Source organism: Xenopus laevis, chromosome 5S (assembly GCF_017654675.1).
Source record: "Xenopus laevis strain J_2021 chromosome 5S, Xenopus_laevis_v10.1, whole genome shotgun sequence".
In the NCBI taxonomy this organism is placed as follows: domain Eukaryota; kingdom Metazoa; phylum Chordata; class Amphibia; order Anura; family Pipidae; genus Xenopus; species Xenopus laevis.
In genome coordinates, this window is record NC_054380.1 from 18,875,967 (window position 1) to 18,948,055 (window position 72,089).

A 72,089-nucleotide genomic window follows, 5' to 3' on the forward strand; every position below is an offset into this window, starting at 1 on the left:
CCAGGATCTCACGCATTCTGGGAAATAGACCAAGTGCCTGTACTACTTTGGGTGAGACAAAATTAAATCACTGAAATGTTTGTTTTTTTAATTTGATTTTTTAAACTAGCTTTTGACTACCTTTACCACCAAACCAAACTTGAGATGGCTAAGATGGCTAAGGTAGCCAAACAAGGGTAAAACAAGCCACTGACTGGGCCTCTCTAGACTGAGCCAGAAGTGCCTTGATTCAGTCATCTTCCAACAGTTCTTCCTTGGATCCCAAGTCAATGACCAGGTCATTCTAATATGGCCCACTGCCTTAAAAGAGAACTAAAGCCTAACTAAAGAAGTAGATAGAAATGCTGTACATTATGTTTTGGGCTTCTGTACCACCCCATGGAAACCACAGCTCTTTAGTAGTAAAGATGTGTCACCAAAGATGCCCCAGTAGCTCCCAATCTTCTTTTCTGCTGATTCACTGCACATGCTCTGTGCTGCTGTCACTTACTGAGCTTAGGGACCCACTCACAATATACAGTACACATAGAATAGAAATGTCACAGTATAAGGCTGATTAGTAATTAATACAGATAAATACTACATGGCAGCACTGAAACCAGTGCAATTAGCATCAGAATTGAATAATCACCCCTGTAGCATCAGCTTATATTACAGACAAACCTCATTTTCTGCTGGATAATTAGTGACGAGCCCTAAGCTTAGCTTCTCAACAGCTGCTCAGAGCCCACTGAGCATGTGAGTGTCACAGACACTTTCCAAGATGGTGACCCCCTGTGACAAGTCTGAAGTCCTGGATCATTGCTGCTATTGACAAGCTGAAACTTTAGGCTGGTGCAATAAGTTCAGTATATAAAATATGGCATTTTTACCCAGATGTTTAGGGTTTAGTTCTCATTTAAGGTGGCCATACATGCAGAAATTCACTTGTTTGGTGAAGTATATGCCTACCTTGAGGTGGGAGATAGGCTGATCCAATCCACATCTGGATGATCAGGGAAGCCTGTTGGATGGCACCATACACTTGCCAATAGTAAACGTAAAAGGGCCAACATAAACTCACAAAAATTTGTACTTCGACTCATACGACTTTAGCAATTTTAGAGTTGAGTGTTTGGCCAGCTGAACATTCTACATATACAGTGAAAGAGATACTGGACAGGCCACAATGTTTTGCTGCATTTGCAGCTTTAAGGTCCACAGTTTGCTCCTCAGCAGGGCACAGTCTGGAAGGAGAATATATATGTCTAGTTTAGATGAACTAGCAGTTGGGTCCATTGTTTGGGTCTAGTGATGGGCGAATAATTTCACCAGGCGCGAATTGGCGGGAAATTTCCATGTTTTGCCGCCGGCGAATAAATTTGCGAAACTGCATTTGCAGTATATTTTTGTAAATATTTTTGTACCTTGGTCGGAAAAGTCGATCACGTTAAAACCTTCACACGTCAACATTACATGGACGCCTATTGACTTTAACGCCATCGTCAAAATGTACACGAGCGTCAGAACTGACGCGGGTGTCAAAATGTGTGTTTCGCGATTTTTTTTCGCCGTGTCGTGAAATTTGCGGGCAATTTGAGAATTTTTCAGCAAAATTGGACAAATTCGTCCATCACTAGTTGGGTCTTCTCCGTGCAATTGAGAAACGCAGTTGAGCACTTAATGCAGCCCCTGCCTACTGCCGTTTGTCAGGATTCCCACACTTTTAACCAAAAACTTGTATACCAAGCTCATAACACATTGCAAAGAAACCAGTTCTTTGTGCCGACTATTGTGGGGTCTGTTATTTATCAAGGGGGTTTCTGGATGCAGATATTACTGAACAAACTAACGTCCAATTTTGCAAAGGATGGAACTTATTTGCCTTGAATTAGATTTAATTTCGCCACTAAATTGGATACTATTTTGGGAAAAGGTTTTGGAGCCAAGGGGCTTTGATAAAAGGAGAACCCTCGAGCCTCATTTTGTATTGTACAAATTTACCGTTAGAAATATGTACACACGCACGGTAGAACATAATACGCCTGAGGTTTCGGAGACTGTGCTGAGCCCGTTGGTACAAAACAGCAGCTACTTGTTTTTTTTTTTTCATTTTATTTGCTGTTGGATCCAGTATAAACTGCTTATTACGCCACTGGAAAGTGAGATTATATATTAAATATAGTTTTTTTGTCTGTGAAAACAAAATCTTAGCTTACCCTTTAATTATTCTTGGCAAGATATATAATGCCAGGGAACCCCCCAGTCATGTGTTGTATCCTCAGGCCCCTGCTTTACACACTGGGAGAGTTCAGGAGTCAAAAGTACAAACTGCCCCTGGTCAGGCACTGATCTTTACAACTGGAGAGTAAATAACAGCTACTCATTAAGCCTCCCCTGTCATAAAATGTAATTAATAATGGGCCATGAATAGGCCGTAAATAAGCGCTTATCTGTTCTGTGCAATTGTGAAAGACCTGTTGTGTATCTGGTGGAATTTTTTGTAGGAGGGGGGGCAGGGGACCAACTACTAAATCAGCTCTGAAACCCTAGAAAAGTGCAAATTTTAAGTAAGGGCCATGGCCAACAGGGAGATTTGTCGCCTGTAATAAAAAACACACACATGACTACAAATCTCTCAAAAATACTTCTTTACTGGCAATAACTAAAGTCATTTTCAAAACCTCCTATGCACTGTTTTGTTCTTTCAGAGCAGCTGCCAGAAGTTGCCTCGCGAGGAGACTTCGGGCGACTTTGTGATGCGTAGCTTTTACCCCCAGGTATTTCTGGTGGAGAACCATTTTTGAGAGATTTGTCGCCCATAATAAAAATGCACAACTGCTTCCGACAAATCTCCCAAAAATGGTTCTCCATTGGCATTGCCTAAAATCACAGGTGGTAAAACCTAAGCATCACAAAGTCGCCCGAAGTTTCCTTGTCGACCATCACCCTAAATCAACATGTTTTTTTCTCTTTTATCCACAATACAGAAATGACCCCATTCAAGATTATTTATCTCTGTTTTAAGGATTTGCACCCCTGGCAGTTGCGCCCATTAGGGCATAAGTAGCGTAACTGCACTTGCAAATTGGATGACAGTTGGTTGGACTAGATGAACCAACTGGGTCCAGGTTGCCATTGAATTGTATTTTTCCATGTTTATGAATCTGAGGGGCACTACCCAGGTGGCTGGGGTGGGGGGCCCATGGGTGTGTGTGTGGGGGGGGCTTTTGAGGTGGGGCCCAGACCTCCCAGTCCAATGCTGGCCAAGTAGGGTGGACAGCCCCACTGTATGGAACTTCTGCTGGCTCCTCCTCCATTTCTGAGTGCCAGCTTTCCTACAAAACCAGAGGCACCGTGGGTGGACAAAGAGGGCAAATGATCCAGGGCCCCCATAGCTATTCTGCTTTCCCTTAAAGGAATTGTTCAGTGTAAAAATAAAAACTGGGTAAATAGATATGCTGCGCAAAATAAAAAATATTTCTAATATAGTTAGTTATCCAAAAATGTAATGTATAAAGGCTGGAGTGACTGGATATCTAACATAATAGCTGGAACACTACTTCCTGCTTTTCAGCTCTCTTGGTTTACACTGACTGGTTACCAGGCAGTAACCAATCAGTGACTTGAAGGGGACCACTTGGTTCTGTTGCTTTTGAATCTGAGCTGAATGCTGAGGATCAATTGCTAACTCACTGAACAGTTATGTCCCATGTGGCCCCCCTTCAAGTCGCTGACTAACTCAGTTAGAGAGCTGAAAAGCAGGAAGTAGTGTTCTGTTCTGTTCTGTTAGACATCCAGTCACTCCAGCCTGTACAGATTACATTTTTGGCTAACTAACTATATTTGCACAGCCTATCTATTTACCCAGTTTTTATTTTCACAACAAACTGTTCCTTTAAGGAACTGGCGAATAAATTCGCCCATCACTACCCAACACCACTGGCTTCTCTTCCCCCAGTTTGCAGCACAATGTCTATTCTATAAAGAATATTCCTACTTTGTGTATTGCCATTTTCTAATGGATCCCATTTGCACAAACCAAATATTGACTTCTCCAAATATACGTGAAAACTGCCGCCCAAGGTGCCCATTGTCTGCCGTGTTGACATTTGGCCGTTGCATGGCTGGGTCCCCAGTGGTCTTTCCATAGAGCCCAATGCAATGTGTATTCGCTCAATGACTTGTAGTGTAAACGCTGGCCAGTGGATTCGGCCACCTTCCATTCACCCAGATGAACTTTAGCTGGGAATTCTTCTCCTAGGGACTTTTATTGGTCTCTCTGCTCCATGCTCTTTCTTTGTCAAGTCCTCGGGGCTGATTGTATTTGTTAATTAGTTGCTAACAGCATCATAATGTGCTCTTCGTGGATAAGCATGTCATTAGCACTCTCCCCAGCAATTCACATCTCCAGCGGGGTCAGGGGGGGGGTCCTCCCTATGTTGACTCCATGATTTGTGGATTTAGCCTATAGAGAGCAGATGTACTCCCACAAGAGACAGCCTGAGCCCCCTAGACTCCTCTCTTTCCCCATTCAAGTACATTATTGTCACTTTAGCCGTGGCCAATAAATTTGCGTTGATGACCTTCCCATAATTCGGAACTTACTGTATAATGGGTTTCCGTATCTCATATCTGTATATTGTTTGTTCTAAGCAACTTTTCAATTGGCCTATTATTATTTATTTATTTTTATAGTTTTTTAATTTCTGACTCTTTCCAGCCTCCACATGGTGGGGGAGGGGGGTCACTCATCTAAAAAACAAATGCTCTGTAATACTAGACATATATTGTTATTACTCATCTTTCTGTTCAGGCCTCTCCTATTCATATCAAATCAATGCATGGTTGCTAGGATAATTTGGACCCTAGCAACCAGACTACTGAAATTGCAAACTGGAGAGCTGCTGAAAAAAAGCTAAATAATAAAAAAAAGAAAAGCAATAGCAAATTGTCTCAGAATATCATCATACTAAAAGTTCATTTAAAGGTGAACCGCCCCTTTTTGCCTGTCATCCTATAAATTGGATTGGTGCAATTTGAGCCGTATTATTGCACCAGTATCTGGTTGGTCGGTGTATGTCGCAATTAGCAAGATATCAGCCAATGCACAGCTCTAATGAAACTGAAACTGCAGGGAAACATTGCAACTCTTAGACTTAATGCAATCTTCTTCTAACAGGGACTTTATTGCCCTTTTCCTAGGGGCTTAAATAAATCAGCCACTTAATGACATCAGATAATCATCACACCTAAGGATGAAGTCGTGTAAACAAACCTCACTGCCCCTTCTGTTTACACAACAATTAGGCATATAAAAATAACACCCTCTGTAATTACCTAGATCATTGGTGTAACATTTACAACTCCCCCCACCCTTCCCCCTCGCTACTCTCACAGTCAGACGTTGAGGATAGTGGGAGTTGTAGTTCTGCAACTTTGCAAATCTTTGTCTGAGGTCATCATCCACCCAACACCCCAAACTCATCTACATGTAATAAAAATAGATAATAAAGAAAGGCAGATAAAATGCCCAGAATTCATGTTCTCCATTGGGTGCACTCTCAGGCTCTCCATTGGCTTTGTGCGGGTGCCCTCAGCTTGGGTGCCTACGATATGAGTGCCAGCTCTTGTGAACAGTTAAATTCCCACCTTTATTTTACCTTTTTCCTAATGAGTGCCAGCTCTTGTGATCAGAGTCCCTCTTCCATCTTTATTTTTCCTAATGAGTGTCAGCTCTCATTGAACAGTCAAAATTCCACCTTTATTTGTCTTAATGAGTGCCAGCTCTTGTGAACAGGGTCCTTTTTCCATCTTTTTTTCTCCTTTTCCTAATGAGTGCCAGCTCTTGTAAACAGTCACATTTCCACCTTTATTTTTCTTTTTTCCTGAGTGCCAGCTCTTGTGAAGAGTTCAGTTTCCTAATGAGTGTCAGCTCTTGAGAACAATTCCTTTTTTCCATTTTCCTAATGAATGCCAGCTCTTGTGAACAGAGTCCCTTTTCCATCTTTACTCTTCCATTTTCCTAATGAGTGCCAGCTCTTGAGAACAGTCCCTTTTTTCCAATTTCCTAATGAATGCCAACTCTTGTGAACAAAGTCCCTTTCCATCTTTACTTTTCCATTTTCCTGATGAGTGCCAGCTCTTGTGAACAGAGTCCCTTTCCCTATAAAGCACCTGTTACTTGATTGCCAGTCAGTGTGCAGCAGCAGAATCTTTAGGATTTTATGATGACTATTTTCATTGGTGGATCCCTGTAACAAGCCGGATAAAGGAGACATTGTAGCCAGTGCAGCTGCATGTTATGATAATGAGGCTCCTCCTTTTTGTATTTCCTATAGAGAACCCCTGCACTGTGGCTTGTGACTCACGAATGAGCTGAGAAGCAGCAGGCAGCAAGTGCACCCTCCCTCCCTTATTATTATTATTATTCATCCCAAGCTGCTGCGGCTGCTGGAACGATCAGCCGTGGCCATTGCAGAGCTAAGTGCAGGAGATCGCTGCCCATGGGCTATAGAATTACACACAGGAACTACAACTCCCACACGCCTTTGCTGCAGACTCGGAGTGAGTGGGGGGTGGAGCTGTCCATGGAGTGACGGGAGGGGGTTTTGTAGGCAGAGCGGGGGGGCTTATGTGAGCAGCAGGGTGGGTTGTGCTTGAGGCTAATAATAAGGCTTGTGTCACACGCACTTGGATGAATTATATGGCTGAGGCGCAGCAGTGCGAGGAGCTGTGGGAGATACAATGTGAGCTCAGAGCGCAGCCCCAATCATCCCCGTGCCATCTGGACGCAAGGAGTAGCTGCAGCAGAGCCGGGGTCGGGCTCATCATCATGAGACGCAGGAAGATCGCAGTGGCTGCTGCTTTCTGTCTCTCCTTCTTTATTGGCACTTTGCTCAACTTGCTCTGCGCCCCCGTCGGGTTTCATCACCATCAGGAGCAGCGGCGACTCCAGGATGAAACTGACGCCGCGTCTTTGCGCCCATTGCTGCAGCAGCTGCGGGAGCGCTACGAGGAGGTGCTGCGCTACAGAGACCACCGGGCGACCCCTCCTCCGACCTCGGCGAGACTTCTACGACCCCTGGAGAGACGTCTTATGGACCTGGCGCAGCCTCAGCCCAAATGGGAATCCAACAAGGTGAAGAGGGGCAGCGTATCCCCAGCGCTGGGCAACAACAAAATAGATGTGTCACTGCGCTCTCCCCGGCTGGGCTGTCAGGACATCAGAAACGGCAGCGACGTGCGCTACTTGGGCTCCGGTTACACCAAAGCCGTCTATAAATCGCTCCTCAATGGCAGCGTGTCGGTGGCGCTCAAATCGGTCGATTTCGGGGGACACGACATCCAGAATTGTGTCAGGCACTATGGGACCCTAGAGGACTGCTACAGGCTGGCTTCCTTCAAGATCCTCAAAGAAATGATCCTACTGCAAAGGCTTCAGCACCCAAATATATTACAGGTAACCCTAGGGCGCAAGGCGGTGAGCGCATATCACCCTTCTTAGGGCACAGAGATTTATTTGCGACAAATCGCCTCTTCTTCGGGCGACTAATCTCCCCGATCTGCCTTCCCGCCGGCTGGAATCTAAATCGGCAGTAGGGTGGCACTCGGAGCGATTCGTTTTCCAGAGTCGCCTCACAAGGAAACTTGGGACGACTTCGTAAAACGAATCGCTCCGACTGCCATCCCCCGATTTAGATTGTAGCTGGCGGGAAGGGAGATTAGTCACCCGAAGAAGAGGCAATTTCGACTAAATCTTCCCGTGTGTCTCTGCCCTTATAGTGCAAAATTTTGCTGCTTTTATACATTTTATATCAATTCCCAGGTTTTGCTTATGTTGTAGTCTCACTCATCTGGGGGGGATAATATATAGTGAATAAAGTACCCCTCTTGTAAAATATAAGGATATTATAAGTTACCAAGGAGTTTCATGACCATATAAAAACACGAGGCCGAAGGCCGAGTGTTTTTATACAGGTCATGGAACTCCGAGGTAACTTCTAATATCCTCATATTTTGCAACTGGGGGTACTTTATTTATTATAATACACAAATTTCAGTGAGTCATGTGACAGAAATGACATCAGAACTCACCGTTTATAACTGATGACATCAGAACTCACCGTTTATAAGGATATAATTTACAGGATATTCATGTCTTTTGTGTATTATACCCTTGTAATACACAAAAGCCATAACTATCTTATGGCTGTATATCCTTATAAACGGTGAGTAGTGATGTCATCAGTTATAAACGGTGAGTTCTGATGTAATTTCTGTCACATGACTCACTGAAACGTATGTATTATAATAAATAAAGTACCCCCATTTGTAAAATATGAGGATATTAGAAGTTACCTCGAAGTTCCATGACCTGTATAAATATATTAAAATATTTTCTATATTTTTTATGGTCATGTAACTTATAATATCCTTATAAATTACAAGAGGGGGTACTTTATTCACTATATAAAATCAGACCCTCCTGCGGCCCTCTAGCACCAGCGGAACCCTATGTGGGCACAATATTATTATAATACACAAAAGCCATGAATATCTTGTAAATTATATCCTTATAAACGGTGACTAGTGAGGTCATCAGTTATAAACGGTGAGTAGTGAATGTCATTTCTGTCACATGACTCACTGAAACTTGTGTATTATAATAAATAAAGTACCCCTAGTTGTAAAATATGAGGATATTAGAAGTTACCTCGGAGTTCCATGACCTGTATAAAAACACTCGGCCTTCGGCCTCGTGTTTTTATATGGTCATGAAACTCCTCGGTAACTTTTAATATCCTTATATTTTACAAGAGGGGGTACTTTATTCACTATATTATTAACATGTATTTATATAGCGCCGATATATTTCTCAGCGCTGTACATATGCCGGCTGCTGTCATTTTAAACGAATGACAAAAAAATTGTACACTCCAAAAATAAAAATAAAAAACCTTTATGAAATAATCACATTATAAAAAAGCCCAACGCGTTTCAACCACAAAGAGTCGTCTTCATCAGGGGGGAAAATCTAGAAAACGTGGCAGTACATTTTCCCTCTGATGAAGACCACTTTTTGTGGTTGAAACGCGTGGGCTTTTTTTGTAATGATTATTTAATAAAGATTTTTTATTTTTTAAGTGTACAATCCCTTGTTTTTTTTTTTTTGTTTAATGGATTTGGGGTAGTTTCTGGGCTGATTCCAGTGGCTTGGAACCTCACTTATTTTCTTAGGATGAGACGCCATTAAGTAAACTTTTAGTACGTTATGGAATTATTAATTAGAGAATTTTCAAGTGGTCTTCATAATTTATTAATTTTTTAAAATAATTTTTAATTATTTACCTTCTACCTCTGACTCTTTCCAGCTTTCAACGGGGGGGGGGGGATTCACTGACCTAAAAAAAAAAAAAGCTACATAAGGCTACAAATATTATTGTTTTTTTACTACTCGTCTTTATTACTCATCTTCCTATTCAGGCCCTCTCCTACTCATATTCCCAGTCTCTTATATAAATCGATGCACGGTTGCTAGGGTAATTTGGACCCCAGCAACCAGATGGCTGACTTTGCAAACTGGAGAGCCGCGGAATTAAAAGCTAAATAACTCAGAAACCACACGTAATAAAAAATGAAGACCAATTGCAAACTGTCTCAGAATATCACTCTCTACATCGTTTCTTAAAGGTGACCAAACCCGTTTGATACCATTTTAGGGAAAGAGTGGTTGGCATAACTTGCCCTTACCTTTCCTGAATGTAGGAGAGACATAGAATAACACAAGCTGGAGGGCAGCACATTGCTCCTTAATTGTTCCTAGCATATGTTAATATTCAGGCAGCCTGACACTTCATATTCTTTTATAAACAGGGTCCAGGGTGCTGTGTCCAGCCGTGATACAGAACAGTCATAGTGCTACAGCGAATATCATTTAATTGCACATGCCTTGTGTGTGCTTTACATATGAGACACATTGGGAGTCTGTTGGTGCCCATGGATTGTACATTAATGATACTTATTGCTGGGGGTTCGCCTATTACAGAATAAGGGGGTAACATTTCCTTAATAAACAAACACACAAAGTAATGCTACTCAATCCTCATTGCTTTTTGTAGCGTCGGGGGCCGACTGTGACTCAGGTCCGATCCATACTCCCAAACATATTTCAGCAACACTCCGATATAGTGATCATTTCATTTATTTGTACAACAAGTGAAGCAACGTTTCGGGCTTAACCAGATTTTTAGCAGGGTCGTGCACACTCGCTGGCCTGGTACAATTTACTATAGACAAATGTAACACAACCGGATACTTAAATAATCAGCCCTGAGTGAGTTGGTGCCAAAGCCCAAAGGGATTCCGTCTTGGCCGAGGTGCGATGCCATTGCCTCTGCTCCTCCTGTGAATTATGATTTCTATACACTCCCTGCAGGCTTTATTTGAGGGTGACTAATGGTGATAAAATGAGGGGGAATGTGTTTACCTGTAAATGGAGCTGGAGCTCAGTGTGTCTTCTTGACAGCACAAATAGTGTGTATCGTCAGAACGAATAACAATTCTATAAATATTGTCTACCGTAATTACCTTTTCCCTGGGAAGAAACAAGCATGTTATTGTTAAGACTTGCCAGGCCAATCTGACCTCCTATCCCAATCAATTAATATTACGTGTGACGCATTTCAGCGCATAATTTGTTTCCGAAAATGAGCCTATGATTAAGTGCACCCTTTTGGCACAAAACGCATAAGGCTGCTTTTTGTGAGTTGCTTTCTCTTTAAATAAACCTTTTATTTTTGATGGTCCGGTTTGTATCAGCCTGTGCAACAATAGGAAGAGTAGACTTTCCTCCCAATCTGACCTCCTATCGCAATCAATTAATTCACGTATGACGCATTTCAGACCCTAACTTGCCTCCAAAAACAACTTCTCACCTTTGACTATTGCTCTTTCAATATAATACAAATATTCAAGTAGATACTCCATCAAGGATAATGCAATACAGATATGGGATCCGTTATCTGGAAACCCATTACCCAGAAATCGCTAAATTACAGTAAAGCAGTCTCCCATAGACTCCATTATAATAAAATAATACAGATTTTTTAAAAATTTCTCTGTAATAATAAAACAATACCTTGTACTTGTTCCAAACTAAGATATAATTAATCCTTATTGGAAGCAAATTCAGATTATTGAGTTTTATTGAGGGAGTTATTTATTAAAGTCCGAATGCCAAAAAAATTCTAGTTTTTTTACTATAAGATCCAAATTTTTAGTGGAAAAAAAACTTGAATTTTTCGAGATTTATTAAACCCAGAGGATGGAAAAAGTCAGAATCTGAAAATCAGGCATCTCTGACCTGCCGAGGTTGTATGTAGGTCAGTGGGAGAGGCCCCTATTCTATTTGGAAGTTTATGTGGTCTGAGCTGGAATTAGCCCGACTATTTCTGACTTTTTGGGCAGAAATCCGAAAGATTCTGGCTTTTCGGGAAAAAACTCAATCCGGTTTTCGCTCGATTTCATCACGTTTGTCCCCAATCCGATTAAATGTAGCTTTTTAAATAATAAATAAGGTCAAATCATGGATTCTAGTTAAGTTGGACTGTTTTTTATTTAAAAAATGAGAAAAATCCTGATTTTGATAAAAATCCCCCTTAATGAATTTTTTAGTAGACTTAACGCATGATGATCCAAATTACATAGATAGATAACAGGTTTCATAACTGTAGTGAGAAACCACAAATTTACCATGTAAATCATTCTAGAAAGACTTTTATGAAATATTTAAAACATTGTTTAGCTAAAATCTGGATGATTGTTTCCTATAAACTTTCAGCGCCTGCCTATCATTCCTCCTAATCGGAGAATATTAATACTAAACTCATGTTTGGAATTAGGAGTCTGGGTCAGGCCCAGTGGCACAGCCACAGAACGTGGATTTTTGGTTAATGACATAAAATAATTTCCATTCATTCTGGCGAAGCAGAAACCCACGCCGGGGGAATATGTTAGTTCCATCGTCAGACGAGCTTGTTAATATGTCATTGCTGTAAGGCAACAATGGCTCCTAACAGAAAACAGACAGATAAACACAATTTTATGATAGGCATCTACAACCAGCATTGAAAAACATCCCTGTGCTGCGGGCTCACGTCGCTCCCCTCTATTTGCTTCTGCATTTTCTGCTGCAGCCAATGATAGGGGGAGACGTTCATTAGAAACAGATTACTGTTCATGAACTCAGTGCTGAGCAATTATGTCATAAATTAGCAGCAACTTGTCTCCATGTATAGAACCCGGTGGCCCTTCTGCAGCCTCCGGAATTCCAGGAGACGTTAGGTTTTTTTGGGATAAAAGGCGGTGTTTTGCCATATTTTTTTTCTTAATTGTTTTTACAAATCAGAATTTTTCCTTTTGATAATTTAAACAGTTTTAGCTAAGCAAATATATACAAGTATGGGACCTGTTATCCAGAATGCTGGGGTTTTACCAGATAAGGGTTCTTTTTCCATAATTTGGATTCCTTAAGTCTGCTACATAATAATAATGTAATTAATTAAACCAAACGGGATTGATTTGCTTCCAATGAGGATTAATTGTATCTAAGAAAAGGAAATCATTTTTAAAAATGGGAATTATTTGATTAAAATTGAGTCTATGGGAGATGGGCTTCCTGTCATTCGGAGCTTTCTGGGTAATGGGTTTCTGGATAATGGATCTTATTATACCTGTACAGGATAATCCCTTAGGATAATAATAGTAAAGATTTTATCCTATGATATAGAACAGATAGAACAGCTGCTTTTGCACCATGGACAACTGATTTAATATGGTTTATGCACAGTAAGTAGCTATTTAATAACCCCCAGCCAGAATCCATGTATTATATATATATATATATATATATATATATATATATATATATATATATATACACACAAATACAAGAGGTCCTCTGCACTCAACCCATTATCAATATATTTAAGACAGCGACATTTTGTGCATACTGCTACTGAAAATGCCTTACCCTTTAAACAAAACAGGGATTGTTTGTCCATATATTGCAATATATTTAAGCTGGCCAACTACGTCAAAGTCATCCCATATCTGGCCAGTCCTATGCTCAATTTTCATCTGATTCATTAAGAATTCTATGGTTTAATTATACATTTTATAAAAGGGACGAATACGTTTTACCTGCAACTTACTAGCTGCTTTCAAAGTAAAACTCCCAAACTTGGCTGCCCTTTTATTAGACACCAGTGGGATCACCTGACTATAGTTGGAGGGGGTGGGAGCTACAACATAGAGCTGGTCACTGCTCTTGTAGAACTATAACAAACAAGGGAAAGTTGTGCTCACCACTAGTTTTTAAAAACATTAGGCGGGGGTGCAATGAGGGTGTGACCACAAAATACATATAGACAAATACAAGATTCCTCTGCACTCAACCCATTATCAATATATTTAAGACAGAGACATTTTGTGCATACTGCTACTGAAAAATGCCTTACCCTTTAAACAAAACAGGGATTGTTTGTCCATATATTGCAATATATTTAAGATGGCCAACTACGTCAAAGTCATCCCATATCTGGACAGTCCTACGCTTAATTTTCATCTGATTAATTAAGAATTCATTTTGCTTCATTATACATTTTACAAAGAGAGAGAGAGAGAGATAAATGTTATAACTATCTTTATACAGCACTGACCTATTCTGCAGAGCTTTTATTATAGAGCTAAATTGCAGAGAGGACAATTGATAATGTCTGTTCTATCACTTCTCAAGTCTCTTTTCTTCTTCACAAACCTAAAATATTATGCACATTTGTGCGAATAACACTATGTATAATAATAGCCCTAAAGGCAATACTGGTATGGGATCTGTTAACCGTAAACCCGTTATCCAGAAAGCTCCGAATTACAGAAAGACCGGCTCCATTTCAACCAATTTATCCAATTTTTTTAAAATGATATCCTTGTTCTCTGTAATAATAAAACAGTTGCTTGTACTTGATCCCAACTAAGATATAATTAATCCGTATGAATACTCACTGTACTGACAGGTACGGGATCCGTTATCCAGAAACCCATTATACAAAAAGCTCCAAATTATAGGAAGGCCGTCTCCCGTAGACTCCATTTTAATCAAATCATTCAGATTTTCAAAAATGATTTCTTTTTTTCTCTGTAATAATAAAACCGTAGCTTGTACTTGATCCCAACTAAGATATAATTAATCCTTATTGGAAGCAAAACCAGATTATTTCATGTTTAAATATATATATATTTTTTTGTAGTATGGAGATCCATATAATGGAAAGACTCCTGATCCGGAAAACCAGGTCCCAAGGATTCTGGATATATACATTTAGTCCTACGAGTGGATACAAAAAGTGTCTTTATGTAGCACAGAACTGACAGTTAGAAAGAGAGAGAGCAACACCTTGGGGGTTAGAAGCACACCCTGTCTTTTTTTTTCTTTCTGGTTTTTGCCAGAAGCTGTTGGCTCTTTTACAGTATAAATTATGCAAGATCTGTTTGTATGTAAATCCCCAGTAAATGAGCTGACATGCAGAGGGTGAAATGAATTACAGACATACTTACGCCTATAGGCCCTACGGCCTTAACCAGATCAGGAATCAGGGTATAGAATGTATTTGTCTTGTAGTTAAACATTCTGCCATTCTACATTAAACCTGTAAAGCTCTTTATATGTGATTTTATAGAGTCTGCTGCAGCCTTAGCTTATTCATAGCCACTCTGTAGTCTCATTATTTCTGTTCTTCCTTCTTTGCATTAGTTAGAGAAATAGCGCGGCACAGACAGGGTTAAGCAGCTGCCCCTGTACCTTTTTTATTTTGAAGAATCCCCTCTTTGCTTCCCAGCTTGTCGACATTGCTCCGGTTTCCCGGTTTCCTACATTCCTTTCCAGAGGGGGTATTGTGATAGGCAGGTGTGCCTCCATTAAAATGGAAATGTATTTACTCGGGAGGCTGGTTCATTAAAGCAGATTAAATAATGAGGGGCATTTGAGAAGAGGGGGGGATTTGGGTCAGTGATTTATTGTTACACGAGGTTTAGCCGGGGCCGCTAATTGCCTTCCACTTGTTCTGTATCAAATAGTCAGGGATGGGCTGTTGTGTCAAGCTGCTCTCTGCTTTCTTACGTTGGAAGGGGGTCCTTCACTTTTACTCCTGCGTTTCACAGGGAATATTAAAGAGAAAGAAGCGTATGCCTTTCCTTCCATTCTGGACCCTTACTCAATCACTAGATCGGCTGCAGCCCATAGCCATAGGGAAAGGGGGCAGAATTCAAATAAATATATATACATATACTGTATATGCTTCCATTTGTCCACATTCTAAAGCGATTCAACAGAATTCTTAATGAAATCTCTAACTTCCATACTCACAGCTGAGTCATTTTTTGATGAGCAAAACTTGCCTGGAACCGAAACATCGATTAACCCCAATAAATAACTTCACTTATTTACAAGTCCCGCCAGTGCTCCAGGGATTTGGCTGGTTTATCATTCAGTTATTTTCAACGGTAGTTACCACATTTTGATTTCACAATACCTGTACAGGTATGGGATTCATTATCCAGAAAGCTCCGAATTACAGGAAGGCTGTCTCCCATAGACTCTATTTTAATCAAATGATTTTCAAAACTCATGATTTCTCTGTAGCAAAGAAACAGTCCCTTGTATTTGTTTCAAGGGATATAATTAATCCTTATTAGAGGCAAAACAATCTTATTGGATTTATTTGTAAGTAGACTTAACGTATGGAGATCCATATTATGGAAAGATCCCTTATCTCGAAAACCCCAGGTCCCAAGAATTCCGGTTAGTAGGTCCCGTACCTGTACTTTTTGTACGATTAGGATTTGCATGAGTCCAAAGTATTGAGCCAAACTTACAGGGGGTTATTTATGAAAGTCCGAATGCAAATAAGGCAAAAGTATAAAGATTTTTTTACTATAAACACTGAATTTTAAGTGGAAAAAAACTAGAATTTTTCGAGATTTATTAAACCCAGAGGATGGAAAAAGTCTGAATCCGAAAATCCTCCATCTCAGATCTGCCGAGGTTATATATTAGTCAATGGGAGAGGTCCCTGTCCTATTTGGAAATTTTTGTGGTCTTCACTGGAAATACCGAGAAAATCCGACTTTTTCTGAGTTTTCGGGCAAAAATCCGAAAAAAACAGAAAATCTTTTCCCTGAAAAGTCAGAAAAAATCAGGCAATTCAATAAAAAACTCAGAAAAAAATTGTACGGTTCGGATTATGACAAAATTTTATTGAGTTTGTCGCCGTTAGTATCGCACTGAACCAATTAGCCAAGAAATATCTCCAAACACTTATAATTCTATTGGGCAAAATGTTGGTGTAATGAAGTTTTAACTAAAGACAAATTTGTTCTGTTTATGGTGGGAATATATACGGTACAGTATAAAATTCTCCCACTTTATTCTTTACGGTTAAGAAATACCTTCCCACCTAAGTTTCTATGTGGGCAGCCCTGGGAAAGCCGTGAGCAGTTGCAGGATTGGGAGCAGGGTCGGACTGGGGGGCCCAGGGCCCACCGGGACTGCTGGTCCAGGGCCCCCCGCCCCCCTACTGCGCCGCTCGAACGCCGCCATGCGCGAGCAGCGCTTCTCGTTGAGCAAGCGGCGACGCGATGCGCATCACCGGAAACTTTTTCAAAGTTTTTATACTATTAGAGGTGGTCTGGCCCGGCGGGGGCCCACGAGGGTCGGGGCCCACCGGGTTTTTTCCCGGTGTCCCGCCGGGCCAGTCCGACACTAATTGGGAGCAGTGATTTTACAGGTATGGGATCCCTTATCCTGAAACCCGTTATACAGAAAGTTCCAAATTACGGAAAGGCTGTCTACCATAGACTCAATTTTATCCAAATAATCCAAATTTCTAAAAATAATTTCATTTTCTCTGTAATAATAAAAAAGTAGATTGTACTTGACCATGATATAATTAATCCTTATTGGAAGCAACACCAGCCTATTGGGTTTATTTAATGTTTACATGATTTTCTAGTACACTTAAGGTATAAAGATCCAAATTACGGAAAGATCCATTAACTAGAAAACCCCAGGTCCCCAGCATTCTGGATAACAGGTCCCATACCTGTACAAGGCTGTTGTGTGAGTAGCAGAGGATAGAAGGGTACCGGTCTATATTCTCTCCCCAGCTCATGATGAAGAACATTCACCTTAGATTTTTGGCACTTTAATTACAGTGTTTGTGTAAACTGGGTGTGATCTGCGCTGATAATCTGCTCTCCCCGAGTGGGTGCTGAGAATCCTCTTCAAATAAATTAGAAACAATTGGGAATTAGCAGCGTTTTGAATTGAAAATGACAATACAACCAGAGCAATTGTCCCTTGCATTCCCCTATGGTAACGGGCTAACGTGTTTGCACTGGATCCCAATTAGGGTTGCCACCTGTCCGATTTTGACCTGGACAGACCAGTAATTTTAAGGGCTGCCCCGTCAAAACAATTCCCCGATTGCCGCATCATAGACCCACCCCTAAACATCACCACCCCGCCCCTCTACATCATGGTACCACCCCTCAGTGTCACACCCCGCCCCCTGCCCTGGTCACCACTGGGAGAAAAGGTGACAACCCTAATCCCAGCAATGCACCAAGCACTGAATACATTCTGTTTTTTATTTATTAAATTTATATATATATATATATTGAATAAAGTACCCCCTCTTGTAAAATATAAGGATATTATAAGTTACCAAGGAGTTTCATGACCATATAAAAACACGAGGCCCAAGGCCGAGTTTTATTATACAGGTCATGGAACTCCGAGTTAACTTCTAATATCCTCATATTTTACAACTGGGGGTACTTTATTTATTATAATACACAAGTTTCAATGAGTCATGTGACAGAAATGACATCAGAACTCACCGTTTCTAAGGATATCATGTACAAGATATTCATGGCTTTTGTGTTATATACAGTATATATATATATATTAACCACATATTTATTTTTTTACCATATATGGTTCTTGCTGATTGTCCGATCCAAGTGGAAAGTGAAAGAAGTTAAAAATAACTAAATATCTCTGACAGATGTAAGAATTCAGCGGTGTCATCCTGTCTGGGTCTGGAGCACACGGGACTAGCAGGATACCAAGGGTTTTGCTGGGGGGCCGTGAGCTATAATGGCACTTAAAGGGACACTATACCCCAGAACAATGTGGGTCTCTATAAAAAGATATTGCATAAAACAGCTCATATGTAAAACCCTGCTTCATGTAAATAAACCATTTTTATAATAGTACAGGCAGTCCCCAGGTTACATACAAGACAGGGTCTGTAGGTTTGTTCTCAAGTTGAATTTGTATGTACAGTAAGTTGAAACATAAACATTTACTTATAAAATGAAACAAGACAGATGTTTGTCTTAACATAGTATTTATTATTACCTTTCTGTGCTCTGCAGTAGACAACACACACCAGAGGGGATTAGGGCAGGTGGTTTATTATAGTCTCTGGGAAGGGAGTGTGACTGTGGGATAGCAGGTATAGTAGGGAGAGATGGTGCCTATAGTAACAGTGGATAATAGTCTCTGGGAAGGGAGTGTGACTGTGGGATAGCAGGTATAGTAGGGAGAGATGGTGCCTATAGTAACAGTGGGATAATAGTCTCTGGGAAGGGAGTGTGACTGTGGGATAGCAGGTATAGTAGGGAGAGATGGTGCCTATAGTAACAGTGGATAATAGTCTCTGGGAAGGGAGTGTGACTGTGGGATAGCAGGTATAGTAGGGAGAGATGGTGTCTATAGTAACAGTGGGATAATAGTCTCTGGGAAGGGAGTGTGACTATGGGATAGCAGGTAGAGTAGGGAGAGATGATACCTATAGTAACAGTGGATAATAGTCTCTGGGAAGGGAGTGTGACTGTGGGATAGCAGGTATAGTAGGGAGAGATGGTGCCTATAGTAACAGTGGATAATAGTCTCTGGGAAGGGAGTGTGACTGTGGGATAGCAGGTATAGTAGGGAGAGATGGTGCCTATAGTAACAGTGGATAATAGTCTCTGGGAAGGGAGTGTGACTGTGGGATAGCAGGTATAGTAGGGAGAGATGGTGTCTATAGTAACAGTGGGATAATAGTCTCTGGGAAGGGAGTGTGACTGTGGGATAGCAGGTAGAGTAGGGAGAGATGGTACCTATAGTAACAGTGGATAATAGTCTCTGGGAAGGGAGTGTGACTGTGGGATAGCAGGTATAGTAGGGAGAGATGGTGCCTATAGTAACAGTGGGATAATAGTCTCTGGGAAGGGAGTGTGACTGTGGGATAGCAGGTATAGTAAGGAGAGATGGTGCCTATAGTAACAGTGGGATAATAGTCTCTGGGAAGGTGGGTATGGGGTGTAGTAGAGAGGGAATGGATCTGCTACAGTGGGGGTAAAATCCTTACTGTAAGTTCTTGTTTCTTGGTTGCACTGTACAGAGAAAGAGAGATGTAGCTGTAAAGTGGGTGTTTGAGTTTCCCAGTAATTGCCCATCAGATGTTATGACATGAATATAACATGGAATGTTACTGGACTGATCTGTGCAATGCTGTTGTTAGTAAAACATGCCGACATCCGTTACACATCTGCCATTCACCACTCTGTTGCCCCCTCTCCTCTGGCTTCAGCCCTGTTCACTTTTGCAGCCGACGGTCTCTGGTGTGAGAGAGAAACTGAGGGAGGTGAAGTAATGGAATAGCCTTACCATGTCTAACCCTATCAGAGAATTCTTGTCCGTGATCATATTTGACATTTACAACATTCTTCATACTTTTCCATATTCTGAACCCTTTATAATGGCACCTAATATTTTGCTGCACATTTTTTGTCTGCTGTTCATAAGAATTTAGAAAGCAGCGTGGGGATCAGAAACACCCAGTGGTGTAATATTACTGGGGATGCACCGAATCCAGGATTCAGTTCGCGATTCGGCCAGGATTCGGCCTTTTTCAGCAGGATTCGGATTCGGCCGAATCCTTCTGCCACGCCGAACCGAATCCTAATTTGCATATGCAAATTAGGGGCAGGGATGGAGATTGTGTGACTTTCTGTCACAAAATATGGAAGTAAAAAATGTTTCCCCTTCCCACCCCTAATTTGCATATGCAAATTAGGATTCGGTATTCGGTCGAATCTTTCACAAAGGATTGGGGGGTTCGGCCGAATCCGAAATAGTGGATTCGGTGCATCCCTAAAAATGACAGTGCAGGTATTTGATCCATTATCCAGAAAGCATTCTGGACAACAGGTCCCATACCTGTTTATATTTAAGCCAAACAAATGATGTAAAAACAAAATACTGCTAATTACAGCCACATTTAAGTGATAAAATGACAGTTTCGCACTTCATGGGTTTTTGATATTTACACCTGGAATTTAAAAGCCATATTATGAGAAATTGGCCTGGGTATTTCTTCTAAAAAAATTACGATGTTGTTCTCATTTGCGTGGAAGGTAGTATTAGTTATAAATAGAAGAATATTTTGGAAATGTGATCCCATGCTGTTGCACAAGGGGCGGTGACAGGTGGGCGGGGTCTGCCTTTCTGCCCCATTGGTGCTTTCCATTAGAGGGGTGGTTCACCTTTAAGCTAACTTCTAGTATGATATAGAATGACTAATTCCAAGCAACTTTTCAATTATCCTTCATTTTTTCTTATTTTAAAGTTTTTGATTTTTTTGCCTTCTTCCTCCTTGAATTCTTTCAAATGGGGGGGGGGATCACTGACCCCCATCTAAAAAATAAAAATGCTGGGTAAGGCTACACATGTATTGTTATTGCTGCTTTTTATTACTTATCTTTCTATTCATATCCCGGTCTCGTATGCAAATCAATGTATGGTTGCTAGGGTAATTTGGACAGATGGCTGACATTGCAAACTGGAGAACTGCTGAATAAAAAGCTAAATAACTCAAAAACCACAAATAATAAAAAATGAAAAACAATTGCAAATTGTCTCAGAATACCCCTCTCTACATTATACTAAAAAATAATTTAAAGGTGAATAACCCCTTTAATTAACATTATGAGGTGTGACAGGCGGATGGGGTGTTTTTATTGCAGCGTTTTTTTCTGTAGGGCAACAGCTACAGCCCCATGTGCCATAAGCCTTAGAATTCATGTGTACTGAAAAAGAAATAGGATCTGTTGCCCCGTTCATTAATCTGGGGGCTGCACTTTGCCCCCTGGGAAAAATTGGAAAGCTGTTTGGCGCTGCTTTGAAAGTATCTCTTTAAAATACCAGAAGATCAGATAAAAACGTATTTCGTGTAGGCAGCCCCTGCAAAGTGATTTCTCCAGTATATCGTTTTTTTGTTTTGTTTTTTCTACGTAAAAGGAAAAGCTGCGAAATGCTGTTTGGGTGAAGTGTAAATTCAATAAAAGAGGACAAAGTAAGTGGTGCTCATATGTTTCACATTATGTAGTGAGAGTCCTTATAGTGAGAGCGTTTGAGAAAAGGATATAATTGGGGGGTTGGGCAGTAGAAGAGAATGATATACAGGTGTGGGACCTGTTATCCAGAATGCTTGGGACTTGGTGTTTTCCGGATAAGGGATCTTTCCGTAATTTGGATCGCCATACTTAAAGTCTACTAGAAAATCATATAAACATTAAATAAACCCAAAAGTATTGTTTTGCTTCCAATAAGGATTAATTATATCTTAGTTGGGATCAAGTTCAAGCTACTGTTTTATTATTACACAGAAAAAGGAAATCATTTTTTAAAAAACAATTAATTATTTGATTATAATGGAGACCATGGAGATGACCTTTCCGTAATTCTGAGTTTTCTGGATAACGGGTTTCCGGATATGGACCCAATACCTGTATAGAACAGATCTGCCAGGCTGAGTGATTGTGACATCACTGCATCATGACTGTTGAGCCATTCTGACAGAAAGAAAATGCAGGGTCGTGTGTACCTTCGGATTCCCGTGTCCAAGCCATCTTTGTCACGGGAGCTTGCTATCATTTCAGCACATGGCTAAGCTCTGTAAATAAGTCAATCAGCACAGGTAAATCTTTTTTTGTGACTTTGTATTAGTAACTGTCCTGGCGCAATAAGGGAACCTGCAGTTTGCCTATCCTTGCACACACTCACAGAATTAGGGGCAGATTTATCAAGGGTCGAATTGAAAATTCGAATTTGGGTTTATTCATGGGGCAGATTTATCGAATGAATTTTCGAATGAAAAAATTTGAGTTATTTTTGTGTACCTCGACTAGGGAATAGTCCAAATTCGATTCGAATTTGCAAATGATGCAAAAATTCGAATTTCGAAATTTATCATGTACTGTCTCTTTAAAAATTTAAATTCAACCATTCACCATCTAAAACCTGCCGAATTGATGTTTTAGCCTATGGGGGACCTCCTAGAACCTATTTGGAGTCAATTGGTGGACTTTGAAAAATCAAAGTTTTTTTGGGGAAAAACTTTGAATCGAATTTGATCGAATGCGCTATTAATTCAATTCATACGATTCTAATTCGGCCGAATACGGACCTATTCCATCGAAAACGGACCTATTCGACCAAAAAAAACTTTGACTTAATTTCAGTTGGTCTTTTTGAATTCAAATTTTGAAGTTTTTTCAATTCAAAATTCGACCCTTGATAAATATGCCCCTAGTGTAATTTTACTAGGGAATAGTCCAAATTCGATTCAAGTTTAAAAAAAAAAAATCGAATTTTGAAATTTATCATTTACTGTCCCTTTTTGAATTCGAATTTGACTATTCATCGTTTAAAACCTTCCAAATTGGTGTTTTAGCCTATGGGGGACCTCCTACAATCAATTCGGAGTCGTTTGGTGGACTTTTGAAAAGAAAAATGTATTTACATTTTTTTTGGTGAAAAAAACTCGAATCAAATTCGTTAGAATTTTGCAGCTCGATCCTGTTCACCCGTTTTTAAAAAATTAAATTTTTTTTAATAAATTTCGATTGGACGTTTTTTGTTTTTTTTTTTTTGTAGAATTTCAAGTTTATGGAAGTTGATGGGAGTTTTAAGAAAATTCGACTTTTGATAAATCTGCCCCAAATACACTGATGTCACACACACACTGATACACATACACAGTGATACACATACACAGTGATGACATCTTAATGAGGTCTTTTATTTTGTGTTTTTGTTCCGCAGTCTTGTCTGCCTTTGTGCAGAATGCGACCTCTGCATTTTGCCTCTGAATAGGGAGAGTTGTGTCACTTTCACTTGTGCTCGTGTGGAATGTCGAGTTGACATGAAGCGTCTGGCTCTGTGGGGCTGGTAGACACATTCAATCACAAGGCAGCTACTATTGTTACCCAGGCTATGAATGTACATTTACACATTTGTATTGTGTGGCGCTGGCAGGGAATTCAACCTCCACAAACACTGACTGAGTACACAATCCAACACACACACAGTGCACTCGCACATAGCAGCCAAGAATGTTGGATTTCATCACCCCCCCTAAAGAATGTTACACACTGTTGAGTGTTCTACGTACTCTGATTTACCACCTCTGATGCCAGCTGAACTGTAACTACCACCATACGCTCAACATACTACTATAGATCCCGAGTTCTGCTTTATGGTGTAAATGCAAGTATGAGACCTGTTATCCAGACCTGGGGTTTTCTGGGTAAGGGGTCTTTCTGTAGTTTGGATCTTCATACCTTAAGCGGCAGATTTATCAAGGGTCGAATTTCGAAGTAATGGAAGTTTTTTCTAAAAAATGAAAAAAAAAATCGAATTTAAAGCTATTTTTGTGTACTTCGACTAGGGAATAGTCCAAATTCGATTTGAATTTGAAAAAAAAAATTTGAATATCGAAATTTATCTTTAATAATTCAACTTCGACTATTCGCCATCTATAACCTGCCGAATTGCTGTTTTAGCCAATAGGGCACCTCCTAGAACCTATTTGGAGACAATTGGTGTACTTTGAAAAATCAAAAATACGAATTTGATCGAAAACAGCCTATTCATCCAAAAAAAAACAAAGATTTTTTAAATAAATTTCGGTCTTTTTTTATTCGAATTTCGAGAAAAAAAATATTTGAAATTCGACCCTTGATAAACGTGCCCCTAAAAGTTAAATTAAAGGTGAACAGCCCCTTAAAAATACTTTAATATGAGAGAAGATTCTGTTGAAGACAAAGACACAGAGAAGCCTATGATTGAGGGACCTGTTCCCGAAACACATTAGGGATCAAGCAGCTTGCTGTAATAAACCTTTTTATCAGAAGTGCCGTCCAGTTGCTTATTCCGGGATGAAAGACACAGAGAGGTTTATTTATCAACACTGGGTAAATTTACAGCATTGAACCCTTACAAGCGATACTCAATGACGTCATAATTTTTTTAGCTTAATGATGTCACTAAGCTTAAAAAGACAAAAAAGCTGAAACGTGTGTACTTCAACAATAAATTACCCCACAAAAGACATTTTGAAATAAAAGCATATTAAAGGTCACCTTGTGCATGTCCTTGCACCCCTCCGCATTTATGGGGTCTCCTAATTGATCTTCAATAGCTTGTGTTTAACCGTGGGTTAGAGTCCTGCAGCGGGTCATGTACCAGCGGATCACCCGCAAAAACCTGCGGTACCCTGCGGGTTGCAGATAGAAGTTTCGGGAGCGGGTATAGACGCGGGTCGGTGGTTCTCCCGTTTTGCGGGTCGGCGGTTCTCCCGTTTTGCGGGTCGCGGTTTGGTTCGCGGGTCTTCTCAATAGCAAGTTGAAATCCTTTTTTTCTGATCACGAAGACTTCTAATGATGTCACACTTCCGGTTTACAATGACAGCACTTCCTGTTCCTTGATGGTCATCGGGTTGCCGATCGGGTTGCGGATAAGGTATTTGCGGGTCGGGTAGCTGGTCTTTGGGTTTAACAAATTGGTTCCGCGCAGGACTCTACCGTGGGTTCATTTTGATCACACTCATGTTATAATTATTATATGGCAAAATGCATTCATCAAAAATGTGGGTAATTTGGTAAAATATATATTTTTTTTAATTTCTTTTTTTTTGCCATTTAAAAAAAATCATGAAAAATGTCAGTTTGTTTAGGCATTTGCATACACAGTAGAACGGCTGGTCGGTGTCGCGCCTTCGTTTATCTGGGAAATGCAAATTAAATCTCCTGTTGCGTCGGCGAGGAAGCAGGGTCATGAGTTTAACGCTTGTCTCTGGAATGTATCCTTGAAAAGCAAGAAACAAAGTCTATCCAGTTTATATTTTACAGTTTATTTATATTTTATTTTTTTTCTCTTGATATTCAGTAAATCACATAAATATGGGCATTCTTTCTATGCCTGGTGTCTGTATATGGAGCTGCCATGCTGGTTGTTCCGATCTATACCAAATCTCATGTCTCAAGCGTGGGTTCTCTTTATAACGTATTGTTAACTGTGAGTCAAACAAATTGCTTATTCTATTGGTTATTTCTGCGTCCATGTAAGTGCAATTATATTTCAGAATTTGAATAGTTTGGAGTTGATTTGCTGGAAATTCTTTTGCCATTCTGTTGTCTTTAATGTACAATGGTGTACCGTGAGGAATAGGTCTCAGGCATACACTCCAGTTCTCCCATTTTTTTGCAGGGAAAGCGAAGGGAAAATAAACAAGAAGAAAATGTGCAGAAAATATCATGCGGTCTTGCTACATAGACCCCAGTCCAAGGGTTACCAAAAAAAATGTGTGAAGTGAGGCGGCCTGCAAACAATGAATGCAGTAGCAAAAGTCATTTAAAAGCCTAACGCATTTTGTGCCAACTGGGCACTTACTCATAGGCACCTATGCCAACGAGCTTATGAATAAGTGCTCAGTTGGCATGAAATACGTTACGCTACTGCATTCAATGTGGGCAGGCCTCCATACTTCACTTAAAGCGAGGGGTCCGAAGTGGGGTGAAACTAAAAGGCGGGAGGGGTTTGGGTAGACGGGTGCATTTCTGGACATAAGTTGGTGTGGTTTGGCACTAACCTGTCGTAGATTTATTAAAATTTGAGCTTGTGTTTTGTTCCCCATGACTCCAGAAAATCCAGATTTTTAAATACCAGTTTTAACAAAAACTCCAAACAAATTTCCAGGTTTATCAGCTGAATAAAAAAATCTCAAAACGTCAAAGATTCATCAGCTAAAAAACATGTTAAGCTTCATATAGAAGTCAATGGAAGGTGTATTTTAAAAATTCAAGCTTGTAATGAATGTGTAAAAATACTCGAACCAGTGTGATTTTTCTGCATCTGCATGAGATCGTGTTTTTTTTCCCCAATTAAATTTTTCGGCAAATTTGTAGCTCTCAAGATTGAGATTGGGCTATTTATTAACGTTCGAATGCCAAAAACTCAAAAAAAAAATTTTTTTACTATAGAATCCAAATTCTTAGATGCAAAATGTCAATGGGAGTGGTCCCTATCCTATTTGGAAGTTTCTGTGGTTTGCGCTACAATTAGCCCAAAAAGCTGACTATTTTGGACTCTATGGGCAAAAGCCTGAAAAAATCAACCGATAAGGGACAAAACTCAAAAAATGGTGCAATTCAGGTTTTTTGCTTGATTTGATTGAGTTTTCCCCTGATCCGATTAAATCATGCTTTTTAATAACAAATAAGGTCAAATCATGGATTCTAGTTTGGTCTGACTTTTTTTTTTAAATCAGAAAAATTCAGATTTTGATATTTTGAAATAACCCCCTCAAAACACAGTTTATTTAAAAAAAGAACAGTTCTGCCAAATGAATTCTGCAAAAAAAAGAACTAAATCCTAAATTTTACTCTAAATAGATACTAAATTTGCAGTAAAATGTTGACATACCAGATAATATTTTCATTTATTTCAATCCAAAAAAATAATGATTTTTACTTGAGATGGAACAGATTTACATTCCTATTTCATTCAGAACTTCAGAGATTGAACCAAACGCTGAACATGCCCGGCTAATGTTACAAGGTGTCATGCATCATTATAAGCTTTAAACGTCTCCGCTTGATTTGTAGGGACCTCTTATGCTGGCAGAGACTTCCTTTTTTGGATGTTAGGCCTTGCGAGCGTTTGTGATTGCATTAGAATTACATAAAGGAAATCTTAAGTAGTGTTACATAAAGGAAATCTTTACTAAAGGGGGGGTTCTTTTCTATCAGTAGAGTAGTTAATTCTTTTTCCTTTCATTGGAGAACCGGGATGATTTCAAGCCACCAAATCAGGTCCACCAAACCTCCAAGCTCCAGGTTCTAAAACTGCATTTTTTTGCTGCATAAAACCTGTAAAACTACAGTATGGAGCAGATTTATCAAGGGTCGAATTGAAAATCTGAATTTTTAAATTTGAATTTCGAGTAAATGTAATTTGACTAGGGAATAATCCAAATTAGATTCGAGTTTAAAAAAAAATCAAAATTTATCATGTACTGTCGCTTTAAGAATTCGAATTCGACTTTTCGCCATCTACTATTCGTCATTTGTGTTTTAGCCTATGGGGGACCTCCTACAATCAATTTGGTGGACTTTTAAAAAAAAAAATGGACATTTTTTTTTTTTGGTGAATAAACTCGAATTGAATTCAATTCAAATTCGATTTGAATTTGCAGGTTGATCCTATTCACCCGAATTTAAAAAAAATCAAATTTTTTAATAAATTACAATTTTTTTTTTTTTTGAATTTCGAGTTTATGGGAGTTTTTATAAACTCCAATAAACTCTAAATTTGACCCTTGATAAATATTCCCCTGAGTCTAGTTCCTTACTACTTTCTTACTATACATATACTATACAAAATACTTACCAAGTAACCAGAATTTTTCTAGGATAGTCCAGTCAAATGTTAAGGAAAAGGGCTGGGGGTTTAGAGGTAGGTAAAAAGCGTATCTAGGCTGAATGGGTTGGATCGGATGGTGTGAATGGTCTAAAATCTTTTATTTTAAAATTTTGGCAACTACTCCAATTTATTGCTTTTACTCTGGAGTTGGTTAAAGCAACTTCCATCTTCTTAAAGGTAGAGGTGGGATTCGGACGGTAGAGGGGTAAAATATTTTTTGCTTTACTCTCATATCATAGAGGTTTCAGAATCACAGCCTACGCACCAAAAGCACTTGTTTATTTTAATTTGGGACTTTTTGTTTACCCGGTTTCACTGGAAGTACATTTTTTCCCCTTTTTTTCCTCTAAGGGGCAGATTTACTAAGCTCAAGTGAATTTTCGAATTTAAAAAAGTTCGAATTTCGAAGTAATTTTTTGGATACTTCGACCATCGAATAGGATACTACAACTTCGAATTTACTTCGACCTCGATTCAAAGTAAAAATCGTTCGAATATTCAACCATTCGATAATCAAAGTAGTCTTTTTTAAAAAAACTTCATACGTCGCCAAATTAAAGCTACCGAAGTGCAATGTTAGCCTATGGGGACCTTCCACCGCACTTTTCGACGTTTTTTTAATCGAATTGAAATCCTTCGATCGATCGCTAAAAATTGTTCGATTCGAACGAATACGCTAAAAGTCCTTCGAATTCGATATTCGAAGTCAAAGGATTTCAATTCGAGGGTCGAATTTCAAAGTTTTTTTCACTTCGAAATTCGACCTTTAGTAAATCTGCCCCTTAGTATTTTTACATTAACAATACCCTTCTCTATCCTTATACTGTGCATAAAAAAGTATTTAAAGAAAGTCAAATGGTGTATTTGCTGTTACATTAAGGCAAAACCGACCAGCCTAATTGGGATGGCTTAAAATTGGCAAAGCTTAGATTTATATTAATTAAAGGGATTTTCACTGGGTCAAACAAAGGTCCAAATTGTTGTGGATGATATTTCCTTCACTTTCACGGTACTTGATAACCTTGATGTGGCTGATTTAAACAATGTAAAATTCTTTAAATTTGACTTTTTTTTTAATTATTTTTTCTATTTTAGCTTTATGGTTATTGTTATCAAGACAGCAATGATATTTCAGACACATTGACCACCATCACTGAACTGGGTTCACCACTGGAGATGATTCAGCTGTTACAAACCCCTTGGGAGGACAGATTTCGAGTAAGTGATGAATGTTTTAGTGAAGCTGTTGTGGAGCAACAAGGAGTTACAGTGAAGGTGCAGTGATTCTAAAGATCAGCAACATCAAAATTTGATATTTCCATATTGTATTCCTTAGAGGATAGGTATCACTGTAAATACATAACATTCTTTTCACGTGTTTGGATTTAAGGGGGAGCATTTATTTTGCCTTTTTGCTACAAAAGAAAATTCGAAATGGAAAACTAAAGGGCTGATTTATTAACTTTAACATGACGGGGCAGATTTACCCATGTTTAGTGTAATTCGACTTGGGGATAGTTAAAATTAGATACAAGTTTTTTAAAACAAATTCCATTTTTTAATGTACTGGCCCTTTAAGAAATCCAATTCGTCTATTCGCCACCTTAAACCTGCCGAATTGCTGTTTTTGCCCACGAGGGACGTCCTGGGATCAATATGGAGTTGTTTGCAACCTTCATGAAAATCGATTTTTTTTTTTTATTCAAATACGATTCGAGTTTGCGGGTAGATCCCATGGTCGTTTTTTATTTGAATTTAGAGTATATGGGAGTTTTTACTCACTCCCATGAATTCTAAATTCGACCCTTGATAAATTGACCCCTTAATATGTGAGTTTTTACCACAATTTCCACACATTTTTTTTGCTCTAAAATACATAAACTTGAATTAGGGTTTCCAAAATTTGATTGTTCAAGCTTTATTTATTAAGCGCAAAAATGTAAAAAAAATTGAGCATCTAAAAGCTGGCAAGTAGCGACGGGCGTATTTTTTTGGTCAGCCATGGATTTGCAGTGAGATTTCGCATTTTGCCATCTGCAAATAAAATTCGATGTCACAAAAAAAGTCACGCGACTAAGAACCCCCTTGATAAAAATGTCAATTAACTTAAATGCATTTGAACAAAAAAAGTCTTTAATGCATTTGGAGCGAAAAATTTGTTGCGAAGCCCATTGACTTCAATGTTTTTCCCGAATTTTTCTTTTCCGCTATTTTTCCGGCGAAGCAAAACGGGACAAATTTGCTCATCACTACTGGCAAGTTAATGTAGAAGTCAGTGGTAGTTGTCCTAGGCAAAATTCAAGTCATTTTTACAGTTCCTGTTTATGGGGGGAAAGTTGGTAGATGAGTAGAATGTGATTGCACTGCATTTGATTTTTTTATTCACATATTTAAGTGCATATTCGGAATTAAAAAAATTCACAAATTGAAATTTTCATAAATAGGCCTCTATGGGGCAGATTTATCAAGGTTTTTTTTATGGTCAAAACTGTCAAATTCAACTAGGGACTTATTCAAATTCGATTTGAGTTTCTCAAACAATTCGAATTAGATTTTTGAGATTTATCGTACACTGGCCCTTTAAAAACTCGAATTCAACTATTCGCCACCTAAAACCTGCCAATTGCTGTTTAAGTCATTGGGAGATGTCCTAGGATCAATTTGTAGTTGTTTGCAGCTTTCCTGACATTCAAGTTTTTTTTGGAGAAAAAAACTAATCGAGTTTTCAGAATTTGAATCAAATTCAATTCAAGTTTTTGGGTCCTATTCACCTGAGTTTAAAAAATTAGATTTTTATAATAAATTTTGATTTGTCAAATTTCGAGTTCATGGGAGTTAATGGGAGTTTTAAAAAAAACTCACATGAATTTGAAATTTGACGCTTGAGAAATGTGCCTCTAAATGTTTTAGAACCAGAAAATATAGGAACTTGAAGTTCAATGAAAAATACATGGAAAATAAATAATTTTTAAAGTAACATTTAATGCATGTGTGACATTGCCCTAAGAAAAAAATATTGGCTAGTCCTGTTCGAAAGCATCCAACATTTACATATTTTACAAATTAAATGTATTTCTTTTTTTTTACTTCATTAATTGATATGGTTGCTAACCAGTCTTCATTCTAACCAGTCAGTGAACATTTTAGAAATTTTATTCAGCTCTTGTGATATTCCAAACTTTATCATTTACTATTTGAGTTTATGATTTTAGCTGAATTTCTAGAGAATATATACAAAGGGCATTTATTTGAAAGGTAGGTTTCGTGGGAAACAAATGCCTACTGCAACCGATTTTGTTTATAATAACTAACTAAATAACGTGTACAAAACTAGAGCACTGCCTCCATAGAACTCTTCTTCGAATATCCAATTTCTCCCTAAGTTGATGTATTTCCTTTTCAGATTTGCCTGAGTTTAGTTCGCCTCTTGCATTACCTGGCGCATTCTCCCCTTGGTTCTATAACGCTGCTGGATTTCCGGCCGCGCCAGTTTGTGGTTGTCGACGGTGAACTGAAAGTTACTGATCTGGACGACGCGAGCATGGACGAGACCCCTTGTATCAGCCACACCGATTGCTTTTTGGAATTCCCAGCTAGAAATTTTACACTTCAGTGCTCAGCTGAGGGTAAATGTCAAAATATGAACGAGAAGAGGAACCTCTACAACGCCTACAGGTAAGTCATGGTAATCGATACTGATCATTGGAAAGAAACGGGTAAAGTCACCTATAAAACAAACCTCTGTTCTTACACTTCAGGGGTTATTTACTAAACTCCGAATGCAAAAATCACAAAAATTCATGATTTATTTTATAACTTTTAAAAAATCACAAATTTTTCGGAATTTATTAAACCTTGAGGATGGAAAAGTCAGAATCTAAAAATCGACATATAAGTCAATGGGAGAAGTCCCAATTATTTTTTGATGAGCTCTGGGTTTCATGCAATACCCAGACGTTTTCTGATGAAAATTCCGAAAAAATTGTGAAAATCGGATGAAAAAATCGTGAAAATCTAATATTTTACCGCAAAGTAAATTTTCGGGAACATTTAGGGGCAGATGTATCAATGGTCGAATTTCGAGGGGTTAAATCCCTCGAAATTCGACTGGGGAATAGAATCGAATAGGCAATTCGGGCGAATTTACGCGCTGGCGAATAGTCGAATTGGCGAATATTCGCCAGGCGAAAAGGCGCCCGATCGAATATTCGCTCGAAGGATTTTCGTTCGATCGAATGCCATTTTATTCGATCAAAAACTTGGAAAACAAGTCTATGGGACTTTCCCATAGGCTTTTAAAGCAATTCGGTAGGTTTTAGGTGCCGAAGTAGGCAGTCGAAGTATTTTTAAAAGAGACAGTACTTCGATTATCGAATGGGCGAATATTCGCAGCGTTTTTGCGCTCGATCCAGTACTTCGACTATCGAATGGCGAATAGTCGCAGCGTTTTTGCGCTCGATCTATTTGAATCATTCTACTCAGGCGAATTTACGCCAATACGATAGTCGAGGAGCACAAAAAACCACTCGAAATTCGAAGTTTTTTAATTCGAATCCTTCACTCGAGCTTGATGAATCGGCCCCTTAATATTAATAAAAAAACCAGAGCGGATTTGATCGGAGTTTGTAGCACAAAATATTGAGATAAATTCGGACTTTGATAAATAACCCCCTTCACGTAAAAGTGGGATCTTTCTTTTTACCCAAGACCCAATGAAACTCTCTCATTCTTTATACCCATAAACCGACTTGTTTGTCCGAATCCCGTTGGAACCAACAGAAGCTTTTTCTTGTTCCCGGGAATCCGTAATTCACAAAAGCAAGAAAAACTAAACTGTTTGTAGCTATGAATATCCTCCCTGGCTTTCAGCAGACAGCGAGCCATGATTTATGACAGTTCACATTTGGCTGAGTTTGATGATTTCAACAAAAGTAAGAAGTCCAGTTGAAAATGAACAGCTTTAAATAGACCGCTCCTGGAAGCTGCCTATTCATCTCAACCCAAGCGCTAGTAAATAGATTATAGGGGTACTTGGCTGGTAATAACATTTGAGAACTTCTGGGCAACAAATAAGACTGCAAGAAAAAAATAAAAGCAACTCAGACATGAACTCGAAAAACAAAATCCCATTTATTATTTTACTTTGCAGACATTATTTGGTTACAGCCCTGCTGTCAAGTTATGCGTGTTGCCGACGTACTCATTAATCAAAGTGGGAAATTTTGGGGGGGAAGTCATTATTCTGGGCTTCATATCAACTTGTGTAGCAAATTTTCTCAATTCCCATACAGTGAAACCTCATTTTTACATCCCCTGATTTTAAGTTTTACCTCATTTGACACTGTTTTTTTTTTTTGGTCCCACCAATATTTAATGCATAATGAGTTTCCCTGATTTAAATTTTTTTCCAGATCTTCTACAATTTTTTCTGGTCTCCTAAAAAATTTTTTTGCTCAGTGGCAGACATACTTATCTGTGCTTAACTGAAAAAGAAAGTTACACTGTGGGCCTTATTTATCACATTTTTCTGATTATTTTAATGAAAAAAGTCTGACCAAATCCACGATTGGACCTTATTTATTATTAAAAAAAATCCAGATTTACTCTGATTGGGGCAAACAAGTAATAATTGAGCAAAAATCCGAATCGTACTCGTTTTTCTTCCCTGAATTGCTCTATTTTTTCGGATTTTTGCCTGGAAAGTCTAAAATAGTCTGATTTTCAGGCTAATTCCAGCGCAGATAACAGAAATTCCAAATAGGATAGGGACATCTCCCATTGACTTATATACAACATTGGTTGGACTGAGATACCGGATTTTTGGATTCTGACTTTTTCTATCCTCAGGGTATAATAAATCTTGAAAAATTAAAAAAAAAATTTGGACTTTATAGTTTAAAAAAGTCAAATTTTTCGAGTTAATGGCTTTCGGCCTTTAATAAATAACCCCTTTGTACTTTAGTTCTTCAAATTCCTGTAAAATCCTGGAAATCACCATATAAAAATATAGCAATTTGTTGTGACTTTTGTTTTGTTGGGGGTAGGTTGGGGACAATAAAAAAAATCTTTTTATGGGGACTGTGGTACAAAGAAGATTTAGCTGGAAAATTTTAAGGAAAATTTTAAATGGCTTTTTTTTTTTTTAGAAAAAATGGATTTACTTACTGTTTTATTTTGTTCTAATAGAATATTTTACATCACATTTATTTTAACTTATAGAATGGGATAAGTTAACCTTTGAAATAAGTGAATGTCAATTGCAAAAGTTCTAAGCACTTTTGCAATGTGCATTCAGTATTTATTTTCTTTTAATTCCAAGATATTAAAAGATACATGTGCTGTTAATATAAATGAATTTTGTTACAAAAGTCTGACCACCAAGTAGTCAAGGAAGTTGTCAGGAGAAAAAAAGAAACTGCTCTGATGTTCTTCTGCTTAGGGAAAAAAATAGAAACCTCTCTCAAATCTTTCCTAAGCAGAAGAACATCAGAGCAGCCTCTTTCTTTCTCCTGACAACTTCCTTGACTATTTGGTGGTCAGACTGGTGTGAAACTGGCCAGCAGGTGGCACTGTTGTAACAAAATTCATTCATATTAACAGTATATGTATCTCTTAATATCTAGGAATTAAAAGAAAATAAATAATGAATGTACATTACAAAAGTGCTAAGAATAGCCCCCTCATCAATTTGACATGCACTTGTTTTAAAGGATTACTTATTCTTTAAAGACTGTAGTGTCTTTGTAGACCAACATGCGACTCTTCTTTGCCAGGTCTCATAATGCCCCCCACTCAAGGCACCGGGAAACAGCAAGGGGAAGTGTTGAGTTTGTTCACGTGTCTAAATTGTATCTTACTGTAATTAGCTGTTGCTATTCTGTTTGAATCTGATCCTGATTATCTGTTTTGACCCTTGCCTGCCTGTTTGACTATTCTGATCTCTGGAACCTGACCCTTGCCTGAAACCGACCTTGACTCTGCTTAACCCTCCTGTTTGACGTTCTGGTTTGACCTCTGCCTGTTATTTGACTCCGATTCTGCCTCAGCCCATCTGATTGATTACCCGGTTTGACCCTTGCCTGCCTGACGACTCTAGCTATCTGCCTGCCTTGACCCGGCCTGTCTGACCACGAATCTGTCTTACGTTATTGTACCACGACCTTCGGCCTAACTGACTTTAACAACAGTCGTGCCCCTTTGCTTGCCAGAACTCCTCGCCTTGCTCCTCTCGAAAAGTCCAGGTGGCATCTGAGTACGCTGAGGGCTCCTCCTGAAGCCAAAGGCGGTCACACTACTGGTGAAGCCGAGCCGAGACCAGGGAGCTTGGCATTAGTTCTGGTTTAGGGTGCCGACCGTGACACTTACATGTAGTTATTTCTCTATTACTGTTTAATTTACCTATAATTTCCATGTTCTGTTCCAAATTTTCTGTTTGAAAGGCCTGAAATACTTGTGGAACTCACCTAAAATTATGAAGTTTCCCCCCACCGGAGATAAAAAAGCAATACATTTTATCCACATACCAGACATCCTTGCAAATAGCCGCAATCCACTAGGTGTCGCAGCAGGCTGCTGTGTTAATGGCATTTACAGGTGATTACAAGGCAGCCTTGTGTCTGAAACCCCCCTCTCACTGTGCCCGACACACGGCTTGGGGTCACTTATGGATTTTCTGATTATGATATATGGTTATGTTCCCTGAATGCTATGACAACCTATTGCTTATTAATTCTGTTTGAATAAGTCTATTTACTTTCACAAGGCAATTGAAAAATGATTTTTCATATAGACCTTTTCCACCCCCTCTTGTCTGTCTTGTAGGTTTTTTTTCACATATCTTCTGCCGCACAGCGCGCCATCGTCCCTGCGACCACTTCTGGATGTTATAGTCAATGCAACAGGTAATTTTTACACATTTTTACATTGCTAATCTCTAAGGTTCCATTTATAAAAAATGAGGAGGCCTCCTTTAAAGGAGAAGGAAAGGCATCCTGCACTTGGGGGTGCCAAATGTTAGGCACCCCCAAGTGATTGTATTGACTTACCTGAAACCCCGACTGGTGCTCCTATCAGCAGAAAACTGCACCGGCCTGGGGTTATACCATTGAGCACCACGGAACAATCCTCTTCCGTCCAAGCGCAAGATGATTTTCCTTCTCCTTTAAAGACACACTGGGGATTATTTATAAAATGTTAGCTGAAATATTGCATTGCTGTGCCTGTCTTTCCATATTTTTGGAATTCACATTGCGCACAAATATTCGCAAATGGCTTGCAAACAAAAATGTGCAAGGCGTGTTGACGTTTAGTTGTTTAAATTTGTAAACGGTAAAAACTGTTTTGCAAAGTCGCAGTGTAACTCAAATGCAGAGTGTGCACACATATATTTATGATTATACTATATTTAAAAAGCCTGTATGGACATTCTCAGTGCGAATAAAAATTCGCAATTCTTTTTGCATACTATAAATTCTTTATAAATATAACCATGCGCTGGGCAAATCTTTTCACTGTGGGACTCATTCTGCGCTGTGCAAAATGTTTAAATGAGCCCAATCACACTTAAAACAGATCCACTATTTAAAAAGCAGTCAGTGGGGCTCATACACCTGTATTATTACTTTTGAATGCAGGTTGGCAGGTCAGCAGGTTGTGGGTCTGAATGTAAGCAGATTTTACTCCTTTTTTAACATCTTCCTGATGATGCTACTTCCTCTTTGTGATGACATCACTTCTGGTTATATAGTGGCCAACAAAGAGCAGGTTGTGGAAAAGGCAATTCCGGATTGATTTAGTCAGTGGTCTAAAGCTGGCCATACACGGGCCGATAAAAGCTGCTGACAGACCGAGTCGGCAGCTTATTGGCCCGTGTATGGGGCCCCCCGGCGGGCTTCCCCGATCGAGATCTTGCCGAAAGTCGGCCAGATCTCGATCGGATGGGACTAAAAATCCCGTCAGATCGCGGCCGCATCTGTTCCTGATGCAGTCCCGCGATCCGACCACCCGTTCCCGTTCGTTAGGGTCCAATCGTTGGGCCCTAAGGCCCACAATCGGATCAGCCCGATAGTGCCCACCTCAAGATGGGCATATCGGAGAGAGTCGCCAAACGAGCGGATCTCTCCGTGTATGGCCACCTTTAGTTGGTAAAAATGTGGGTCCAGGTACCGGTCTGGATTTCAGAAATAGGACCATGCAGAGGGTATTCCAAAAGACGTGCTGCCCACCACCACCGCACTGTGATTACAGTAAGGCCAAACACAGGCAGCGCGGTAGTTCTGGGCTAGACACAGCTCTTTTTGCCCTCCAGGAAATACATTTAGGGCCTACTTTCAATAGCTACTACTTTCACCTCTTTTTGGCTCCAGCAAAAAAAATATTGTCTAAATCATTAATACCCACATTAAATTGCACTGTGGATGACATATTTGCAGAGGTTTTGGTGCTGCCTTTGCACTCTAACACCCCATAGAACACAATGGTTTTCTGTAAAACGCCTAATGAATTAATCTGATTTCAGATCAGTTCACTTTTCAGACTTTCCGACAGCCGTTTGGCATGTTCTGTCCATCAGGATTTATTTTTTTAATTCCTTGGTGTGACAGTATAACTGTTTGCGATACACACAATTTTTTTCATGTGTTTGCTAAACAAAAGTCATTTTTCAGGTGAATTGAGGTGGGGTGTCAATGAGGCTCTCGTCCAACTTGAAAAAGTGTTTTACCTTTATCAGAGTGGATTGTACCTGCCAAACGTTACAGATATTCCTAAGGGGGGTAAGTGATGTTTTCTTCAGTGATTTTCATTGTGTTCAGTGCTGAGTGAAAAATGTCATCACAGAATGATTATGTGCAGCCGGCCAATCAGTAGGACAAGTGGTTCTTTGTGGAGACCCCACGACATTGGTCTTTAAATGACAGGAGTGTCCAACATGTGGTCGTTCCTGTGTTGAACTTTAGCTTCAAACAAATGGAGTTTTTATAGTACAGAAAACACGCTAAAGCATTGTATACAAGGGAACATATTCTTGTTACACAAAAAGAAATATTGGCTCATCAGACCTGGAATTTTATAGGGAAAAAAATCCTGTATATGAAGCTTTTTTTCAATTAAAAAGAACTTTCTATTTCTATTCCTTTAATTTAAAATAATCCTTATTTTCATTTGTTTTTTTTCCAGTTATTATAAAGCAGTAAGGGAGGATTGTTTGTGCTCACTTAGGGGCGAATTTCGAAGTACAAAAAACTTTGAAATTCGACCATCGAATTGAAAAACTTCGAATATCGAATTCGAAGTTTTTTCACCGAATTTGGCAATCCTACAATCGAATAAAAATCGCTCGATCCAACGATTAAATCTTTTTATTCGATGTGTATAGCCTTAGAAAAAGTTTGTAGAAGGTCCCCATAGGCTAAAATAGCAATTCGGCAGGTTTAATTTGGTGAAGTATTGAAGTTGAAGTTTTTTTAAAGAGACAGTACTTCGATTATCGAATGGTCGAATATTCAAACAATTTTTACTTCGAATCAAAGTCAAAGTAAATTCGAAGTCGGAGTATCCTATTCGATGGTCGAAGTATCCAAAAAATTACTTAGAAATTTGAACTTTTTGTACTTCAAAAATTCACTCGAACCTTAGTAAATCTGCCCCTTACTATCTTAGTACTCTTTCAACAAAGGGGGTTTTGGTGGATCAAAGGCATGACCTAAATTGTATTTTTTTTTTTTAATATTCAGATGTAGTATTCATACTGTTTCTAAAAATCGATAAAATCCTAAACTTTTAGTGCTGGCAATTTTTTGTTGCAGTTCAGTTCAGTGCTGATATTAAAGATGAGTATATTTTGAAGGATCAATTTTGAATTTGTGTAACTTGGGGGACAGGAAGCTACTCTTGACTTCCTGTTTTGCAAATTCACTTCCTCTTCCGCGGAACAGGAAGTTCCTCTTATCTTCTTACGTAATTTACTTCTCTTCTGTGCAAAAGAAAGCTAGAGCCATTACTTGCTATGCCCATAAAAACTGATACTTGATGCCAGTGTTATTAATATGGACAATAGACAAAATATATACAAGGGGAGGGCAATATTTTTTTCCAGAAATGGTGGCAACCCTTGTCTTCCTGCTATGCAGCTTAAGTCATTTCCTGTTGTTTAAATCAGGAAGCTTGGCTTCTTGGCATCCTGTTGTACAACTTACATAGTAACATAGTAAGTTAGGTTGAAAAAAGACACGTATGTCACATTTAACCTTTTAAGTCTATATATAACCTGCCTAACTGCTAGTTGATCCAGAGGCAGACAAAAAAACCATAACCCTAACTTAATTCACTTCCTGTTCTTCATAAAAGGAAACGGTTATTTGCATACAAGCAAAAATATCATAGCAGCAGGGAGTCATGTACTAATGAAAGTCTTAGGGGCAGATTTATCAAGGGTCAAATTTTCAAATTTGAATTTCAAGTTTATTTTAGTGTAATTCGATTAGGAAATAGTCCAAATTAGATTTGAATTTAAAAAAAATTCAGATTTCGTCTATTCGTAATCTAAAACCTGCCAAATTTGTGTTTTTGCCAAGGGGGGAACTCCTACAACAAATTTAGGAGTCATTTGGTGGACTTTGAAAATAAATTTTTTTGGTGTGAAAAAAACTCGAACTGAATTCAATCGAATTCTATTTGAATTTGCAGCTCGATCCTATTCATATCCTGATAGTAATTCTTAGAAAAAGTTTTAATAAGTTTCGATTGGTCGTTTTTTTTCTTCGAATTTCGAGTTTTTGGAAGTTGATGGGCGTTTTTAGAAACTCCCTTAAACTCGAAATTCGACCCTTGATACATCTGCCCCTTAATGTAAAGTTTCTAGATCAAAATAAGCCAGGTTCCTCCAAATCACATGGGTTTCAAATAATTCTGCACGAAAACAAATAAACCTTATAAAGAAAAGAAAATATTCACTCCTATAGAGGCAATATGTACTTAAACTAGCTAGTACTGTATTTTAAGTAAACATATCAATGTAAAAACTTGGGATAAATTAGCATGTTCCGATGATTAATATCCCATATCTAGCCCTGCTTGAATGACTTAATAAACTGTTTGCAGTACCAATAAAGAACATATGGGATCGCTGCCTCGGAAAATGGCACCAACTGTTTTCGATAGTGAGAGAGAGGGGAAAAAATCTCTTTGAACAACAGCAAGTGTGAAAAGTGATATTAACAATTACTATGGAAATCCAGTGAAACAGCACGTCAAGCCCAGCTCTCACATAAAACAGGCTTTAACAAGGTGAACCGGGATCAGGTTACAAAAAAATGTAGGGCTTAAGCTTTTAAAAATGTTTGAGTTGTAAAACATTTATAGTCCTTTAAATTATAATGTACTCTGACCTGTGTTTTAGCAACTCCGGGGCTCTGTACAGAGAGAGCAGAAAAGCTGTCCATGTGTACAACCAAATAACTAGAGGGATAAAAAGTTGACGGCTAATGTGAATGGCAACCTTTGGTTTCCTTTAGTATTTTATAAGTTGCAGTGTTACAGGAGGGGGGATAAACATCTGCTGAGGGGAACGGCTGTTGGACAAGGAAGTCTGATTTAAGGCCCCACATCTTGTTGTAAAATCCTGCATTTTTAAAGCTGTGTAATGATTTTACATGTAGTACATCTGGTGTAAAAGTGGTGTTAACTCAAAGAATACTAGAATTTTTTTGCTACTTGAATGTCCTTCATGGTTTATGTATGGTCACCTATAGGGTCAGGGCACACAGGGAGATTCATCGTCTTCTTTGGGGCGACTAATCTCCCTGAACTGCCTTCCCGTCGGCTAAAATGTAAATCGCCGGCGGGATGGCACTAGGCACAATTCGTCGACCAAAGTTGCCTCATGAGGAAACTTCGGGACGACTTCGGAAAACTAATTGCGACGAGTGCCACCCCACCGGCTAAAATGTAAATCGCCGGCGGGGTGACACTTGTTGTGATTCATTTTCTGAAGGCAGGGGCGGCAGTTTCGGGGAGATTAGTCGCCCCAAAGAAGGGGAAATTTGTCTCCGGGCGACTAATCTCCCCCCGAATCTGCCTGTGTGCCCTGACCCTTAGCTGGCCATACATAGGCCAATAGAGAGATCAGCTTAGCCAGTGTATGGTCAGCTTATTTGGCCCATTTATGGGGGATATTTAATCAGGCTGCCCAACTGATATCTGGTCTTAAACCAGCCGCGTATCTATTGTGTAGTTATGAAAATCCCATGGGAGAGCACTGAATCAGTACTGATATACCATACCTCCCAACATTCTGGAAATAAAAAGAGGGACAAAAAAATGTGGCTTAGCGTGGCAACATTTTTTTGCCCATGCACAATTTTGTGGACACACCCCCTAATTACCATGATCATTTTACAAAATTTGGCAAGTTATGACAGTTTGAACATGTTTCTGTGTTTTTTTCAGTTATTACAGTTTTGTTAATGAAGGTAAATTGCCCTTTAAGCTGTGAGTCTAACTTTTCCCAAGGGATCTCCTTATCTAAATTGTTACAATTTACTTATTTGCTTATCTCAAAATTGTTACAAATTATCTTATTTGCACCTGTTAGCTGTTCTAGGCTCTCTGCCAAAAGCCAATTACGTTAGAAACTTTGTTTCTTTTTCTGGCTGTTCGGTGCAGAAAAAGTCGGGACTTTCCAGTACAAACGAGGGACTGCAGGTTGAGCTGAAAACGGGACAGTTGGGAGGTATGATATACTCCTCATAAGTCTCTATAGGCCCTGTTACATAATGTGATCGTTGAGATCCTGGGGAAAGAATCAGACAACTCAGTTTGCCCCAGCGTGTGGGTGTCCAAAAATGGCTGAGATCTATAATTTGTCAACATTTCTGGATAATGGATTTCCAGAAAATAGACCCCATATTTGCACACCGGTTATGAAACATTTAAAAGTAAACAATTGGCATCTAAAAACGGACACATTCAAATGTTCTAGGCAAAAAGGAAGTGATTTTTTTCTTCAAATTTGAGCATTTAAAATTTGTCAGGCCCATTGATGAAAAAATGATGAGAATAATACAAATTCCCTTTATTTAAGCAAGTGCTTATTACAGATAGGGGCAGATTTATCAAGGGTCGAAGTGAATTCGAGGAAATTTTCGAAGTAAAAAAATTCGAAGTAATTTTTTGGATACTTCAACCATCGAATAGGATACTACGACTTTGAATTTACTTCGACTTCCATACAAAGTAAAAATAGTTCGAATATTCGACCATTCGATAATCAAAGTACTGTCTCTTTAAAAAAAACTTCGACTTCAATACACCAAATTAAACCTGCCGAAGTGCTTTGTTAGCCTATGGGGACTTTCTAGACCATTTTTCTAAGTCTTTACACATCGAAGTAAAATCGTTCGATTGTACGCTAAAATCGTTCGATTCGATTTTACTTCGATCGTTCGATGGCCAAATTCGGTGAAAGATCCTTCGACTAAGATATTATTCAATAGTATTTTAATTCGATGGGCGTATTCCGAAGTATTTTTTACTTCGAAATTTGACCCTTGATAAATCTGCCCCTTAATTCCATTCCAGACAATTCTGTTTGATTACACAGAAATTTGTCTTTAGTAGCATTTTCAATTTATGTATAAATCTACGATTTTGTTAAAACCAATTGAGATGCCCTGTTCTTAAAGATCAAGTTATTTCTCAAAATTTTCTGTGAATTTTAGAAGTAGCACAATTAAGAATGCCTTAATATTACTCCATTAGGGACATTTTATGATTAAAAATTGCAGTTTCATTTTAGCGATTTAAAGGCACTACAAAGCTTTACTAACAATTTACCTAAATTACTCTTTCAAATGACTGTACCCCTGAATGTAGGTAAGATGATACTGAAACCCTGGTTTGAAACATATTGTTTTTCTTTCTCAGTTCTGTGCTTTCATTATGATGTATGTACGTTTAGAATTTATGGCTGGCTTTCTTGTAATAGGCAAGTATTTATTTGTTTTAAACATCATTAGTCTGGAAATTGACCAGAACTTTGACCTTTTGATGATGTGATTTACTGGTGAAAGACTTCAAATTCCATTGATTTCATTTAAGTAAAGCTTCCTTTTTAGCAAGATAAACCACCCAATCCAGTATTAACACATAGTGGCAGATTTATTAAGGGTTGAAGTGAAATCGAGGGAATTTTTGAAGTTAAAAAATTCGAAATTCAAGTAATTTTTGGATACTTCGACCATCGAATAGGCTACTACGACTTCGACCTTCAACTCGAAGTAAAATCATTCGACTATTTGACTATTCGATAATCGAAGTACTGTCTCTTTAAAAAAACGTTGACTTCAATACTTCGCCAAATTAAGTTTTTTGTACGATCGTACGATAAAATCGTTCGAATCATACGATTCGAAGTACGATCGTACTATGCAAAAAGTCCTACAAATTCGACTTCGAATTTCGTAGTATTCAATTCGATGGTCGAATTTCGAAGTATTTTCCACTTCGAAATTCGACCCTTGATAAATCTGCCCCTTAACGTTGAATTTTGACATTTGGCACGAAGAAAGGAAAAATGTGACATATTCAGTTTATCACGTTTTATAGAAAAGATTAAAAACAAAATAAACCCCAATATTTGCATCTTTTTTGCATAACTAAGAACAGTCTTAACGTTTTTCAGCTAAGCTAAGAATTGTTATGATTGGGGGTGGGGATATCATTGAGAAAATGGATCTGTTTTTCTTTTAAATAAACCTTGTTAAATTAGCACAATAATGGAAAATAATGTCAAAAACATGTCTGTTTATAAAAAAAGTAAATTTATTTTATTTTATTATAGTTAATTAAGTTATTTATTATAATTAAAAATAAAAATAGATATTTTATAAAATAATATATTTAATTTTGATATAAAATCTACACTGAAAACATTGGTTCTATCACCATCTATATTAATTCCCATAATATTAGCTTTACTGATTAAACAAAACAAATAAATAAACAAAATAAATCCAGACATACAAGGAAAAGAAAGTTGAGAATCGGACCCAAAAGGTAACTGCAGAAATAAGCAGCTGCCATTGAGCTTGTGTGGGATAATATATTAAAGTATAAATTTGGAGATACCACTCAATTTGTAGTATAGACCAGCACTCTAAAAATGATACTGGGTATAAAATACAAAAAGCATTTATGCTTTGCATATAGAATAGACAGGCTTTCCAAAAACAACAAACAGATCACAGTACATAATACAACATTCTTTATTCAATTAACATGTCTGTAACAAGCCTTATGCATTTTGTGCCCTTTTATATTCCTTAGGGTTTTTGGAGTGTGCCTCTATTTTAGTTCATTATGAGGTTCCTCTACTCATGGGGGGTTATTTATCAAGGTCTGAATTTATCTCAATATCGGCTGCTACAAACTCCGATCTAACCCGCTCAGGTTTTTAACGCTTATTTATTATTACATTTTCCAAAAATTTGCTTTGCAGGAAAAGCTCTGATTTTCGAGATTTTTTCGTGAATTTTCCCTGAAATCTCCGAATTTTTCGGAGTTTTCACCCGAAAGCTCAGAAAACATTGTGAAATTGCCCGAAAGCCCCTGACACAACCAAAAATCAATGGGACTGTTCCTACTGACTTTTATGCAACCTCGACAGGTTTGAGATGTCGTGTTTTTATATTCAGGCTTTTTAGCCCTCGGCGTTTAATAAATTCCAAAAAATTTGCGATTTTATAAAAAAAAAAATCACAAATTTTTCGGATTTCGGGGAATTTCGGGTATTCATAGCTTAGTAAATAACCCCCTTGGAGAAGCTTCTTTTTTTTTTATTTTGCACCAAACCCAGTATTTCTACTGGAGAGTTTATTGTTAGGATATTTGGGGGTTGATTACTATATGTTTTTATATTGGTTCAAGAGTACAATTAAGAAATGCTGACATTTTTGCTCAGCAGAAAGTGCATATATGTTGTTTCCATGTGTGTAGTCTACACAGCAAGAGGGAAGGAGGTAGCACATATACAAATTATAAATTGTTGAACATTGCTCTTTAAGTGAGTAGCTGTTTATCAGATAACTAGAATAGAACTTCAGTTGACTAAATGTATAAAGTACATAAACTACACAAGTTAGATCGATATAGTTTACATCATAGGACAGTCTTAGAACCCAGACTTAATAAATATTTCAGTTCCATATTTCCATCGCTTCCTTTACAGAGGTCCCCTCTTAATCATTAAGGGACTGCACCAAAATAAAAAGGAATAAACCTTTCCTTCTAATGGGATAATGAAACCAACAGGACTCCTGTGGGAGGAGATGGGGAGCTTGTAGCCAACTTGCAGAAAGACAGGGACTATTTTGACAGGGCTATTTTAAAATAATGTTTTTTAAATTGAAAATAAAGCAAATGGAAATAAATAAATGTACAACTTTTAATATTTCTATTTGGGAATCCCACAAAATGAAAATTTCATTTTATTTTAAAATTTTCAACACTACTGTTTGTTTCAATCTAAGTTTTATATGACTTCACAGAAAATACTACAAACTAATGAAGCTTGTTGAATTTAGATTGCATTCTTCTTAACCAGAGTAATAAGGTCATTTACATAAGCTGCTTGTGAGAACTAATTGTTCATTGAGGCCTAGCAGAACCGTTGCCATGTGGCTCCTCTCCTACACAGAACATGGAATAAAAATATGAATATTTTCTTGAATTATTACATCCAAATGGTGCATTTAGAAATGAGTTAGCTGTAATATCTAAAGGTGATTAATTGTGTGGCGGTTTAGCCATAAAGAAAGCTCAGTGATGGTTAAGAAATTTAGAAGAGCTGAGAACAGAGAACAAGAGTGTGGTTTATAAAGCAAAGAGAGACTGAACGGCAGCCAAAGTAGACTACTGATATATTAGTCAATGCAGAGGAGCAGAGTGAGAATAAGTGACATGTTCCTTGTACTCCTTTTAATTAGCTATTAAGGGGGAGGCTTATTAAGTAGTCTAATTAAACTGGTTAATAAGCCTATTCACTTTTCCTAAAATGCGTTGCCAAACGTTGTGGTATTCCGGGGATTGAATGCAAAATTCAAAGTAGGCTCTCTTTTTTTTTTTATCATCGAGGAGATGAAAAATACTTGATCATTTTAGTTTGTTCAATAGCGCTTCTTTTATCAAATCTTGTAGTGTATCATGTAATGAAAACAAATTGCATCAAGAGCTATTTTTGAACTCATTAAGATATCTGTTGCAAATGTCATCACTCCTACTAGTTCATAGCATGCGGTAATGGTAGCATGGCTAGAATGCAGAACAATATTACATTCAACGTTTTTGAAAATAGCGACTAAAGGTGGCCATACACGGGCCGATAAAAGCTGAGTCGACAGACCGAGTCGGCAGCTTATTGGGCCGTGTATGGGGGCCCCCGACGGGCTTTCCCGATCGAGATCTGTCCGAAAGTCGGCAGATCTCGATCGGATGGGATTAAAAATCCCGTCGGATCGCGGGCGCATCTGTTCGCGCGACTGCCCGTTTGCGTTCGCTACGATCCGATCGTTGGGCCCTAGCGCCCACGATCGGATCAGCCCGATATTGCCCACCTCAAGATGGGCATATCGGAGGGAGATCCGCTCGTTTGGCGACATCGCCAAACGAGCGGATCTCTCCATGTATGGGGACCTTAAGATTGGAATGTAATTATCCTACCGCACACCTGCAGTTCACCAATCCTGCAAGCTGGTGGTGCGTTCCTTCCGTTGACCCGGCCGGGTCCTTAGCAACCAATGTGTAAAAGAAACGGATCCGCACACACACCGATTAATGCAGTCGGGGATTATCCCCTTTTATTCAGCCACCAAACATCAACGTTTCGGGGGGGAACACCTTCATCAGGATCATGATGAAGGGTGGGTGTTCCCCCCCGAAACGTTGATGTTTGGTGGCTGAATAAAAGGGGATAATCGGTGTGTGTGCGGATCCGTTTCTTTTACACATTGACCTTAAGATTGGGCCATGGAGCTGAATCTCAAAAACAAAAATGTTTTTTGAATTTGCTCTTCATTAGTAGATTTATTAAAGATTGAATTGGGGAATCCAAAAGGTTCTTCAGTAGTTCAATTCTCTAAAACCTTACTGAAGATCAGGAACATTTCCAAATGTTGTCAAATTAACACATTTGTCAAAGCAAATCGAAGTGTCACTTTGTCCAAATGGGTTTGACTTGGCTCTGAGCTCGGAGAATTTAAACAAACTCGTTATCCATATATTATTCATTATCGAATGAATTAGACAATTGTTTTCTGCACCGTTGAAACTTATTTGTTGAATCTAAAATTGTTCCCATCGTTTCAAAATAATGATAGGAAATAGTTTTTGAAATAGTCATATTTTCATCTGTCTTTTAATATAATAATAAAACAAACCAAATAAAATGTTATTATTCTTTTGTTTTACATTGATATTTAGAATAAATTGTTGGTTTTAATAAATCCATGTGTCCAGTCTAAAATTTGTATAGTATGTGTGAAAATATATTCTGTCTATTCTGTAGAATACAGTAGAAACCAACATTTTTATTTTTGTTTCAGAATACAAAGAAGTGCCCCATGCTGTTGTTGCAGAAGAGGATTATAGATGTTGGCCGTCTTATCACCACACTGGATGTCTCCTCTCAGTTTTTGATTTAAATGAAGCCAAAGATGTGTGCCGGAGCCATTCACAATGTCAGGCCTTTGTCTGGACGAATCAGACAACTTGGACAGGTAATAATGACATGACCAACTCAACGCATTCATTATATTTTTAAGAAAGTTTTTGGGTTTTTCTTACTAATAGATATGTGGATGGAATATGAAGCAAATGGTGGCTATATATTATATAATATCCTTATATTTTACAATATGGGGTGCATTTTTCTCTATATATGTACAGTATACATATATATACACTGATAAAGAAAAGAAGCCTTTCTAACCTTAAAGGGATCCTGTCATCGGAAAACATGTTTTTTTCAAAACGCATCAGTTATTAGTGCTACTCCAGCAGAATTCTGCACTGAAATCTGACATGGGGCTAGACATTTTGTCAATTTCCCAGCTGCCCCCAGTCATGTGACTTGTGCCTGCACTTTAGGAGAGAAATGCTTTCTGGCAGGCTGCTGTTTTTCCTTCTCAATGTAACTGAATGTGTCTCAGTGGGACATGGGTTTTTACTATTGAGTGCTGTTCTTAGATCTACCAGGCAGCTGTTATCTTGTGTTAGGGAGCTGTTATCTGGTTACCTTCCCATTGTTCTTTTGTTTGGCTGCTGGGGGGGAAAAGGGAGGGGGTGATATCACTCCAACTTGCAGTACAGCAGTAAAGAGTGATTGAAGTTTATCAGAGCACAAGTCACATGACTTGGGGCAGCTGGGATATTGACAATATGTCTAGCCCCATGTCAGATTTCAAAATTGAATATAAAAAAATCTGTTTGCTCTTTTGAGAAATGGATTTCAGTGCAGAATTCTGCTGGAGCAGCACTATTAACTGATTCATTTTGAATTTTTTTTTTTCCCATGACAGTATCCCTTTAAAGAAGAGGAAGTGGTTCTTAGCCATGTTAAGCATATACTGTATATATCAATATATTACTCATTGTGTTTTTTTAGGTCGACCGCTTGTCTTCTTCAAAACTGGTTCCCGGACACTTGTTTCAGCTCTTGACAAGACAACGTACCTGAAACTGACAGGCTGAATCATAACAAGGCACGGCGTTGCTTTAATTGGTGGAAAAAATGCACTAGTCTTCATTCTAATTTTTAGAGTGCTTTCATTTGTAAAAAAAATACCTGAATTGCCAGGATGAATGTGCAATAATTGAGGACATTTAAAAAAAAAAAAAAAAAATGCTTAAAACGCTAATGTGATACACTGTTGGAAATAAGTACAAGAGACTGGGTTTGAATTTCTGCCTGAGGTCGAAGCAAGAAGAAGAGCTTGAAGCTCATAAAAACGTCAGCCTTTACAATCAAACTGATTAACTTATGTTGATGTAATCAAATGTTTTTCTTCTCACATGAACCTGAAATACTTGTTAAACGTCTTACCTAAAGATGTTACTGTACCAATGGTATTTAAAACAAGTTGCTCTTATATGAATTATGACTTCAGAGAACCCCTCTGCAGATTTTCTTTAAAAAGACTTGGTGGGTTCAAGCCCCTGTAAAGTTTTGTCATGTGATTAGGTCCTCCTAATGTGTTCCAAGGTCCCAAGGTCATAACACTTGCTATGGCATAGTGTCTTCCTCAAAATTTACAGGTTTTTTTGCCTTCAGGCTGGGCATTCTCATTAAATTCAATAAGCAGTGTGGCCTGAAACACACCAAGTGGTGTAGTGATTCAGTATCTGGATCATACCAACTAACTCCAGTAAAAGATGAAGTTTGAATACCGACCATACTTAACTTCTGCTTAAGGCTTATGGCCCAGCTTGTTAAAACCTTTGCATAATAATCAGTTTCAGCATTTATGTGCTATAAACCAAAGAATATTCCATTTATATAGTTATGCTTGAATTTCAAGGTCTATTTTGTGAAATATATAGAATGATGAGAAGACAATTCTACTGGGATATCCCACTGTTATTAATTGGCCATGATATGATGACTTCTCTGCATAACTAGTTGAATTGAAGCATTGCCACAAGCCCATATTGTTAAATATGACCTGTTTTCAGAGAATGTGAACCCGCAACTCCATGAAAATCCATTCTACCTTGTAATATGTCAGTCATTTTCATGACCTATCTACTATGCTGTTTTCACATAAATTGAATAAGCTATGAGAAGAAGATTTCTTGTATTGTGGAGGCCTATTTGTTAAAATTCGGATTTGCGTAATTTTAGAGGCTTTGAACAAATTTAAAAGAAAACACATATTTGACCTTATTCATTGAAAAATCCAAATAGAAAAAACTCAAATTCATGGCAAAAATATTGAATACCGCAAATTTGTGGTGTACTCGGAATTTTTAGTGCGTTTTCAAGCACTAAGAAAAATAGAAAAACTCAAATTGAATAAATAGTTTACATTTTGGACACCTCCCACTGAATTCTAGACTACCTTGCAAGCTTGTAGATGCCAAAGTTTTGCATTTTGAGTTTTTCATGTTTTTTCATGTCAAAAAATGAGTGGGGCTCATTTATAAACTTTGCGCAAGGCAGATTGGTTTGCAAAGTAAATATATAATTGCCCTGCACATGGTTACATTTATAAAGCTGAATAAGTGTGGTGCAAACAGAATTGCAATGTTAAATTCACAATGCGAATGTCTATTAGAGCTTTTTAAATATGTCAAAAATTGTGAATATTTATGTGCACACTCTGCGACTGAATTACGCCACAATTTTCAGGACGGAGAAAATATTTGCAAAACAGTTTTGCAAATTTGAAAACTCGCACCCATCTCATTTGAGAGCCACTTGCGAAAGTGTATTCTGAATGAGAATTTGCAAAAACCGGAAAGACATGCACAGCAGTGCAATTTTTTAGCGTTCAGAAAAAAACATGGGCAATACAACCATTTGCAAATAAATTATAATTGCAAATTTTATAAATGACCCCCAATGATTTTTTAAACCATTATTCACATTTAGGATTTGCATTAATTTGAATTGAATTGCAGGGATACAATACACACACAATACGTTGATAAATAAACCTCGTAAAGTGTCACTGGAAGTTGGGTCCCATCCTAAAGTAGTAGAATAAAGGGATTATGAATTTCCATGCCAAAAGCAGACAAATATATGGTATAATCGAGTAGCTAGTAACTACTTGAGTTTAAGCATTTGCTGTGTGATGTTATTTAATAGGTACATGTAGTATCGGTATTATTTGCTTTCAGTGAAAGCTGCAACTGAAAATTGCCATATCAATTTGCAATTTGTATAGATAGTTTTTTTTGTACTTCGTATTTTTTGTGTTAAAATATGTTTATTTTTATAAAAAAGAAATTTGTTCAAAATCTGTTGTGTTTATTTTCTTAAGGTTTATTGACTTTTTGCTGTCTATGTACTTTTAAGGGGTTGATGGTTATCATGGTCACAAAAAGGCAATGGGCCAATTTTAGGCACTTTGATTGCTGCAGTTGTAAGTAACCCAAGAATTTGGCTGTAAGGCACATAAGCCTCACCCATAGGAGCAAATTCACTAAGTGCTGAAGCACCTAACGCTAGCGTGAATTCGCTAGCGTTGGACATTTTCGTTACTTCGCAAATTCACTAACGGACTCTGGCGTAACTTTGCTAGTGTTACTTCACACCCTTACGCCTGGAGAATTTGCACAACGGATATAACTACGCAAATTCACTAACGTGCGCAGTGTACTGAACGCTACCTTTTACGCCAGACTTCCTTCGCCACCTAAGACCAGGCGAAGCGCAATAGAGTAGATAGGGATTGCATCAAAAAAAGTTAAAAAATTTTCTAAGTCCCAAAAAACGCTGGCGTTTTTTCTCTATTATGGGTGATAGGCTGAAAAAGATCGAAACATTTTTTGGGGCTACCCTCCTTCCCCCCTACATTTCCTAACTCATGGCATCTTAACTATACAGTGGGCACATGTGTAGGGCAAAATAAAAATTTTATTTGCTGTTTTGAAGGTTTCCAGGCTTGTGTAGTGCTGCTACGTATGCCTCCATTGTAAATTGAATTTGGCGCCGTATGCAAATTAAGCATCGCTAGCGTAACTTCGCTTTGCTTGGCAAATTAACGCTAGCGCAACTTCGAAACCTTACGCTTCCCCTGAGCGGAACTAGCGTAGCGCTTGCGAAAATACGCCTGGCAAAGTGCGGCGAAGCGGACGCTGGCGCAACTACGAAGCTTAGTGAATTTGCCCCTATGAGTGCTGCAGTTGTAAGTAACCCAAGAATTTGACTGTAAGGCACATAAGCCTCACCCATAGACTTTAGCTAGCAATGTTGTGTGTTTTTGGGCTATTTATATATGTAGGGCTCAGATCAACCAAGTGTAACTTTCAGATGCTAAAGGGGATTGTCCACGGGGCACATGTATTGTGGATGAATATATCAATCTCAAGATGAAACAGGAATCAAGAATTTATCACCCTTTTAATCCATAGAATTAAGATCAATTCGACATATGGGGCCATATAGTGTAAATGAATACAATATCCCATATATATGTGATACGCTATAGACATTATTCTGTGCTTAGTCTGGCTACACCCATTCTGGTTCCTGCGTAATTCTAAATATTGTCCCACATGTCATGCAGGTCATTCACATGCACTGCATTAGTTACAAGAATTGTGGGGCAAGGAAGTGAGTAGTTGAATAGCTGTTGCCACCAGGCCCCCTTTGAAATTCAGCATGAAGAAGAGTAAACAACCCGCCAGTGCATTGGAGCACTACACCCCACCTTTTGAGTCCATTGGTGTAAAGTGTCCCATAACCTAATGCTATCCATAATACTGAACACATATTTCACACTTTCTTTCTAGTCACATATAATAAAATATATATATCCACTAAATAAGTCCTTAATCTTGAGATAAATGTCTCCTTTACATACACCAGACATGGGCATTTCAGGATATAAAGAACATTAAAGGAAAAGTAAAGGTTAAAACTAAGTAAGCCTTATCAGAAAGGTCCACCTAAATATACCAGTAAACCCTCAAAGTAATGTTGCTCTGAGTCCTCTGTCAAAAGAAACACAGCATTTCTTTCCTTCTATTGTGTACTCATGGGCTTCTGTATCAGACTTCCTGCCTTCAGCTTAAACCTCATTGCCCTGGGCAAGAGCATGCTCAGTTTGCTCCTCTCCCCCCTCCCTGCTCTGCTTTAATCTAACCCCAGAGCTATAAGTAAGCAGGGAGAGATTCAGGCAGGAAGTGGTGTCACACCAAGCTAATACTGCAGCTGCTATCCTAAACAAACAGAGAGCTTCTAGAGCTTTTTTCTCAGGTATGGTAAAACATTCTACAGAATAAATATAGCATTCTAGCTTGCACAATTACAGCTAATCTATTGGCAATAAAATGCCTCTGTAGCTTTCCTTCTCCATTAAAAACACATGTACAATACTCCAGAGTATAATCTATTTGCTCTCAGTGGGATTCTAGATTTATTCACCACTAATTATCACAGTACAGTTAGGACAGTCAAAGCAAAGTAAGGCGAATTTTGAACTTTCTGTCCCTTTTTAACAGTGTTCTCTTATTCATCGGAATATTGAACAAGGTTTAACTGACCTCATGTTCCTTTAAAATCATATGCAAAAAACGGATCCATTTATGAGTTACCACAAACATTAATTAATGGTAAGTCAAATCAACTAAACTTGGTGTATTTTTTCTCTCGTGAAGATTCTGAATTGAAAAAGCTGGTCGGATGAGCAGCGAAACGTCTTCAAGAGTAAAAAATGCAGTTGATTTGACTCATTAGTATAGATATAGTACAAAGGGATAGGCGAAGTTTTTGCCTCGTTTCGCCTCAAAAAATGACGCCCAAAGACTTGTATGGCGTCGTGCGTCAAAAAAAAAAAATATTTCGCCACGCGACATAGACTTTAATGGGCATCAGCGACATTTTGCCTGCGTCGAATTTTTGGTGAAACGAAACGGGTCATATTCATCCCTAATAGTACACATGGCGAAGTTTCACTAGCGTTAATTCATCAGCGCAAGCATTTCATACTGAACTTTCGCTAACATTCCTTTCTCCCTAGTAAAACTTCGTGAATACACTTGCACGTACGTCGATTTAAATAGGGCGGGTACATATAGGTCGTATATATGACTTTATTAGAGATGTTGGTGCAAATACTTTGCAATAAGTGGCCACTTATTATTAAAAATGTCCAAGGAAGCAAGATAAAGGCAAAAGAGATCCTCTAATGCCTTAGACATGAGGGCATGCCCCTCAAATGGTAAAAAAAAATAATAATAATTACAATAAGAAATATAAGAAATATAAGAACGCCAGTGTTTTTAAAACATTTTATGACTTTGAATCAGGATATGATGTCACTGACAAACTTGAGGAGGATGTAGCTTCATCTTATCAGTTCTGCAAATCTAAGCTGATGAAGGAAACTCTGGTGAAAGCAATGTTCTGTAAAATTCGCAGTAGCGATCATTCACCTGAGCGAAAATGTGCCTGGCCAAAGGGCGCACATTTTCGCTCAGGTGAATGATCGTTACTGCGCTAGCTAGAGAGTTTCACTAAAGAATTGTCCTCTACTAAATTGGTTATGTCCCTACGGATGGGATTTCTGGCCAATTATATGTCTTGAGGAAACAAAATCCAAATGACCCAATAAATGAATTTTTCTAAAATACTCAAGAGCCACGCCTTATGTAATATATATATATATATATATAACATTTTTAATGCTACTGTTATCAGCGAAGTAATCAATATTAATTTGGCACATGCCTTAGTGAATCTTTGGTATTATAAGCAATAATGTACTTAACTATATGGGTGTTAGAGGTCATTCATTACAGCTTTAAAACTTCAATAGTATTGAACCACTCCTACTGGTTATTTTAAGATGCTAAAAGTTCCTGGTCCTTTTATTGACATGCATGCAATTCCTCAGTGTCCTCGAATTTTCTAAAAATGTTTATAAAGGATACATTTGGTCCCTATCCAAATATAGGACAAGGGTTTTTTGCAACCAGAATTTTTCCATCTCCAGTCGTGTGCTTCTCACCCATGACTGTAAAGCACACACTCGCTCAAGCAATTGCTTCTTCTGCATCTGTTCCTTATTTTTAGGCTTTTCCAAATAAACTCTTTCCTTGAATGATGTTGAAAAATCAAAGCATTGTCTGAAGGTTTTTTTCAAATTTTGTTGAGAAACCCTGCTGTTGGCAGTTAGTCGCAGAAGGACTGCAGAAAGGTTGTTACAGAACTTAAGAGTGATGAATTACATGCTCGATTTTGGGTTTTTTTCAAGCCGTCTTAAACCTCCCTTGGATCCACACAAGGAGAGCGTTGAGGCCAAAGAATGAAAGAAGACACCAGATATTATTTGGATAGAAGACCCAAGAGATCAAATAAGAATGAACTAGAATCGATGATCATTATATTCATTCTTTAAAAGCCAACAGGCCCCAGAACTATAGAATAATATGAAAATTTCCTAAATGAAACTTTAACAGTGTGATGATATAGCCAGTAGTTGATAAAGTCGACACTCATTAAAGGAAGTCTTACAGCCGGGATGAGCCAACTAATGTGCTCCAGATGTCAAACCTGTTGATTCTGGGAATTGTAGTTCCAGGCAGGCCAGAATCTGTACAACAGTTTTAGAATGATTTCAAAAATTATAGAATGAACATTCTCATAGACTCCCATATTTTTTCATGTGAAGTGCAATAGCCTCTAATGTAGTTTGCTACAAAAATTATTATTAAAGCTCAGAAAAGGTGAAGGAATAAGAAGGGAAGGGTTGGGTGGTAGGGTCATTAGCATCAAATGATGTACCCTATTGCTAGAATTGATATAGAGAGGATAGGGCACATATACTTACTGGGGTACAGTGAGCCAAGTGCAATTTTGAGTGCAGTTGAATGTTTTTTCCCACATTACACCATATTCTGGCATCATTGTGGACGCAAGTGGAAGATTCTCTTCATGCAATTGTGAATTTTTTTATCATTTGCCTGGCGTCATTTACTTTGTTCTCCACAAGTTAGCCACAAGTGTGCTGCGCCTATTGTTGAAAGGCATGAAAGGAACCCTGGAAATATCACTTGAGGTGGTGGTAACGCCAGGGTTTTAATTTGGAGGGGTTAAACTTGATGGACTTTGTCTTTTTTCAACCCGATTTAACTATGTACAGTAACTATGTGACTTCCCACTTCTCTAGTCTTTTGCCACATACAGTCACTGCTATCAAACATGGGTGGAAGAATAAATGGAGCCAGCTGGGAAATCATATTAAGGCATGTGTTTTAGATTTCATTCATATTTCCTAACTTGATACCTAAATGGACATTATACAGAATAAATAATGACTGAGCAGCAACCCTACATTCTGTAGTAACAGTCCAGTAACTCAGACCAGTAAGAGTTGGGTCCATGTTAAATTGTAATGCTCCACTGTCTCTATGGTTGCCACATTTTCCAGTACCTCTTTCCGGACAGGAGCGGGAGATGATGTCACAGGGGGCGTGACTGTGTCGTTGTGGGGATGTTTGGAGTGGGGTGATGATGATGTGGGGCAGGGTGATGACATCATCATATTTATCAGTCAAGTTCTTAGTTTATTCAGTTCTTAGTATAGTATTAGTAAATGGTTCCATGAATGTACATTTCACAATGGGACTGTCAACTGTCAACATTTTAAAAAAAATAACTGCCTAATTATAAATATATTGATTTTTTTTACTGTACATACTGTATATTCTTCACTGTAATTAGGAGGGGCTTTGTAAATGAAATCAAACTGTTTATTATTTTATGGAAACCAAGGAGTTACTTGGAATCATTATTCCCATATGGCTGTACTGTATGTGATTTAATGTTCCAGCGTGTGAGATGCTGTCTCCGTTTAGTTATGTAGAATGTCATGCTCTGTTACATGAGTATAAATATGCTTCATATCAGTGATATAACATGTGCAATTAAAAAGAAAACACAAATTTCTATGGAGCCCTTTGACTGAATGATTGAGACATATTAGAGACCCTTTAGAGACCCTGGGAATTTATATTCCTTTGTGTTATAGTCCTTTTTTTTATATTTAGGAAATTATCCAGTCGTGTAGGGATGCAGGTGTTCCGCTCCAGTGTTCCACTTTGTGTCCAAGATGGCTGCGCCCATGGCCACATAATGTTGTCATTGTCCCACGTTGTGACATATGATGTCATTGTACCTTGTTTTGGTGCAATCGTTCAAAATAAAAGAACTCCAGACACCCATGTTCAATACCCAAACATAGGTCTTTTTTTTTTTGGTAAAGTTCCTGGGTGCTCCTAAATTGCTATTCTGACTTGATCCTTTGTTTCCTGGCCTCCTGCCTTGTTTCTGACTTCACTGTTCGCTGCCTGCCCTGATCTTTTGCCTGAATACGACTACAATTTTGGACTTTCTGTTTACAGCTTCTTCCTAGGTCCACCTACTAGAGCTGCTAGGCCCTGAGAAGTACGTTGAGGAAGAGAGTCAGAGTCACATAAATATTACTAGGTACAGTGAAATAACTAGATTCTGAAATATGTCCCCATCAGATATACATAGCTCCAGTTATTATCTAACTATATTATCTCCTGATCCAGCTCTTCCGCTGCAGCGTTTGATGATTCAAAGCAATTGGCTGCCCCACTAGTGCAGCCAAGCACAATTGGGGTACAAGTGAGTTCCATGTATTAGATATGACTACCAGGAGTCTCCCAAGTAACTAGCAGTTGTTGCCTTGGAAATGCTATCTGATGACATTGATTATGGTCAATCCTACCAATACTTGGATCACAATCTCAATAGGGAATTAATTGGGAACTTTACATATTTATGTGGCCAAATATGTTTTATGCTGCATGTCATAAAGATAGGTTTGTGAAGCCTTTGAGCAAATTTGGCACCAAAAATTTCTATTGGAAGTCCATATATGACAATTGTTACTTGTCAAGTAAAGTAAGATACAGTTGTGGTCCTTGAAGGTGGGAGCAAAATAACCTTTTTGGGTGATACAAGGGCTCAAAGACACATTAGATAGCAAATATATTGAGATAGTGGGAGGAAAATAACTCAGTTACACAAAGGGATAGTAAAACCTGCCTTACCACATGCACACTTACCAAAAAGCAAATCCTGATTTTTTCAGTATGGACCTCTTTTGATACCATGAAAATGGCAGAAAAATCCAAAAAGGAGCAGAAAGAGGATCTTGAACCTAGCAAGAAGAATGCTTTAAGATGTAATTGATGCCTAGATTGTTATTTTTTTCAGAATGTGTCCAACAGAGACTCCCTTTTAATGATGAGCAAATCTGTATCGCTTTGCGTCTCCAAAACAACGTGCGAAACAGCGAAAAATTTGCCAGGGCAATCAATGCAACGGGCATCAAAATTTTTTGACGGGAGCGTCAATTAAGCGACAATAAGTCAATGGTTGTTTTCTCTTATGGCGACCTCTTTGTCTCAGCAACAATTTTGTCTTAGCGACTTTTTTGTCCAAATGCATTAAAGTCAATGGGTGACAATTTTGTCGTGGCTGTTTTTTTGTTGTGGCAAAATTTTCATGGTAATTTTTTTCACAGCTTTAAGCAAAAATTTGCAGGTGGCGAAGTGCAGAATTTTGTCATAAATCCATATGTGGCAAATAAATTCACTCATCACTACTCCCTTTTTCACTGAGTATACTCTACATCAACAAGTTGCCCTGGCTATCATGCATATAGGATAATTATGGCAGCTGAATCTGTTGGGGCCTGTGCCCCATTCCCGATATAAGTCCTATAAAGCAAAATGATTAATCAGTCAGATGTTATTTTTCACCTTATTTTATTGTGCAGTGCTGTGCGCACACTACAGTCTTGAGCTGTATTAAAAGGAGCATAGATTTTTTGGAGGAGAGGGTCACTTTATAGAGCACTGGTAAGGCCCCATCTAGAATATGCCGTACAGTTTTGGTCTCCGTCACTCAAACAGGACATTATTGTAGTAGAGAGGGTACAGAGAAGGGCAACTAAGCTGGTAAAAGGTATGGGAAATCTTAGCTATGAGGAAAGACTGGCCAAATTGGGGATGTTCACACTGGAAAGAGGCGTTTAATGGGAGATATGTTAACTATGTATAAATATATACGGGGATCGAATAATAATCTCTCTAATGCTTTATTTACCAGTAGGTCTTTCCAGCTGACACAAGATCACCCAAGATCATACTAGTGTTGCTCCCCAACTCCTTTTACTTCTGAATGTTATAATAACCTGCTTTGAGGCCACTGGGAGCAACATCTAAGGGGTTGGAGAGCAACATGTTGCTCACGAGCTACTGGTTGGGGATCACTGCTCTATAATAATGTTATAGCTGGTTACTGTTTTACAGATCTTTGTCTTGATTTATGGAAAGGAAATTCTCAGATATCAGAAAACAGAAGCTGGAAGAATTGATTTCAGTTTTATTACTGTGTTCAAGGCTATTTGCACCAAATCTGTCAATATTTGCATTTTAGCTACAAGCTCGAAACCTTTTACATGTCCTTTTATGCCTCTGCCCAGCGTAAGAATAATTTGCACTGACAGTCACAAAGCAGGCCTTTTAAGAGGAACAGTTAACATTAACAACCATATTTAGGGTGTAAATTGCTTCAAGAAAATGTGAAGACAAGGTTGACACGAAGAGGCCTATTTTTGTTAAACTGCGGAAAGCAGTCAATTGTCTCTTATTTCAAGAGGGGTATCAATGGAATATAATATTTTTGCAGCTGTAGGAAACATTAGGGTTGATATCAGACCAGTATAATGAGAGTTTACTGACAAGTGAAATGCTGAAGGTATGGGGGCAGATTTACTAAGCAGCGAATTTCCGCCATCGCCTATTTCACACCCATCGCAACAGTTCGCCTATATGCGCAGCTTCGTCCTGGGCGCCGAACGCTGGTGACTTTTTGCTACTTCGCAGTGCGAGCATTTCATAGCGAAGATGCGATAGCGTTCATTTGTGCCTAGTAAAAATTCGCTAGTGATCTTGCACTTATGTCAATTTGCATACGGTGGGTAATTTAAAGTTGTATGAACGTCTTTATTATCAATGTTGGTGCAAATGCTTGAAGTTACCACTTTTTCTTACACATGTCCAGGGAACCTTAATAAAGACAATAGAGTTAATATAATGTCCTGCACATGAGCCCACTGTAAAATGAATGTTCCATATGTTATGAAATGTCTGGAGAAAACAAAAAATGTTTTTTTCTAATTATATTCTAAAATACAAGCAATTTTCCCAGGTTGTTTATACAAAATAATGTAATATTTCAGTTTTATTCCCACACAGAAACAAGTGATACTATAATCTGCCCTGAAAAAAACTTTCCCAAAGGCAACCGTTATAATACCTTTTATTGATATTTTGAAAAAATGCCGGAAAATTTGCTACAAATTTGCCATAGGTTATAATGGTTTTATAATGTTGTCAGAGCAGACAAACACTTGTAGATACATAAATCCCAAGGTAATTTTGAAACTTTCATACAAAAGGAGAAATATTTAATTCACTCATGAGTTGCAATACTTTTTTTATGATTTTTTTTTCACCATGTTTTGCCAGAAATAATTGATTTGTTTTTCACACAGGAAGAATAAAAACGTAAAAAAATTCTTTGCAATTGGTGAATGAAGAAATGCAGTCAAATGCAGTCAAAAAGCCTATTGACTTTTGGTAGGAGAAAAAAGTCCATTGTCGCAAGAAAAAATGTTTATAGACTCTAAGGGGCAGATTTATCAAAGGTCGAGGTGAATTTTCGAAGTTAAAAACTTCGAATTTCAAGCTATTTTTTGTGTACTTCGACTAGGGAATAGTCCAACTTTGATTCGAAGTTGAATATCGAAATTTATCATGTACTGTCTCTTTAAAACTTCGACTTCGACCATTCGCCACCTAAAAGCTGCCGAAGTGCTGTTTTAGCCTATAGGGGACCTCCTCCTAGAACCTATATGGAGGCAATTGGTGAAGTTTGAGAGATCAAAGTTTTTTGGGGGGGAACTTTGAATCAAAGTAAATCGAAGGCGCTATTCCTTTGATCGTACGATTCGAAGTAGGCCTTTACGGACTACTTCGACCCCTAAAAACCTTTGATCTCTATTCAGTTGGTCTTTTTTTAACTTCGAACTTCGACCCTTGATAAATATGCCCCTAATAATGCTGTTAAAACACCCATTGACTCCAAAGCGGTTGGTGCCGAATTTCTCCATTTAGTTACTTTTTCTTCTGTTTCGCTCGTCGCTAATCATTTTGTAAGTATAGAAAATATTTTGAAATTCCAAAAATGTGTCAAATCAGAAAAAACTAATAATTTACAAAGTTACTAACTCAAGCCTATAAATTTCAGTATCATAACTTTATGAATTTTCTATTTCCCTATCTCTCTTCTTTTCTTTAACTTAATTGTGTTAAGACAAACAGAAAATAAAAATGAGAAGTTTATAGCTAATGATTACTGAATGACTAACATATCTGTTACCACTTAATGCTTCTGTTTAATGCGACTATTTTAAAATGTGAAAGGTTCCATATCTCAGTATAGAAGCCACCCTTGGGAAAGGAAAATGGACGTGGAACGTGCACTATGCTCAATCCCCATCTGTATTTTATTCAGATAGGGAGCTATATATCTATTTTTTTCAAACATAAACCAGCCTCATGAGTCAATGATCATGGCAGTTACTACAGTAGAATTCCTGTAATGGAAAACATGTTTGTCACTGGATGTTACCAGTCAAGCTAAAATTCTTGCTTGTGCTGGAGTCAGAGAAATATAAAATATGGCCAACTTTGCATCTTTTGAAGCCAAGAAGCATAAATCTTCATTTCAGGAAAAGGAACACACTGAGGTCTTGGCTGTAACATTCATTTTCCTGGCCTTAAATAAAATTCAGCACAAGATGATAATTTAGGCAGAGTTGTCAATAATGAATGATGGGTCCCACCGACACTAATGGCTTGGCCTGACATTTTTTGGTATGGGTTTATGGAGATTACTGAATAATGGCTGTCAGGGCTGGTCCTATCAAATGTGGGGCCCAATTGGGACCATGTTGGCGGGGCCCCTAGACAAAGTTTTGCTGGCTCCCGACACACCAAGTATTTAGGAAAATAAGGGCATACAGGCACAAAATAGAAAGGAAAGGGGCAGACAAGGTAAGAGAGTGAGAGGAGTTGGGGGCAGGCCAGGCAGCATCATGTGCTGGGGGAAATATTACCTGTGCTGCCCTCTGGTGCGGGGCCCCCAGAGGCGCGGGGCCCAATTGGGCCCAATTGGTCCAATAGGCCTAAGGCCGGCCCTGATGGCTGTTCTGTGCCAAAGTTGTAATAACATTGCAATTTTTATTTACTTATATTCATTCAACATTTTCAATAGTTTTAAACTTTTTTGGAAATGTAATCGTAATTGAAAGCAGTGTCTGACTCTTTCAGACCAACACAAGTAAGTTAATTGGCTCCATAGTGCGTGTGCAGTTTAGAGAAGCTCCACAGGCACAAGGACTAATGTGGATGATGACCCTTTTCCCTGATGACATAGTAAGGAGAGTTTCATGCATTTGTACCATGCAATAAAAAAATAAGGGATGAAGGAGTTCAGCTTTGACAAATCTCAACATTTTTTGAACAATTTGTCCGAATACATATGGAGATCCAATTTGGTTTGGTGGAAAAGGGAGGGGGAGGTTTGACTTGTGGTCTTTCAAGGATCATCTTCAGGTAAATCTATGGCAGAAAATGTGTCAGTTGTGAAATCCTTCACAATCTTTACAAAGGGGCACATTTACTTAGCTCGAGTGAATGATTAGAATAAAAAATACTTCGAATTTGAAGTATTGGTTTGGCTACTTCAACCATCGAATTGGCTACTTCGACCTTCGACTACGACTTCGACTAAAAATCGTTCGACCATTCGGTAGTCGAAGTACTGTCTCTTTAAAAAAAACTTTGACCACCTACTTCGCCACCTAAAATCTACCGAGCACCAAGTTGGATCTAGAATTGTTTTTGCTGCTATCAGAATTCGTGTTGCTAACTGTCAGGATTGTGGATATTTAATAGGGCCTACTGTCAAGCCCAAAAGGAAGAACTTGAGGTTTCTTGTGTGGAAGAGATTCATTCACATTTCAGCAAAAATTGCCAATCATTGTGTTGTTTCTCGGCATGTTCACCACATGTGATCGTAGTTCCCACTTCTCCATATTTTGTGATGCAAGTGGGGAGGCTGAGTCAAGGAAGATTTTGGATAGTCGTTCTGAGGAAACATACCAGCAGAAAATATGTTTCTATGCACTCTTGTACTTGTACATTTTGTGTTGTCTCTGTCTTCTTCCCAAATTTGGCACCAACTTTGATTGTTATACTGACTGCCTTTTTGATTTTGTGTTCATTGATGAAAGATGGTTGGTTCTCATATTATCACAACTAACGCTAACTGCCTGAGACCCAATGGTCATGATACTTGACTATATATAACTGTAATATTGCTATTGTTGTAGGAGACTTCTATGGCCACCATTGATGACGATATATATGTACCATTTGAAGAGTTTGTAATTGTATCACATATGGGAGGATGTAAAATACAATTACAGCATAGCCTTAAAAACAAGTTAGATTCCCTTCTGAAATCCTGTGTAAGATGGTCTAATATGTTTGTGTTATGGCACCTACATATGTATTTGATTGATAAACCCAATGTGTTTCTTTACTTAAAAGTAAATTACCTCAATTATCTCCTCTGATGTTACTATAATGCCTGTCTGCTCTCTAGAAATGACACTATAAAGACCTATTCATGATTCTATAAAAGTATCCTACCATGCAACTTAATTTCTTCTATTTATATTTAAAAGGTGGTCATAAATTTTCTTCTTAAGAAGTTTCAGAATTTCCCCTTTGTATCTTACATCACAATGACATATTAACAAATAGATTGTATTTGATGTAGAACAGTTCCCCAAGATGGTTAATTTGTTAAATCCTTTCCTTCTGTCTCTTTGAAGAATGGGGACTAGAAAAAGAAATGATTACAGAACATTCAATTGCCACACTGGTTTTTGTAAGCATTAATTCCATTATCACAAATTTGCTCTAGAAGGCATTTTTTTCACTTGGGAAAAATAAAACGGAGAAATAAAACGCCCACTGACCAATGAATTCGTCCCAAGAAAATCGCTCAAATAACCCATTTGGAGACATTTTGTCATTTTACTAATTTTTCTGTGGTTTCTGTGTTGAATTAATGACAGCCTGGACCTTGAGAAATTTTGAACAGATGTGAATGAGTGCCAATGTAAAGTCAGTTCTCCAAAATCTGTCATACTTCCTTTTAGTATTTTGGTGGATGGCGAATTTCCAATTTTGGTGAAAATACTCCAAATTTTAACTATGACTAATCATCATATATTTGAGACATGGTAAAGTAAGAGAACATTTTTTTAGCATGGCAACCATTTGATTAGCTAGTATGACTTTCAGCACAATTTTTTTCTGGAGGACTGTTAAGGTACTAAAGAGAAAGAAAAACACAACTTCATTAAAGGGATACTGTCATGGGAAAAAAAATGTTTTCAAAATGAATCAGTTAATAGTGCTGCTCCAGCAGAATTCTGCACTGAAATCCATTTCTCAAAAGAGCAAACAGATTTTTTTATATTCAATTTTGAAATCTGACATGGGGCTAGACATATTGTCAATTTCCCAGCTGCCCCAAGTCATGTGACTTGTGCTCTGATAAACTTCAATCACTCTTTACTGCTGTACTGCAAGTTGGAGTGATATCACCCCCTCCCTTTTCCCCCAGCAGCCAAAAAAAAGAACAATGGGAAGGTAACCAGATAACAGCTCCCTAACACAAGATAACAGCTGCCTGGTAGATCTAAGAACAACACTCAATAGTAAAAACTCATGTCTCACTGAGACACATTCAGTTACATTGAGAAGGAAAAACTGCAGCCTGCCAGAAAGCATTTCTCTGCTAAAGTGCAGGCACAAGTCACATGACCAGGGGCAGCTGGGAAATTGACAAAATTTCTAGCCCCATGTCAGATTTCAAAATTGAATATAAAAAAAATCTGTTTGCTCTTTTGAGAAATGGATTTCAGTGCAGAATTCTGCTGGAGTAGCACTATTAACTGATTCATTTTGAAAAAAACATGTTTTCCGATGACAGCATCCCTTTAAGTAGGAAAGAATTTGAGTCCAGAGAGAGCCAAAGAGAAATGATGATACAGAATAACTACAGGCCAAAAGAAAATAGGACCCGATTAAATGATTGAATTAGCACATGGAAGATTAAATGTCTCCCCTGTATATTTTTTATTGAAAAGCATAGTTGCCTGTGTGTTTGTTTTCAAATTAACATTAGTTTAGTTATTCAACGTCTGGTGCAATTGTACCAAAGCTGATCAACCAAAGTAAAACCACCAACTGGTGACCCAATTCAGCACATACATTGGTCAATCAGATGACCCAGAAATGCACAAGGTACACTGCCCTGTGCATCCAGTAAAAATCCAGCAAAATTTTTACCTTTGGCACTATGTGTCCAATTTTTGCCACATTCGTTAGATAAAAATCCAAATGCATGCTATTTGAAGCATATAAGGCTGTTGTTACCTGGAGTTTCACAATAGCTGGAGCTGCACAAGGTTCCTACCCAAGTCGCATCTGTTATAAGTAACAGACATAGATATTTTCATCCACAAAGCTGCCAATTTATTTCAATAAAAAAAGGCAAAGAGGAATTTATCTGGCCTCATTCTTTGCCAGAATCAATATACTGTATGTAGTGAAAGTAAATGATGTGGAAAATATTGGCTAAAAGTAGACACCTTTTCTCATTGGATCAACAGGATCAAGAGCCAAATATACACTGGAAATACAATAGCAGAGACTTGTGTATATAGAGCATTCCTACCAAATTAAACATAGTGGTGACCAACTGCTGGAAGGCGTCAAATACATTGTGACGAATTAACACAAGTATCAAGTTTTGTCTATTTGTTAACATATTCCTGTTAACATATTTGTTTTGATAAATCGTAAAAAAAAAAGGGTAAACCTCCTGGGAATCCTTATGGATTCCCCAGTCTGATCTGTAATAATCTGCCCTTTTGTGAGACTGCAGATGTATTTGACAACTCACCCACTGTTTGAAACAAATGTGCACATTCCCAAGGAGCAGAGCAGTGAAATAAACCTTCTTACTAGTGATGGGCGAATAAATGCACCAGACACGAATTTGTAGGTTTCGACATTAGCAAATTATTTGCAAAACTGCGGTGACAATTCACTAGGGAAAAATACACTGCGTCAAAAAATTGTCACGCATCACAATAGTTGCACGCATAAAAAGACGCCCATTGACTTTTATGCATTTGGACCAAATAGCTGGGCGTATAAAAATCGTCACTCCCGTCAAAATTGACGTGCGTCAAAATTATTTTGACGTCCGTTGACTTCAATGGGTTTTGCAAATTTTTTCCCTTTTCTCGAATTTTGCTGTAAATTTGCAAATTTTTCTGTGAAACGGCACAGATTCGCACATCACTACTTATTACCAGAAAATCCATCAATTTGGAGGGGTAAAAAAAATCACACATGTCAAGAAAGTCTTAAAAAATAACCTGATAAAAGCAACAGTGATTTGAAGAAGAGATTTGATAATCAAATGTTATTTGTCTAATGCAAAATGTTAGCTTTGGGGAGCCATGGTTTGGGAGCTCAGTATATTTTGCCATCCATATACAGTAGTTTAAAAAAAAATCTAACAACCTAACTTGAAACTGCTCCACGGTACATGTGGAAACACCTGCCTGCAAAGTACTCTTGGCCTTGTGCCGAATAAAACACTGAAACAAGGCATTTGGCTTAATTTATGTGCTATAACGCTTCATATAGAATACTTGAATAATGAATTCAGTCCTTTCAGCACATTTCCAGGTCCAAAACACCACCTTGTACAAAGCCAGATTTGATCTATGCAGTATATTTTTGGTTCTACACATTTATAAGATTAAATGAAGATTTTTCTATGATTTTCTGTGAATGTGAGCAGGGCCACTGTACTTTTAAAGTTTCCTGTAGAATTTTGTATTGTGTAGGCAAATACTTTATGTTTTTATGGTTTTGTTCTGTACAACCAGGAGAGAAAGCCTACACAGCTGCCCCTAACATATCTGTTTATTGCTATGTTAAGCAGGGCATGCTTTCATTGATGTTGAACCATAACCTCTAGACTGGTAGGTCAAAACACAACACATTTGGCATAGATAAGTGTATAAAGGGCCTCTGTGGTGTCCTTAAATGTATAGAGAACATCCTTGATTCCACCTAGTAATCCTAAAGTGGTATAATTCTCATATGATAAACTTGTGACCTTGAACAAAGTTATCAAATCAGGTGGTTGAGAATAAATATGCTTGAGGAGGGTTAATATAAGAGTAATATAAGAGTACTTTATAGTATAATCTATAATATTCAAATCGAAAACCTATAGCTTAGTTGTAATAGTCTCTATTTGTGCAAGATATCTCTTTAAAGGGATACTGTCATGGGAAAAAACATTTTTTTCAAAATGAATCAGTTAATAGTGCTGCTCCAGCAGAATTCTGCACTGAAATCCGTTTCTCAAAAGAGCAAACAGATTTTTTTAAATTTAATTTTGAAATCTGACATGGGGCTAGACATTTTGTCAATTTCCCAGCTGCCCCAAGTCATGTGATTTGTGCTCTGATAAACTTCAATCACTCTTTACTGCTGTACTGCAAGTTGGAGTGATATCACCCCCCTCCCTTTCCCTCCCAGCAGCCAAACAAAAGAACAATGAGAAGGTAACCAGATAACAGCTCCCTAACACAAGATAACAGCTGCCTGGTAGATCTAAGAACAACACTCAATAGTAAAAACCCATGTCCCACTGAGACACATTCAGTTACATTGAGAAGGAAAAACAGAAGCCTGCCAGAAAGCATTTCTCTCCTAAAGTGCAGGCACAAGTCACATGACCGGGGGCAGCTGGAAAATTGACAAAATGTCTAGCCCCATGTCAGATTTCAAAATTGAATATAAAAAAATCTGTTTGCTCTTTTGAGAAATGGATTTCAGTGCAGAATTCTGCTGGAGCAGCACTATTAACTGATGCATTTTGAAAAAAACATGTTTTCCGATGACAGGATCCCTTTAAGGATGAGGGACTCATATTTCATTTTCCATTGCTATACACCTGATCATTAGTGAGGAGCGAAAGTTTTCACAGAGGTTCGCCATGAAAATGACGCCCATAGACTTCAATGGGTGAAATAAATTGTCGTACAGAAAAAAAAAAAGCTCCCACAGACTTCAATGCATTTGACTAATTTTCGCAGTTTCTATTATTTTTGGAGAAGCAAAATGGGCCAAGATTCACCCATCACTACTGATCATACGTTGTGTTTGGCTTATCATATTACTGATATGAATAATTTCAAGCTATCACACAAAGGTAGACACATAAAACATATGTAACTTCTCAGTAGGGATGTAGCGAACGTCGGAAAAAAAGTTTGCGAACATATTCGCGAACTTGCGCAAAAATGCGAGCGGTTCGCGAACGGTTCGCGAACCCCATAGACTTCAATGGGAAGGCGAACTTTAACATCTAGAAAAGACATTTCTGGCCAGAAAAATGATTTTAAAGTTGTTTAAAGGGTGCAACGACCTGGACAGTGGCATGCCAGAGGGGGATCAAGGGCAAAAATGTATCTGAAAAATCTGCCTGTGTGTGCTTGGAAGAGATAGTGTAGGGGGAGAGCTGTTAGTGATTTCAGGGACAGATGATAGTAAGTTTGCTGGCTAGTAATCTGCTTGATACTGCTCTGTATTGGAGGGACAGAAGTCTGCAGGGATTTGAGGGACATTTTAGCTTAGGTAGCTTTGCTGGCTAGTAATCTACTGTTCTCTTTAAACAACTGCCATACGTTGACCTTGTAGGCATTGTTTGCCCAGTTTTTTTGGTCGCAGCCACTGAAGCACAGTTGCCAGAAAAAATATGCCATATAAATGCTGAAAATAGTCATTTTTTGCCATATACGTTGAGTCAACGTATGGCAAAAAATGACTATTTTCAGCATTTATATGGCATATTTTTTCTGGCCTCTGTGCTTCAGTGGCTGCGGCCAAAAAAACTGGGCAAACAATGCCTACAAGGTCAACGTATACACTACTACAGCGGTGGATACGGATTACGTAAAATATATTATGGCTGCTTGAAAAAAGTCACTCCGGTGTTTTTTCTGGAGACGGTAATATTATGGATATTTAGACAGAATGTGAACAAGGTCACACAGCTAGATGGCGGGTTGAAGAAAACAGTGTGCAAATAATGCCTACAGGGCAAATAATGCCTAAAAGGTCAACTTATACACTACTACAGCGGTAGTAAAATAAAAAAAAGTAAAATAAAAAAAAAATGAATATTAAAAAAAAAAAATTAAAGTTGGTGCTGCTGAACTACTAGGAGCAGCAGATTAGCACACCAGTCCCACTCCCCAACACTGCTAGACTAATAGCACTGGGCTCTTATAGTAGTAGTAGTAGTAGTAGTAAAACAACAAAAAAATAAATAAAAGCAGTCCTTACAAGGACTACTGTTATTGCAGCAGTCAGCAGATGAGATCAGAAGCAGGACAGCTGCCCACTGCAGCTACATACAGAGCACTGCAGTAGAAGGTAGATTACTAGCCAGCAAAGCTACCTAAGCTTAAATGTCCCTCAAACCCCTGCAGACTTCTGTCCCTCCAATAACAGAGCAGTATCAAAACGATTACTAGCCAGCAAACTTTCAACTGTCCCTGAAATCACTAACAGGCAGCAGCTCTCTCCCTACACTATCTCTTCAGCACACACAGGCAGAGTGAAAAAACGCTGCAGGGCTTCGGTTTTTATAGGGAAGGGGAGTGGTCCAGGGGAGAGCTTCCTGATTGGCTGCCATGTACCTGCTGGTCTGGGGTGAGAGGGCAAAAAAAAGCGCCAACAATGGCGAACCCAAAATGGCGAACGTCGCGCGACGTTCGCGAACTTCCGGCGAGCGCGAACACCCGATGTTCGCGCGAACAAGTTCGCCGGCGAACAGTTCGCGACATCTCTACTTCTCAGCGGATATAAAGTTTGCAAAAAGGTGGCCAATAAATTTTAATATCTTCAAGTTTTGGATTAAGTTGATTAAGTGAATAGAGAACAGGTGTCAGGTGGGAGGCCTGGACAAATAATGTGGCTGCAGGTGGCTTAACTTGGGAGCTACTCCAACTACATTGTCCGCTAAAAGATACTGGAGAAAAACAAAAGAACCATTAACAAAAATGTTGTCTTGGGATTTTCTAAAGATATGCAGTTTTATCTGAAAACAGCTTCCTAATCTAAAATAATACAGAATTACTAACACATTGCTTTGATTATAGCAAAGAGGCGACCTACAGCTCAGATATATTTTGGCAAGAAGAGAAGACACATTCTAGAAGTAACTAGTGAAAGAGATTTCAACATTTTTTTTTACCATATTTAATATTCACTGCAACTGCAATCACATATTGAAGAATTTCATATAAATGAAAGGCTGAAGTGTGGTCAATGCATACGGAAACCATTTTGACTGTAAATGACAATTGTACTGCAAAACTGAGCTACAGTATAACCTGGTTCAAGTTTTCAAAATATTTTACAGTGTTTTTTATATACAGTATATATAGAAAGAGAAAACAGATTTAAAATACTGCAGGCTATATACTAAGGAACAAATTTATTGAATTTAGAAATGAAAAAATCTTGAAAATTGAAAAGATAAAAAAACAGTAGCTAAAATCGATTGAGTTTCTACAGACAATAGAAGGTGTGATTTTTTAACATTCGTGCAATTTTTTCAAAAAAATGTAATTTGTGAAATAGTTTCATTTATACAGAGTAATTAAAAATGATTGGAGCAATGCTATTTTAATTTGTGCTCAATTTTGTCCGAGACTCATTACAATCAAGTTTTTTTAAAAAAAAATTCCATCCAAGATGTAAAACTTTCTTTAAAAGGCAAAATCAATTCATCCGTGATTTGAACGATAGTCATACTGATTGAATATTTATTATATTCAGAATGTGAATTCCCCCTTTTCTATCTTTTGCCTTAAAAGGGATGTCCGCCCAAAGAATGTTTCTTTTTCGTTTTGGATAATGGAACATTTAATTCTAAGAAATGTTTGCAATATGCATCAATTTCAATTGATTTTGTTTATAATGACTAATAGATAAAGTATGTTCAATCATTTTAAACTCATTAGTAAGTGAAATCGTTACTGAAAATGGCGTTTGTGTGTTTCTTACTATTCTTTGAGTCAGCCCTCCTCCAGTACCAAAGTAAAGGGATTTTGGGCACTGTGGAGGATAGCTGGTTTTTGATATGTTGCTTTTGTCATCTGTCAAACTGATAAGGGAATAGCAAAGAACAGACATAAACTGCTTTATGTTGCCTATTAATTTACAAAAAGAAATTGTTAAGAATTTTCAATGAAAATGTGGGAATTTTCAATGAAAGTATGTAGGATAGTTTCTTAGAATGATTATTATTTGAGTGGATATCCATCTCTGAACCTTCAGTGCTATTAAATGGTCTGTTGAGTAAGAGGTTAAAGAGGAAATAAGGGTTTGCAAGCTCCTGTTACTGTGTAAGAGAGTTAAAGGAAATATCCAATGTCTTAGTGGGATAGTACTGCCCTTGAAAACAATCTTAGGCATAGTGCATAGTGATGGGCGAATAAATTTATCTTGCACGAATTCGCAGCGAATTCCAGCATTTCCCCGCCAGTGAATAAATTCGCTGTGAAAATTCGCTTTTTTGAGTGAAATCCTTCAAATTTCACAATTTTTTAGTGAAAACCTTCGAATTTCACGTTTTTTGAGTGAAAACGTCTGAATTTTACATTTTTTTCGTGAAAAAGTTAGAATTTCACGATTTTTTTGGGAACTTTGCTATTTCACGATTTTCCGCTAATTTTTAGCTGTTTCGCGAACGTTGCGGGAAATTCGCAAATTTTTCAGCGCAACTGAACAAATTCGCCCATCACTAGTAGTGCAGCCTATTGATCCTGTGTAGTAACAGTCTATCAAATGCCATCTGACTTCTCAAGTATGAACAGAGAGCTTGCAGGGTATCACCTGGTCTCATTGTCAGTCTGAGTCTTTCCTAATCTCAAAGTTATATCTAAATACAACAAGCTGGCAGACTAAAGAAACCTATTAAGATCAAAACATCTGGCCACACATAGCCTGAAGGTCTCAATATCTGACCATATGCCCAATGGGCTTGTGAAGGTCGTTTTTTATTATCTGATATTAGTCTGAGGACACCAGAGGCTAAACTGATATCTTCAAAGGGTTACAAATAAGCAGATTGTCAAGCAGGTTGGTTTGAAATAAGTGCACATTTCACCAGATTTAGATTTCTTAATAAAAACTCCCTGTCTCTTTGCAGTATGATTAAATAATACGA

General features: G+C 38.2%; 1 protein-coding gene across 3 annotated transcripts; it reads left to right on the forward strand.

The window, feature by feature from the left end:
- The first annotated feature begins 6,388 nt into the window (after positions 1-6,388).
- Positions 6,389-50,866, forward strand: pkdcc.2.S (protein kinase domain containing, cytoplasmic S homeolog). Of its 3 annotated transcripts, XM_018265023.2 has the most exons (7): positions 6,603-7,441; positions 28,949-29,071; positions 31,257-31,528; positions 35,675-35,754; positions 37,519-37,626; positions 47,449-47,622; positions 48,510-50,866. In XM_018265023.2, exons 1-7 carry the CDS (start codon positions 6,677-6,679, stop codon positions 48,593-48,595), a joined length of 1,608 nt encoding a protein of 535 aa, XP_018120512.1. In that variant the 5' UTR covers positions 6,603-6,676; the 3' UTR covers positions 48,596-50,866. The 3 variants fall into 3 exon arrangements, with proteins under 3 accessions (XP_041420210.1, XP_018120514.1, XP_018120512.1); XM_018265025.2 differs by lacking the exon at positions 37,519-37,626 and having other exon boundaries at positions 6,599-7,441; XM_041564276.1 differs by lacking the exons at positions 37,519-37,626; positions 48,510-50,866 and having other exon boundaries at positions 6,389-7,441; positions 31,257-31,530; positions 35,676-35,754; positions 47,449-47,618.
- Positions 50,867-72,089: the final 21,223 nt, after the last annotated feature.

What these genes read in the sequence shown, in the direction of transcription:
- pkdcc.2.S (XM_018265023.2), top strand. Translation starts at nt 6,677, where the DNA reads ATGAATTATATGGCTGAGGCGCAGCAGTGCGAGGAGCTGTGGGAGATA. An exon ending in AGCACCCAAATATATTACAG is followed by an intron (nt 7,442 to 28,948) that starts GTAACCCTAGGG and finishes TTTCTATTTTAG; the next exon opens with CTTTATGGTTATTGTTATCA. An exon ending in AACCTCTACAACGCCTACAG is followed by an intron (nt 31,529 to 35,674) that starts GTAAGTCATGGT and finishes TCTGTCTTGTAG; the next exon opens with GTTTTTTTTCACATATCTTC.